The sequence below is a fragment of the Aegilops tauschii genome, chromosome 4 (genome assembly GCF_002575655.3).
Source record: "Aegilops tauschii subsp. strangulata cultivar AL8/78 chromosome 4, Aet v6.0, whole genome shotgun sequence".
NCBI lineage: Eukaryota > Viridiplantae > Streptophyta > Magnoliopsida > Poales > Poaceae > Aegilops > Aegilops tauschii.
Genome location: NC_053038.3, coordinates 51,336,589 through 51,408,677, shown reverse-complemented (window position 1 = coordinate 51,408,677; position 72,089 = coordinate 51,336,589). Strand labels below are relative to the sequence as shown.

Here is a 72,089-nt window from a genome sequence, read left to right as displayed (position 1 = left end):
CGAGGAGTCTCAAAATGGTCGAGACATAAAGATCGATATATTGGACGGCTATATTCGGACACCGGAAGTGTTCCGAGTGATTTCGGAGAAAACCGGAGTGCCGGAGGGGTTACCGGAACCCCCCGGGGAAGTATTGGGCCTTAGTGGGCCTTAGGGGAGAGAAAGGGCAGCAGCCCAGGAGGTGCCCCCCCAAGGGGAGTCCGAATAGGACTAGGGGAAGGGGTCGCGGCCCCTCTTTCCCTCTCCCTCTCCCTCTCCCTCTCCTTCCTTCCTACTTCCCCCTTCCTAGTAGGACTAGGAAAGGATGAATCCTACTCCTACTAGGAGCAGGATTCCTCCTCTCCTTGGGCGCACCAAGGGCCGGCCGGCCTCCCCCCTTGTCCCTTTATATACGGGGCCAGGGGGCACCCTAGTACACACAGGTTGATTGTTCCAAGCCGTGTGCGGTGCCCCCCTCCACCATAATCCACCTCAGTCATATCGTCGTAGTGCTTAGGCGAAGCCCTACACCGGTAGCTTCATCATCACCGTCGTGCTGACGAAGCTATCCCTCGAAGCTCTACTGGATCATGAGTTCGTGGGACGTTATCGAGCTGAATGTGTGCTGAACACGGAGGTGTCATACGCTCAGTGCTAGGATCGGTCGGATCGTGAAGACGTACAACTACATCAACTGCGTTGATAAAATTCTTCCGCTTTCGGTCTATGAGGGTACGTGGACCCATTCTCCCGCTCGTTGCTATGCATCACCTAGATGAATCTTGCGTGTGCGTAGGAATTTTTTTAAAATTACTGCGTTCCCCAACAGTGGTATCAGAGCCAGGTCTATGCGTAGATGTTATACGCACGAGTAGAACACAAAGAGTTGTGGGCGATAATAGTCATACTGCTTACCAGCATGTCATACTTTGATTCAGCGGTATTGTTGGATGAAGCGGCTCAGACCGACATTACATGACCGCATTCATGAGACTGGTTCTACCGCCGTGCTTCGCACAGAGGTGGCTAGTGGGTGTATGTTTCTCCAACTTTAATTGAATCGAGTGTGACTACGCCCGGTCCTTGTTGAAGGTTAAAGGGATAATTAGATTTATGCCCCTAGTTGTGTCCCACTCATCTGTTTTACCCCTAATTCCCAAAAGTCACTGGTTCTGTCCAAGTCACTTTGCTCCTATTATGCTTTTGCCCTTTGACCGTTTGACCATCAGTTTGAAAACTTCATAACTAATTCATACTAAATCAGAAAAATGCAAATAAGATACTGAAATGTTCAGAAAAACATCACCTATATGTCAGTGTCATTTGCATTCATGAAAAAAGTGTTGGAAAGTGCCCATCCGAGTTTTAGCTCTTATGCTACCACCATGAATAGTAAAATCTAAAAAAGTTCAAAAAATTGAAAAACAAATGGTGGCAAAGAATGACAAATGTTTTAAGTGCCTGCCATGTTTCATCAGGGAATAACATTCGTGGGTGCCGTGGCAAAAAAACAATCAGCACTCCAAAATAGATTATTTTTTTGCCACGACTTCCACGAATGTCGTTCCCTAATGAAACTTGGCAAGCACTTAGAACATTTGTTGTTCTTCGCCACCATATTTTTTTGAATTTTTTTGAGTTCACTATTCATGGTTGTATCAAAAGAGCTAAAACTCGGATGTGCACTTTCCAACACTTTTTTCATGAATGCAAATGACACTGACATATAGGTGATGTTTTTCTGAACATTTTGGTATCTTATTTGCATTTTTCTGATTCACTATGAATTAGTTATGAAGTTTTCAAACTGATGGTCAAACGGTCAAAGGGCAAAAGCATAAGAGGAGCAAAGTGACTCGGACAGAACCGGTGACTTTTGGGAATTAGGGGTAAAACAGACGAGTGGGACACAACTAGGGGCATAAATCTAATTATCCCAAGGTTAAAACAGCACACTTGACGAAAAATCGTTGTGGCTTTGATGCGTAGGTAAGAACGGTTCTTGCTAAGCATGTAGCAGCCACGTAAAACTTGCAACAACAAAGTAGAGGACGTCTAACTTGTTTTTGCAGGGCATGTTGTGATATGATATGGTCAAGACATGATGAGATATAAATTGTTTTATGAGATGATCATGTTTTTGAAATTATTGGCAACTGGCAGGAGCCTTATGGTTGTCTCTTTATTGCATAAGATGCAAGTGCCATGTGATTGCTTTACTTTATCGCTATGCGATAGAAATAGTTGCAAAAGCAATAGTTGGCGAGACGACCATATGACGACACGTTGATAGAGATCAAGATGATAGAGATCATGGTGTCATGCCGATGACGATAGAAATCATGACGATACTTTGGAGATGGAGATCAAAGGCACAAGATGATGATGGCCATATCATGTCACATATTTTGATTGCATGTGATGTTTATCTTTTATACATCTTATTTTGCTTGGTTCGGCGGTAGCTTTATAAGATGATACCTTACTAAAATTTCAAGGTATAAGTGTTCTCCCTGAGTATGCACCGTTGCGACAGTTCTTCGTGCTGAGACACCACCTGATGATCGGGTGTGATAAGCTCTACGTTCACATACAATGGGTGCAAGCTAGTTTTGCACATGCAGAATACTCGGGTTAAACTTGACGAGCCTAGCATATGCAGATATGGCCTCGGAACACAGGAGACCGAAAGGTCGAACGTGAATCATATAGTAGATATGATCAACATAGTGATGTTCACCATTGAAAACTACTCCATCTCACGTGATGATCGGACATGGTTTAGTTGATATGGATCACGTGATCATTTAGATGACTCGAGGGATGTCTATCTAAGTGGGAGTTCTTAAGTAATATGATTAATTGAACTTAAATTTATCATGAACTTAGTCCTGATAGTATTTGCATATCTATGTTGTAGATCAATAGCTCGCAAATAGCTTCCCCGTTTTATTTATGATATGTTCCTAGAGAAAACTAAGTTGAAAGATGATAGTAGCAATGATGCGAACTTGGTCCGTGATCTGAGGATTATCCTCATTGATGCACAGAAGAATTATGTCCTTGATGCACCGCTAGATGACAGACCTATTGCAGGAGTAGATACAGACATTATGAACGTTTAACAAAGCTCGGTATGATGACTACTTGATAGTTTAGTGCACCATGCTCTATGGCTTAGAACCAGGACTTCAAAAATGTTTTGAACGCCATGGAGCATATAAGATGTTCCAAGAGTTGAAATTGGTATTTCATACTCATGCCCGTGTCGAGAGGTATGAGACCTCTGATAGTACTTTGCCTACAAAATGGAGGAGAATGGCTTAACCAGTGAGCATGTGCTCGGATTGTCTGGGTACTACAATTACTTGAATCAAGTGGGAGTTAATCTTCTAGATAAGATAGTAATTGACAAAGTTCTGTAGTCACTATCACCAAGTTACTAGAACTTCATGATGAACTATAATATGCAAGGGATGACGAAAGTAATTCCCGAGCTCTTCGCGACGTTGAAATTGGCGAAGGTAGAAATCAAGAAAGAGCATCAAGTGTTGATGGTTTACAAGACCACTAGTTTCAAGAAAAAGGGCAAAAGAATAGAAAGGTAACTTCAAGAAGAATGATGAACAAGTTGTCACTCCCGTGAAGAAACCCAAAGCTAGACTCAAGCCTGAAACTGAGTGCTTCTACTACAAAGGAAATGGTCATTGGAAGTGGAATTGCCCCTAGATACTTGGCGGATAAGAAGGATGGCAAAATGAACAAACGTATATTTGATATACATGTTACTAATGTGTACTTTACTAGTGTTTATAGCAACCCCTTGGTATTTGATACTAGTTCAGTTGCTAAGACTAGTAACTCGAAACGGGAGTTGCAAAATAAACAGAGACTAGTTAAGGGCGAGGTGACGATGTGTGTTGGAAATGATTCCAAGGTTGATAAGATCACCATCGCACACTCCTTTTACCTTCGGGATTAGTGTTGAACCTAAAATAAATGTTATTTGGTGTTTGCATTAAGCATGAATATGATTGGATCATGTTTATTGCAATACAGTTATTCATTTAAGTCAAAGAATAATTGTTGTTCTATTTACATGAATAAAAACCTTTTATGATCATACAGTCAATGTAAATGGTTTATTGAATCTCGGTCGTAGTGATACACATAGTCATAAATATTGAAGCCAAAAGATGCAAAGTTAATAATGATAGTGCAACTTATTTTTGGCACTGCCGTTTATGTCATATTGGTGTAAAGCGCATGAAGAAACTCCATGCTGATGGAATTTTGGAATCACTTGATTATGAATCATTTGATGCTTGCGAACCATGCCTCATGGGCAAGATGACTAAGACTCCATTCTCCGGAACAATGGAGCGAGCCCCTGACTTATTGGAAATAATACATACCGATGTAGGCGGTCCAATGAGTGTTGAGGCTCATGGCGGGTATCATAGTTTTCTGACCTTCACAGATGATTTGAGCAGATATGTGTATATCTACTTGATGAAACACAAGTCTGAAACACTTGAAAAGTTCAAAGATTTTCAGAGTGAAGTAGAGAATCATCGTAACAAGAAAATAAAGTTTCTACGATCTGATCGTAGAGGCAAATATTTGAGTTACGAGTTTGGCCTTCAATTAAAACAATGTGGAATAGTTTCACAAACTCATGCCACCTGGAACACCACAGCATAATGGTGTGTCCGAACGTCATAACCATACTTTATTGGATATAGTGCAATCTATGATGTCTCTTACCGATTTACCACTATTGTTTTGGGGTTATGCATTAGAGACAGCTGCATTCACGTTAAATAGGGCACGATCTAAATCTGTTGAGATGACACCTTATGAACTGTGGTTTGGCAAGAAACCCAAGTTGTCATTTCTTAAAGTTTGAACCTGATAAGCTCGAACCCAAATCGGAGAAATGTGTCTTCATAGGATACCCAAAAGAGACTGTTGGGTACACCTTCTATCACAGATCCAAAGGCAAGATCTTTGTTGCTAAGAATGGATCCTTTTTTGAGAAGGAGCTTCTCTCGAAAGAAGTGAGTGGGAGGAAGGTAGAACTTGATGAGGTAATTGTACCTTCTCCCGAATTGGAAAGTATTTCTTCACTGAAATCAGTTCAAGTGATGCTTACACCAATTAGTGAGGAACTTAATGATGATGATCATGAAGCTTCGGATCAAGTTACTACCGAACCTCGTAGGTCAACCAGAGTATGTTCCGCACCAGAGTGGTATGGTAATCCTATTCTGGAGTTCATGTTACTTGACCATGACGAACCTACAAACTATGAGGAAGCGATGATGAGCCCAGATTCCGTGAAATGGCTTGAGGCCATGAAATCTGAGATGGGATCCATGTATGAGAACAAAGTGTGGACTCTGGTTGACTTGCCCGATGATCGGCAAGCCATAGAAAATAAGTGGATCTTCAAGAGGAAGACGGACACTGATAGTAGTGTTACTATCTACAAAGCTAGACTTGTCGAAAAAGGTTTTTGACAAAGTTCAAGGTGTTGACTACGACGAGATTTTCTCACTCGTAGCGATGCTTAAGTCTGTCCGAATCATGTTAGCAAATTGCCACATTTTATGAAATCTAGCAAATGGATGTCAAAACTACATTCCTTAATGGATTTCTTAAAGAAGAGTTGTATATGATGCAACCAGAAGGTTTTGTCGATCCTAAAGGTGCTAACAAAATGTGCAAGCTCCAGCGATCCATCCATGGACTGGTGCAAAGCATCTCAGAGTTGGAATATACGCTTTGATGAGTTGATCAAAGCACGTAGTATTATCACTTGCGATGAAGCCTGTATTTACAAGAAAGTGAGTGGGAGCACTACAACCTTTCTGTAAGGGCATATTTATCCCTAAGGTGTTTTGGTGATTGATGACAATGCTTTTGTGGACTAATCTTGTACCTTGAGTATTTATGACTTTTCATCACTAGGCACAAGACGGTTTGGTGCCCCTCGGAGACTATTGAAGACGGTGTTTTTCTACGTTTCTTTTCGGTGGATTTGAGTCGTAGGGAAGCCGTACTATTAAGAGGGGGTCCGCTTTGGAAAGGTTTGGGTGGAATCATCACGTACAAGTTTACTTCCTTTTGCACCGCCTTTCCCTTTGCACTATGGAGCATCCTCCGTGTCTTCACGTATATGCAAAAGGAGGTATTCCTAGTGTTGCTGTTCTGGGGCATGCGGTAGTACTGCTCCTCGGCGTGGTAGTACCGCAGGCCCCTGCGGTAGTACCGCAGGTGCTCACGGTAGTACCGCTCCTTGGGAGCTATAGTACCGTGGCCTCTGGCCAGGCTCAGCTGCTCGTGCAGCTGTAGGGGCGGATGTAATTTTTTACATCCGCTGCCTACGCGGTAGTACCCCCCCATGTGCGCGGTAGTACCGTGACTCCTGGCCTGGCACAGCAACATGAGTGGAAGTAGGAGCGGATGTAATTTTTTTACATCCGCTCCCTGTGCGGTAGTACCGCGTGCCAAGTGTGGTAGTACCGTGTCGGTTTTTTGCATTGTTTGAAACTCAGCGGAAGTTGCCACGGATGTATTTTTATTTATCCGCGCCCTTCCCAGGCTAGTCCAATCCTGCCTTGCGGTAGTACCGCAAGGGGGATCGGTAGTACCGCGCCAGCGGCGGTACCGCCCTCAGCTTCAATGCTATAGGCCTAGGCTAGCTCCTGCCGTGACAGCGGTAGTACCGTGAGCCCTTGCGGTAGTACCGCTTGTTTGGTGCGGTAATACCATAGGTCGCGGGCTGGTTAAGTGGTTAACGGTTGGATTTGTCTCTCCACTATATAAGGGGTGTCTTCTTCTCTGAGTTGACTACCTCTTCCATTTTCTAAGCTCCATTGTTGCTCCAAGCTCCATTTTCACCCGATCTCTCTCCCTAGCCAATCAAACTTGTTGATTTTCTAGGGATTGGTTGAGAAGGCCCCGATTTACACTTCCACCAAGAGAAATTTTATTCCCCCCACTAATCCCTTGCGGATCTTGTTACTCTTGGGTGTTTGAGCACCCTAGACGGTTGAGGTCGCCGTGGAGCCATAGTCCATTGTGGTGAAGCTTCGTGGTGTCGTTGGGAGCCTCCAATTAAGTTGTGGAGATTGCCCCAACCTTGTTTGTAAAGGTCCAGTCGCCGCCTCCGAGGGCACCAATAGTGGAATCACGGCATCTCGCATTGTGTGAGGGCGTGAGGAGAATACGGTGGCCCTAGTGGCTTCTTGGGGAGCATTGTGCCTCCACACCGCTCCAACGGAGACGTACTTCCCCTCAAAAGGAAGGAACTTTGGTAACACATCCTTGTCTTCACCGGCTCCACTCTTGGTTATCTCGTGCCTTTACTTGTGCAAGCTTATTTGTGCTATATCCCTTGCTTGCTTGTGTGCTTGTTGTTGTTGCATCATATAGGTTGCCCACCTAGTTGCATATCTAGACAACCTACTTTGATGCAAAGTTTAATTTGGTAAAGAAAAGCTAAAAATTGTTAGTTGCCTATTCACCCCCCCTCTAGTCAACTATATCGATCCTTTCAATTGGTATCAGAGCCTCGTCTCTTTATTAAGGACTTTGCCGTCCGAAGAGTATGGTTGACACCGTAGACGGTGGGGAGGAGCACTCCGGTGTGAATCCGATCTCGTCTACGGCCGATGGGGGAACCACGGTCTCTCGTGAGGAATTCAATGTGGCTTTGGACACATTGAAAACCTCCATGACGACCGAGGTTGAAAGCATGTTTAATAAATTCCTAGAAGACCTTAAACTATCCACCGCACCGTTGAAAGTGGGTGATCCCACTAACAAGGTGACGGATGCTAACTCCGACAAGGCGGAAGCTACTAGTGAAAAAGCTCCTTCTTCTAGTGGTAAGAATGGCACCGGCATCTTTGCCCATGTGGAACCTCCACTTGTTTATGGTGGACCAATTCCTTCCACTCATTTGAATCATGCCAGTCCTGCCCCTAAGATTGTTAAAAATGAGGACTTTGATTCTTGGGTCTATCAGTTTAAGTGTCATTTAAATCATGTGAATACTAATCTTTGGAGAATCATTGAAGAAGGTTTCTATCCACATGACCGAAGCAACTTCACTCCTGGAGAAGCCGCGGATAATCAATTCAATGAGAATGATCTCTTCATCATCCAAGATGCAATTCCACCCGAAGATCTTCCTCACCTCTGGCCCTATGCCATGGCCAAAGATGCTTGGCACCAAGTTGTTTCCCTCTACAGGGGAAGCGCAAGCATTCAACGCTCCAACTATGAAGTGGTGCAAGATGAAGCCGATGAGTTTGCAATGAAAGAAGATGAAGAACCTCGTGAGCTTTATCGGAGAGTAACCAAACTCGCAGTCTCACTCCGAGATCATGGGAGCAAGGACACGGATGACAATTGGATGAAGCGCAAATTCCTCAAGGCAATGATGCCTTACCACAAGGCCATGTCCTCCGTCATTCGTCAAAGGCCGGACTTCCACACCTTGTCCTCAAGTGAAGTGTTGGATGAGTTTGTGGCTATGAGCATCTTGGACAAGACCGCCGACAATGCGGTGCTACGTTCTCAAAGAGCAAAGAAGCCCAACCTTGCATTAAAGGCCAAGGTTAGTGTGGAACAAGAGGACGAAGAGGAAGAATAGGAGAGCAACCCCGAAGATACAAAGTATGCCTATCATGAACACATGGCTCTTGCTTCAAGGCAATTTTGGAGCAAGAAGAACTCAAGGCCCAACTTCAACAAGAACAACTCAAGTGGCGCGAAGGTCAAGCAACGTGTGAGGACTTGCTATAATTGTGGCAATGTGAGCTATTTTGTTGCGGAATGCCCTTATGAGAAGAGGGAAGACAATGGTGGCAAGCTCATCCGAAAGGACAAGGCCAAGTCTTTCCCTAACAAGAGCAACTTCACCAAGAAGACTCCTCCCAAGGCGTTGGTGGTACAAGAAGAGTACAATGAGGATGATGGTGATGATGAAGATGTTGAGTCGATTTCCATGGCCTCCGTTGCCATTACAACAACTACACGGGTGTCTCTCTTCGACTCACCCAATGAGAACATCACCGCCAAGTGCCTCATGGCTAAAGCCACCAACAAGGTAACCCCCAACATCAAAACTACCATCATTAATAATCCCTCTTTGACGGATTGCATTGATGAACATGAGGGGCCTAATGTGGAGGAGAATGAGTTTGAGTCTTTTATGAGCAAACTCAAGGGTAAATCCAAGAAGCACTTTGTTGCTCTCTTGGAACAACTTGGTGAAGCCAATGACATGACCGAGGCTCACGAAGAGACCATCTCTAGGATGGAGGGGCATAGTCGTGACTATGCCGATGAGATATCGGATCTCTCTAACGCTCTTGAGGAAGAGCGTGGTCATCGTTTGGCTCTTGAGGAGTCATACAACGATGATCATGCTAAATTAAAGAAAGATCTTGATCATGCTCTCGTTGTATCTCATGCGCTAAAATCCGAGAAGGCTAAACTCGGGGTTGATCTTGCTAGACTCAAGGAGGAGTTTGATATACTTGACAAGGCTCACAAGGCCTTGAAAGGTGTTCATGCTAGCCTCAAGGAATCTCATGATCAACTCCAAGTGAAGCTAACCAAGGAGAAAGCCACTTTTCCTCATATGGTTTTAATTGATAATGCAAATGCTACTAACCCTTGTTTTGAGCATGTGCATCTTGTTGAGGAGAATGCTAAGTTGAAGGAGCAACTTGAGAAAGGCCTTGTGTCGTGCATACAAGGTGAGAAGAACCTCAACGACCTTTTGAGCAATCACAAGGAAGTTGTGGCCAAGGAGGGGATTGGGTTCGCACCCATGCCCAAGAACAAGAAGAAGAATGACAAGACCAAACGACCTCGCCCTCTCAAGCAAACCTTTGTGAAGGAGGGAGAGGGTGCTTCCAAGGAGAAGAAGAACAATGTGAAGGGTGGTGGTGTCAAGAAGGGCAATGCCACCCCTTCCAACAATGCCGGCGACTTTAACCCTTATTATGTGTTGTGCCGTGCTAGTGATGGGCATGTTTATGCCAAATTTGTTGGTTCTCCTTATGAGTACATTGAATGGTCGATTTGGGTTCCTAAGACCCTTGTCACTAACATCAAAGGACCCATTAAAAATGGGTACCTAAAACCAAGCATTGATCTCTTGTAGGTGTTTGCTTCCGGTGGGGGATCATGGTTGCTCGATAGTGGAGCTACAAATCATATCACCGGAAGCAGGGACTTGGTGGTGGACGTGCACAAGATTCCATCAATGCCCACCAATCTCGAGTGGGCTGATGCCTCGTCTTCTAAGGTATTGGGACTTGGCAAGGTTGTCATTTCTCATGATCTCACGATCGAGAAGGTCATGCTTGTTGAGTCCCTTGCATACAACTTACTTTTTGTTCGTCAACTTGCACTTATGGGCTTTGCCACTTTCTTTGATATTGATACCGTGGCCCTCTTGTGGAGCAAGACTCTTAAAGTAGCCTTTGTTGGGCATGTCGAGAACGGTCTCTATGTGATTAACTTTTCGGAGCGACCCACTAAGACCGCGACATGTCTAATGTCTAAAGTTGACGTGGGATGGCTTTGGCATCGCCGTTTAGCCCATGTCAATATGAGATCTTTGCAAAGTCTTCTCAAGGGGGACCATGTCCGTGGACAAACAAATGTTAGTTTTGCTAAAGATCATGCTTGCAGTGCTTGTATCGAAGGAAAGCTTCATGAAAAGGCTCACCCTCCCACAACTATCATTTACTCGAAGAGGCCTTTGGAGCTCCTTCAGTTGGATCTCTTTGGGCCTCCTTCCTTTGATAGCCTTGGGGGTAGGAAGTATTGCTTGGTGATTGTGGATGACTATTCAAGATACACTTGGGTATATTTCTTCAAGAGGAAGAGCGAGACCCAACAACCGTCATTGACTTTGCAAATTAAGCCCAACGCCAACACAATGCAAAGATCTTGACCATAAGAAGTGACAACGACACCGAGTTCAAGAACTACACCTTGGATGAGTTTCTTAGTGATGAGGGGATCAAGCATCAATATTCCGCACCATACACCCCTCAACAAAATGGTGTAGCGGAGAGGAAGAACCGGACGTTGATGGATGCGGCAAGGACCATGATGTCGGAGTTCAAGTCTCCATACAACTTTTGGGCCGAAGCCATCAACACCGCGTGTCATGCATCCAATCGGCTCTACCTCCGCAAGGGCTTGAACAAGACTCCATATGAGATACTCACCGGTAACAAGCCCAACCTCAAGTACTTTCGGGTGTTCGGGTGTAAGTGTTTCATTCTCAAGAAAGGTGTTCGTTTGTCCAAATTTGTGGCTAGAGCTTATGAGGGCATATTTGTTGGTTATGCTACGAACTCTCATGCTTACTGACTTATTGAGGAGACGTGTAACATGGAGTTTGATGAGAATAACGGCTCCCAAGTGGAGCAAAGTGGCACTTGTGATGTAGGTGATGAAATTCCTCCTCAAGCCATAAGAAGAATGGGAGTTGGTTTTATCCTACCCATTGAGGAACCCCTTGTGGCCGAAGGAGAAGGACAATGCTCCACTCAAGTGGAGCCATCACCAATCCAAGGCCCACACGCTTCCAAAGAACAAAGTGAAGGCCCTCAACATCATGAACAAGACCAAGGGCAAGGTCAATCTCAAGACGGTGTTGGATCACCAAGTGATGCCCAAGGTCAAGTTCTCTCCTCCGAGCATGTTCAAGATCAAGAGCAAGCTCAAGATCAAGAACACGCTTAAGATGGCGCTCAAGATGATCAAGTGACCGCTCCTCATCTCACCCCCAAGGAGGAATTGGAGCGTCGTGCCACCAAGATTGCATCCAAGCTCTCTACCAAGGGTCACCTCATGAAGAATGTGCTTGGAAGCATTCAAAAGGGGGTAAGCACTCGTAGACAATTGGCAAACTATTGTGAACATCACGCGTTTGTCTCTTGTGTTGAACCCCAAAAGGTCTATGAGGCGCTCGAAGATCCGGATTGGCTCAATGCCATGCATGAAGAGCTCAACAACTTCGAGTAGAACAAGGTGTGGAGATTGGTGCCAAGGCCAACGGGGAACCACAATGTCATTGGAACCAAGTGGATATTCAAGAACAAGCAAGATGCTCATGGGACCATCGTTCGCAACAAGGTAAGATTGGTAGCACAAGGCTACTCCCAAGTCGAGGATATCGACTACGGTGAAACCTTTGCTCCCGTTGCTCGCCTTGAATCCATTCGTTTGTTGATTGCTTATGCTTCCCATCATAACTTTAAGTTACAACAAATGGATGTGAAGAGTGCTTTTCTTAATGGTCCTATTAATGAGTTGGTATATGTCAAGCAACCCCCTGGGTTCGAGGATCCCTACTTCCCCGATCATGTGTATCAACTCGATAAGGGACTCTATGGCCTTAAGCAAGCCCCACGTGCGTGGTATGACCACCTTACCGAGTTGTTGCAAGATCGTGGATTTGAAGTTGGGCAAATCGATCCCACTCTTTTTACTAAGAAGGTCAAAGGGGAGTTGTTTGTGTGCCAACTATATGTTGATGACATTATCTTTGGTTCCCCTAACAAAGCTTTCAATGAGGAATTTGCCGCTCTCATGACCTCTAAGTTCAAGATGTCTTCGATGGGAGAGTGAAGTTTTTCCTTGGATTTAAAGTCAAACAAAGAAGAGAAGGAACCTTCATCAACCAAGCCAAATACACTCAAGACATGCTAAAGAGATTCAAGCTAAGTGATGTCAAGCCGGCTTCCACTCCAATGCCCACCAAGTGCCAACTTGACATTGATCCCAATGGTAAAGCGGTGGATCAAAAGGTATATCGCTCCATGATTGGCTCCTTGCTTTACCTTTGTGCATCTAGACCAGATATCATGTTGAGTGTGGGAATTTGTGCACGGTTTCAAGCCGCACCTAAGGAAAGCCACTTTGTGGCGGTCAAGCGAATCTTTCGATATTTGGCTCATACCCCAAACTTTGGCTTATGGTACCCAAGAGGAGCAAACTTCAAGCTTGTAGGTTATTCGGACTCGGATTGGGCGGGAGACAAAGTGGATAGGAAGTCCACTTCCGGAGGGTGCCAATTCCTTGGTTGCTCTTTGGTAAGTTGGTCTTCTAAGAAGCAAAGTTGTGTGTCTCTCTTGTCCACCGAAGCGGAGTATGTGGCGGCCGGTAGTTGTTGTGCACAACTTCTATGGATGAGGCAAACTTTAAAGGATTACGGTGTCATTTGTGGCAAAGTGCCTCTTTGGTGTGACAATGAAAGTGCCATCAAGATTTCTCTCAACCCGGTGCAACACTTCAAGACGAAGCATATTGAGATTCGGTATCACTTCATCCGGGATCACATTAGGCGAGGGGAAATCGAGCTCAACTACGTCAACACTCATGATAACCTTGCAGATATTTTCACGAAGCCCTTGGATGAAGCAAGATTTCACGAGTTAAGGCATGAGCTAAATATCATTGATTCGAGCAATGTTGCTTGAACCCTTGCACACCCCACCATACTCAACTTGTTATCTTGTTTAGATGTAGGCATGGACATAGGGGGAGTGTTGTTCTCTCAATGAACTCTTCCTCCCCCCATTATGCATAAATTGATCAACTCTTACACATTAGCCATTGTTGATGGCACTTGTGCTTCAAAGACGAGTTTTGGTCATGGGCCCAAGGATAATTCTTCGCGGTGCCATACCAATTGACTCAAACATAGGTGGCTTCGGCCACCGCCCTCTCTTTGGAGAGGTTGTGTTGCGTGTTTAGACTTTGTTGTCTTTTGTCTCTCTTTCTTTGTGCCGAGCTTGTGTGTGTTGTTTTGTGTTTTCAGTGTTTTTGTTTGCAAAGGCCCTTTTGTTTTCCCCTGTTCTTGAAACTTGCATCTTCTTGAGCACACGGTACTACCGCGGCCTGCCACGGTACTACCGCGTGAGGAGCGCACGATACTTCCGCACCCAGCGAGGTAGTAATTTTTTACTGACGCCTGGGGGAGCGGTACTACCGCCCGCGGTGCGGTACTTCCGCCCGGGCGGTACTACCACGATGAAATGCGGTACTACCGCGCTGTCGGGAGTGTGTGGGGGTTATGAGCGGGCAGGGGGAGTTCCAACTCCCCCATACCCATTCACTCTTTCTCCCCACAAATTCTCTCTCTCTCTCTCCTGCCCAAGAACGGCGCCGGTGACCCTCGCCGGATGTCCGTCTCCGGCCATTCTCCTCGGATTCCGACCGGTGGGATCATTCCCCACCACTCCCTCTTGCCATGGAACAAGGTTTCTCCCCAAATCCCTCTCTTTGTGGTTCCTTCTTTCGGTTCTAGGTTTTTGGGGAGATGCATGTTGTTCTTGAGATTTTAGGCCAAATCTTTGCAAGAGTGGGATGTAGGAGAGTAGTAATGCGTAGAGATGGTACTTGCTTTGTTGCCCCGTGGTGGATTTGATCAATCGTAGTACCGTGTTGTTGTCACGGTTGTGCTCAGATCTAGGTTGTGGTTTCGGATCTGCAACCATGCGGTACTACTGCATCTCCAGTGCGGTACTACCGCTCGTCCGGTACTACCGCTCCTCAGGAGCGGTACTACCGCACGAGGCACGGCACGAAAATTTTACTGCCGCTCCAAGACCTGGTACTACCGTGCCTCCCTGGCGCGGTACTACCGTGGCTAGGAGCAGCACTAAAATTTTAGTACCGCGCAGCACTGCGATACTACCGTTGTCTCAAATCCCTCATGTGGCAATTATCACGTGCTATTTCTACTTGTTTCACCTACTCTGATGTGGTCTTTGCATTGATCCTTCTCGCTTCTTGTGCCTGTTTTGTGTTTTGTGTTTTGTGTTTTGTGTCTTAGGTGGTGGCTCCGGTGCTCCTGCTCGCCGTTCCAATATCCCAGACGTGACACGGGTTCCAAGCGTCTGCGCAACCAAGAAGATGCTCCAGAGAGCTCCAATGCCCCCCAACGCAGGACCAAGACCACCGACACCAAGCACAAGGAGCCTTCCATGGGCATGGATGAGATACCCCTGGCTGAGTTTATCTCTCGAAGGAAGATCAACCCTTATGTGAATGCTCGTGCCAACTTCAGAGGGAATGATCTGTTCTGGACCAAGCAGCAGAATCTCATTTACTTGGATGTGATCAAGGGCAAGCAGAACATTTATGTGGACGTGCACTGGATTGACATGAATCACATGAGGGAGGATAAGACTATGCCTACTTTGGTGAGGCCTTGGATCTCGTGGAGCAGTTTTCCATTGAGGATGTGATCTCTTTCCACTTGGACTTTGATCCCGAGCTTGTGGCCCAGTTCTTTGCCTCGGTTCACTTCCACTCTGATGAGGAAAGGAGGATGACTTGGATGACCAATGGACGTCAGCTGACTGCTACATGGAAGGAATTCATGACTTTGCTCCGTGTACCTGATGAGGGGCTCAACACGCCCGTTGGTGTTCGCCCTCATGCCAACCCCGAGTCTGCTAACAAGAACAAGCTCCAACAGTATTATGTTGAGAAGTTGCTTCCCAGTGGCAAGAAGGCGTGGGTGCTGAACTCATTTCTGGACATCATGTATCGCATCTTCCGCAACTCCCTCTCTCCCCGCATTGGTGACAAGGACAAGGTGCATGCCTATCTTGTGGATATGATGCTCCTTTGTGAGGAGGCGCGTGTTTCTCAAACGCAACCACTTGATGTCTCACATATCGTGTGGTGTGAGCTTCGGTTCGCGGTATTCAACCGCAAGGTACCCATCTATGGTCCTTACCTGTTTCTGTTGATCTCGAAGACTTGGGAGAAGCTGTTTCCCGGTGATGAGTTTCTTGCTCCTGATTGGACTCATCATGAGTCCATCAAGCTCCGTGTCAAGCCCCAGTGGGCCAACGCTACTACTCGCGCTGAGGCTAAGGCTGCTAGGATGGATGTTGATGAGGAGGAGGACGCCGATGAGGACAGCTCTACTGGGTATGCTCCTCCCTCCACTGAGCCCTCATGGGCTAAGAAGCTGAAGGCCAAGATGAAGGCCTTGTTCTGCATGCAGGCAAAGGGGCAGTACCGGACTCACGTTGCCTCCAAGGAGAGTCGCCGCCATGACAAGAAGATCATGACGGTTTTTGGAGAGGAAGTTTCCGGTGGCTCCGAGGAGCACATCACTCCAGAGGCCGAGTGGATGGCTAAAAAAGGCTACAAGTGGACTGATTCTGAGGAGGAGCCCATCCCCGCTGCCGAGTTCGACGAAGAGCGTGCGAGTGACTACTCTGCTTGAGCCACCACTTGTGTTGTAGGTGTCCTCTCTGCCTTTTTGGCGTCTCGATGCCAAAGGGGGAGAGAGTGGTAGGGATGTGCGAGTCTTGTGTCGTGTTTGTGTTTGCTTTGCTTGTGTTTGTTCCGTTGAACCTTGCTTGCTTTGGTTTGGTTTGCGCTCGTGAGACTTATCTTTCATATGGTGTAAGACATATGCCCTCTATCGCACCTTATTAAGCTTATGATATCTTGTGCTATTTATATTATGCTCGTATTTACTATCTTGCTTAGTGTTAGCCTTATTGTTGCAAGATATGCCTTGTCTATAAAATATAGGGGGAGTGTTGATCCTAGTATGTGTGCCGTGCAGTCCAAAGCACTTATCTAGATTGCACACATCTAGGGGGAGCCCGTCTATGTTTTAGAGATGTGGGGTTTGCTCATGTTCTATATTTTCTCCCTTGTGCAAATCCCATATTGTCATCAATCCACCAAAAAGGGGGAGATTGTAAGGGCATATTTATCCCTAAGGTGTTTTGGTGATTGATGACAATGCTTTTGTGGACTAATCGTGTGCCTTGAGTATTTCAGACTTTTCATCACTAGGCACAAGACAGTTTGGTGCCCCTCGGAGACTATTGAAGACGGTGTTTTTCTACGTTTCTTTTCGGTGGATTTGAGTCGTAGGAAAGCCGTACTATTAAGAGGGGTCCGCTTTGGAAAGGTTTGGGTGGAATCATCACGTACACGTTTACTTCTTTTTGCACCGCCTTTCCCTTTGCACTATGGAGCATCCTCCGTGTCTTCATGTATATGCAAAAAGAAGGATTCCTAGTGTTGCTGTTCTGGGGCATGCAGTAGTACTGCTCCTCGGAGCGGTAGTACCGCAGGTCCTTGCGGTAGTACCGCAGGTGCTCACGGTAGTACCGCTCCTTGGGAGTTGTAGTACCATGGCCTCTGGCCAGGCTCAGCTGCTCGTGCAGCTGTAGGGGCGGATGTAATTTTTTACATCCGCTCCCTATGCGGTAGTACCGCCCCATGCGTGCGGTAGTACCGTGAGTCCTGGCCTAGCACAGCAGCGGAAGTAGGGGCTGATGTAACTTTTTACATCCGCTCCCTGCAGGGTAGTACCGCGTGCCAAGTGTGGTAGTACCGTGTCGGTTTTTTGCATTGTTTGGAACTCAGCGGAAGTTGCCACGGATGTATTTTTATTTATCCGTGCCCTTCCCGGGCTAGTCCAATCCTGCCTTGTGGTAGTACTGCAAGGGGGGGCGGTAGTACCGCGCCAACGGCAGTACCGCCCTCAGCTTCTATGCTACAGGCCTGGGCTAGCTCCTGCCGTGACAGCGGTAGTACCGCGGTTCGCCGCAGTAGTACCGTGAGCCCTTGCGGTAGTACCGCTTGTTTGGTGCGGTAGTACCGCAGGTCGCGGGCTGGTTAAGTGGTTAACGGTTGGATTTGTCTCTCCACTATATAAGGGGTGTCTTCTTCTCCGAGTTGACTACCTCTTCCATTTTCTAAACTCCATTGTTGCTCCAAGCTCCATTTTCGCCCGATCTCTCTCCCTAGCCAATCAAACTTGTTGATTTTCTAGGGATTGGTTGAGAAGGCCCCGATCTACACTTCCACCAAGAGAAATTTGATTCCCCCCACTAATCCCTTGCAGATCTTGTAACTCTTGGGTGTTTGAGCACCCTAGACGGTTGAGGTCACCGCAGAGCCATAGTCCATTGTGGTGAAGCTTCGTGGTGTCGTTGGGAGCCTCCAATTAAGTTGTGGAGATTACCCCAACCTTGTTTGTAAAGGTCCGGTCGCCGCCTCCAAGGGCACCAATAGTGGAATCACGGCATCTCGCATTGTGTGAGGGCGTGAGGAGAATACGGTGGCCCTAGTGGCTTCTTGGGGAGCATTGTGCCTCCACACCGCTCCAACGGAGACGTACTTCCCCTCAAAAGGAAGGAACTTCGGTAACGCATCCTCGTCTTCACCGGCTCCACTCTTGGTTATCTCGTGCCTTTACTTGTGCAAGCTTATTTGTGTTATATCCCTTGCTTGCTTGTGTGCTTGTTGTTGTTGCATCATATAGGTTGCCCACCTAGTTGCATATCTAGACAACCTACTTTGATGCAAAGTTTAATTTGGTAAAGAAAAGCTAAAAATTGTTAGTTGCCTATTCACACCCCCCCCCCTCTAGTCAACTATATCGATCCTTTCACTTTCTGATAAGTATATGTGAATGACATATTGTTGATCGGAAATGATGTAGAATTTTTTGGAAAGCATAAAAGGAGTGTTTGAAAGGAGTTTTTGAAAGAAAGACCTCGATGAAGCTGCTTACATATTGAGCATCAAGATCTATAGAGATAGATCAATACGCTTGATAAGTTTTTTCAATGAGTACATACCTTGACAAATTTTTGAAGTAGTTCAAAATGGAGGAGTGAAAGAAGGAGTTCTTGCCTGTATTGCAAGGTGTGAAATTGAGTAAGACTCAAAGCCCGACCATGGCAGAAGATAGAAAGAGAATGAAAGTCATTCCCTATGCCTCAGCCATAGGTTCTATAAAGTATGCCATGCTGTGTACCAGATCTATTATATACCCTACACTGAGTTTGGCAACTGAGTACAATAGTGATCTAGGAGTAGATCACTGGACAGCGGTCAAAATTATCCTTAGTGGAATAAGAATATGTTTCTCGATTATGGAGGTGACAAAAGGTTCATCGTAAAGGGTTACGCCGATGCAAGTTTTGACACTGATCCAGATGACTCTAAGTCTCAATCTGGATACATATTGAAAGTGGGAGCAATTAGCTAGAGTAGCTCCTTACAAAGCATTGTTGACATAGAAATTTGCAAAATACATACGGATCTGAATATGGCAGACCCGTTGACTAAACTTCTCTCACTAGCAAAACATGATCACACCTTAGTACTCTTTGGGTATTAATCACATGGTGGTGTGAACTAAGATTAGCGACTCTAGTAAACCCTTTGAGTGTTGGTCACATGACGATGTGAACTATGGGTGTTAATCACATGGTGATGTGAACTATTGGTGTTAAATCACATGGCGATGTGAACTAGATTATTGACTCTAGTACAAGTGGGAGACTGAAGGAAATATGCCCTAGAGGCAATAATAAAGTTATTATTTATTTCCTTATTTCATGATAAATTTTTATTATTCATGCTAGAATTGTATTAACCGGAAATTTAGTACATGTGTGGATACATAGACAAACAGAGTGTCACTAGTATGCCTCTACTTGACTAGCTCGTTGAATCAAAGATGGTTAAGTTTCCTAGCCATAGACATGAGTTGTCATTTGATTAACGGGATCACATCATTAGAGAATGATGTGATTGACTTGACCCATTCCGTTAGCTTAGCACTTGATCGTTTAGTATGTTGCTATTGCTTTCTTCATGACTTATACATGTTCCTATGACTATGAGATTATGCAACTCCCGAATATCGGACGAACACTTTGTGTGCTACCAAACATCACAATGTAACTGGGTGATTATAAAGGTGCTCTACAGGTGTCTCCGATGGTACTTGTTGAGTTGGCATAGATCGAGATTAGGATTTGTCACTCTAATTGTCGGAGAGGTATCTCTTGGCCCTCTCGGTAATGCACATTACTATAAGCCTTGCAAGCAATGTGACTAATGAGTTAGTTACGGGATGATGCATTACGGAACGAGTAAAGAGACTTGCCGGTAACGAGATTGAACTAGGTATTGAGATACCGACAATCGAATCTTGGGCAAGTAACATACCGATGACAAAGGGAACAGCATATGTTGTTATGCGGTTTGACCGATAAAGATCTTCGTAGAATATGTAGGAGCCAATATGAGCATCCAGGTTCCACTATTGGTTATTGACCAAAGACATGTCTCGGTCATGTCTACATAGTTCTCGAACCCGTAGGGTCCGCACGCTTAACGTTCGGTGACGATCGGTATTATGAGTTTATGTTTTTTGATGTACCGAAGGTAGTTCGGAGTCCCGGATATGATCACGGACATGGAGAGGAGTCTCGAAATGGTTGAGACATAAAGATCGATATATTGGACGGCTATATTCGGACACCGGAAGTGTTCCAGGTGATTTCGGAGAAAACCGGAGTGACAGAGGGGTTACCGGAACCCCCGGGGAAGTATTGGGCCTTAGTGGGCCTTAGGGGAGAGAGGGCAGCAGCCCAGGAGGTGGTGCCCCCCAAGGGGAGTCCGAATAGGACTAGGGGAAGGGGGCGCGGCCCCTCTTTCCCTCTCCCTCTCCCTCTCCTTCCTTCCTACTTCTCCCTTCCTAGTAGGACTAGGAAAGGATGAATCCTACTCCTACTAGGAGGAGGATTCCTCCTCTCCTTGGGCGCACCAAGGGCCGGCCGGCCTCCCCCTTGCTCCTTTATATACGGGGGCAGGGGGCACCCTAGTACACACAAGTTGATTGTTCCAAGCCGTGTGCGGTGCCCCCTCTACAATAATCCACCTCAGTTATATCGTCGTAGTGCTTAGGCGAAGCCCTGCGCCGGTAGCTTCATCATCACCGTCATCACGCCATCGTGCTGACGAAGCTCTCCCTCAAAGCTCTACTAGATCATGAGTTTGTGGGACGTCATCGAGCTGAACGTGTGCTGAACACGGAGGTGCCGTACGTTCGGTGCTAGGATCGGTCGGATTGTGAAGACGTACGACTACATCAACTGCGTTGATAAAATGCTTCCGCTTTCGGTCTACGAGGGTACGTGGACACACTCTCCCACTTGTTGCTATGCATCACCTAGATGGATCTTGCGTTGTGCGTAGGAATTGTTTTTGAAATTACTGTGTTCCCCAACACCAAATACACCTGGACATGGTGCATGATACTAGTGCATGCCTCCAAGAGTCAAGACAACCACACAACGGGCATATATCATGGACTGACATGTTGCGCCGCTTGAGAACATCAATTGTAGGGAGAGAGTGGTGTGCAAGTCGCCACAAAAAGATTCTTATCTTCGACGGTACTTTCATTTTCCACAGCAAGCTCCATGATTTTTCGCCCCTCTGGACATTAGATGATCCTCCTCTCCCCTCTAACCATTCTTCCCGCTGTCAACTTAGTTTTGATCAAGAATTTATAAGCCGAAGCAACAGAAAACTTGCCCTTTCTGTCTCGATACCAGGCCCAGAAGTCCTCCGTGTTGTTAGTGCATGTGGGTAACTTCAAGATCGCCTCCGCATCTATCGGTAAGAACACAGACCGCACCAGTTGTTCATTCCATGTCGTCGTGGCTGGCAACAGTAATTCAGACACCATTACAAGTGGGTTCGCAACAAGGCTGGTGATCGGTCTCGGTGCTGTCTCCTTAGGAATCCAGTTGTCGGTCCAAATATTCGTACTCTGGCCAATACCAATCCGCTTGATTAAGCCCTATTTCAGCAAGTCACATCCCTCGAGTACCGCCCTCCATATCTGGGATGGCCTGGACCCTAGCTCCGCCTCAAGAATGCTACTGTTGGGATAGTAGGACGCCTTCAAGATCCTCGCACTTAGCGTGTCTGGCTCTTGCATCAACCTCCATGATTGTCTTGCCAAGAGGGCCAGGTTAAAAACTTCAAGGTCTTTAAAGCCGAGTCCTCCCATGTTTTTGGGTCATGTCATCACGTCCCATGAGACCCGGGCCGGTTTGTGGTGTCCTTGTTTACAGCCCCACCAAAATTTCTGTACGATGGATTTTATATGATCACATAAACCCCTTGGGAGCTTGAAACAAGACATCGAGTACACCGGAATGGCATGTGCTACTGATTTGATGAGGACGTCTTTCCCTCCTGCAGACAAGCATTTGCCCATCCAACCCTTCACCTTGTCCCAAACTCTATCACTAAGGTATTTAAAAGTTCCTTTTTTGAGTGCCCCACATCTATTGGAAGGCCTAAATACCTGTCACTCAAAGATTCATTAGGAACATGGAGGTAACCCTTAACTGCATTACGCACTATCTCCGGACAGCCCCTGCTGAAAAAAATCGAGGACTTTTCTCTTTTTATTCTTTGCCCCGAGGCCATACAATATGAATCCAATAGGTTTTATACCTCCTCCGCCCGTTAACACTTGCCCTGAAGAACAGCAGGCCGTCGTCCGCGAATAAAAGATGGTTCACCGCCAGGGACGACGGTGCCACCTTAATGCCACTGAGCTGGGACGACTAAATCTGAGATTTTAAGAGGCACGAAAGGCCCTCCGCTGCTAACAGGAAAAGGTAAGGAGAGACAGGATCTCCCTGTCGAATACCTCGTGTTGGCTTGAACACTTCTAGCTTACTTCCATTAAACATCACCAAAAAAGAGACTGAGCTCACCATGTTCATGATAATAGAAATCCACGGTGCTGCAAAACACAACTTCTCCATAATTGATTTTAGATAAGACCACTCCACCCGATCATATGCCTTCATCATATCTAGCTTTAGGGCTGCAAAACTCTTACTCTTGGCTCTATTCCGCTTCATGAAATGCAGGCACTCATATGCAGAAATAATGTTGTTAGTGATGAGTCTCCCTGGTACAAACGTTGATTGCTCCTCAGAGATGATATCCGGAAGAATCAACTTAAGGCGGTTTGAGAGCACCTTCGAAGCAATCTTATAGAAAACGTTACATAAACTGATATGACGGAATTGAGAGAGCAACGTGGGGTTCGATACCTTAGGAATCAGTACCAACAAAGTGTCTTTCACTCATGCTGGGCTTTCTTCTCCCTTCACAATGCCTAGCACGGCTTTAGTGACCGCCTCCCCGCAGACGTCCCAATGCTTTTGAAAAAAATGGGTAGGGAACCCATCCGGACCTGGAGCTTTAGTTGGGAACATCTGGAAAAGCGCCATTTTGACCTCCTTAGCATCATAAGGGGCCAACAAAATATCGTTCATCGCTGGTGTCACCTTGACAGGTACATGTTCAAGCACATCCACCACTCCTTGCACCCCCTCGGAGGTATACAAGTTCTTATAGTAATCAAGCGCGAGCTGCTGCATCTCGGTCATGTCATCCGTCAACTGCCCATCCGCACGTTGTAGTGCCTTAATCAGATTTTTTTTCGTCGCCTCATAGATGCCCTTAAGTGAAAAAAAAAGTGAGTTACGGTCACCTTCTGATAGCCATTGAACACGGGACCTCTGCCTCCACATTATTTCCTCGCGCAAATAGAGTTCAATGAGACGATCATTAATTTTAACTTCTGCATAGGACGGACCCGCTCGTGATGGATAACTTTGAAGTCACTCAAGCTCCTTCTTCAAGCTTCTAATCTGCCCCTTGACACTTCCAAAAGTGGACCTTGACCATTCGCCAAAATTATTAGCAAGAGCCTCAAGATTGGCCCGTACCTCGGCTGCTGTTAGGCTATTCCCGCCAGGATCCCACGAGTGTTGCACCGTAGCTTTCAGGTCTGAGTGTGTGTCCCACATAACCTCGTATCGAAACAACCTTGCTTGTTTAGCCATCTGTGCAAGTTGTAATAACAGGGGAGAATGATCTGAGGTAGCCGCTGTGAGGTGCTCTACCATAGCAGGCAGGGAATTTTTCACACCACTCGGGCGTGCCGAGGACTCTGTCTAGGCGGACGCGCGTGAAAGTGCCTCCTACAACCTTCTTTTCAAATGTCCACCTCGTCCCTTTAAAGCCAAGGTCAACCAAACCACAAATATCCACTGCATCTCTGAAGCCTTGAATCTGAGCTTGACTTCTGTTGCCAATTCCGCCATGCTCATCATGCATTAAAACTTCATTGAAATCTCCCATGCATACCCAGGGCAGATTGTGTAACATAGACATATTTTTCATAGTATCCCAAGTTTGATGACGAAGGTGGGTTTGCGCATCACCGTAGAAGCAAGATAGCCTCCACGGATCACCCCCTAAGTCACTAACTTTTGCATCTATGTGATATTTCGAATAACCCAAAATCTCAATCTTTATTTCATCATTCCAAAAAATAGCTAAACCTCCGCTTCTACCGGAGGAGTCAACAACAAAAGAATTATCAAAACATAAAGTACTATTTAAACTTTCAGTTCTTTCTCCAGTAATCTGAGTTTCAACTATTCCGAGCACTTTAGGGGCAAACTTTATCGCGAGTTCGCGCAGCTCTTGAATTGTCGAGGCATTGCCAATCCCGCGACAATTCCAGCAGAAGAGATTCATTGTGCCCGACGGTCCTCCGCCGGGGAGGCCGCTGATCTTGCATCAATGTTTTTGCCCACTGTAGGGGTCTTCTTAGTACCACTGATGTTGCTTTTCTCGTTTTGCAAAACAATCTTAGACCTCTTGGGATCTTGTTTCGGTGGTGGACTCAGAGGAACAGCACCACCACTTGTCTTGGACACAAGGGCGAGCTCCCGTCCGGTTACCGTTTGCTCGGGCACCCCAACCACTTGGTCTGAAGATCGTTTGCGATTAGCATCTCCTGTTTCCATATCAACATCATTCAACTCCTGGCTTCCAAGCTCATCAGACTCCACGCCTTTCTCTGATCCCCATCTCCAGCATGGCCATCTTGCTTCTTGGATTTCTGATTGTTTTTATGGCATCGGGTGCCCCAAGCTGTGGTCGCCGGCGCACGCAGATTTTTGAAGGTCAAAGCTGATGGCGGATGCACCCCGGCCCTGTGCTCCTTGAACTCGTGGCCCATCATACCGCAAACTTGGCACCAGTCCGGCAACCGCTCGTATTTTACTGCAAAGATTTCCCTCTCTCCTCCACGGATCAACGAGGTAGCTTTTTTCAATGGGTTACGCACATCCAGGCGCACCCTAACTCTGTAGAAGTTGCCCTCAAAGTCAAAAGATGACGGCTCCGAGTCCACGAACTCGCCCACCTTCGAGGCTAAAGCTTTCACCTTGCCATGGTAGGCTATGGGAAGGTCGATGATGCGTACCCATATCTCAAATTTAAAGAGCTCGATAGATGACGGCTTCGAGTATCCATCATAGGGAGCAATGATCACCGGATTTCCCCGGAAGTGCCACAGCCCTCCCTGGGTAACCCTCTCCCAATCTCCAAGACAGTTGAATTGCATCATTAACATATTTTCCTCCAAAGTTTTGATCTTGACCTTCCTGGCTAGATCCCACGCCGTGCGCATATTGCGGAAGAACCAATAGTTGCTGAATCCTTTGTCCATGTGAACACGAACAAGAATCATCCAACGTATGTCCTCATCGGCCGGGGCGTCAGATTCCTCGAAGATCACATCGTCCAGGTCGTCCTCCTTTAGAGCCACCTCCTTCACGAGGTCCTCCACTTTGCTTTTCCCCTTGGACCCTGATGCAGACGAGTTCTCGCGCTGCGCCATGCTTCCGATCGGCAAGTCAGATCGATGTCTCGGTCAGCCCGACAGAAGGATCCCAAAAAACCCTAACCCTACCCTGAAAAAACAGCCTCTGCCAAGGCCGGGCGGCAATCCAGGACTACCCCTTAGTCAGCCGGGCAAGGAGGACGGTAATCCGGGGAGGAGAAGGGCACAAACTTTCTCAACGTCGCCGGCGGCGACGAGAGGAACCAAAACCCTAGCGAGAGGGAAACCAGGTCGCGCGGCTAGCGAGACGCGGTGTCTAGCACCGTGCGCGCTCGTTAACTAGTGGCTCACCTAAAGAAAGGCGCCGACATATTGGGCCTTGGGCTGCAGAAAAATCACACGGGCTGAAGAGAACCCACGCACGGGCTGACCTTGGCCTGAAAGAAAAAAATAAAGCATTGACCCACGGACGCCACGCGCTGCCCTTCGCTCCAGCGCCGCCACCCCGGCCGCCGTCCTTTTCTCCTTCCCCTCCCCACCCAATCTTCCCCGGCGCCACCACCAGCCTCCTCCAAGTCCAACCTCGGCCGTGTCCGTTTTGGATCGGATCCGCGTAGGAGAACTGCTCCAATGCGGAGCATGAAGAAAACCTCGACCGGAAATCCAGCTAAATTGCATCCCAAGTTCAGAACCGTCCAATGTCGCCTCCGCCCAATTCGCCGGAAGACTGCCCAGTGTCGCCTCCGCCGACTTCGCCAGAAGACAACCCGTCGTCCGGGAAGATTCAAAGTTCTGTTTCTTTGTTGCCTTCCATGCATCGCTTCATGGTTTTGAGCATTGGTGCAGGTCACTCCTTTTCCTTGATGCGGTATCTCCAAAACCGAATTAAGAAGTGGAAGTTACTGACTGCTACTTCAGTTGACGGAGAAGGCGATGTGTTCGCAGTTGTATTCACTGTAGTGCACGACAAGAACCGTGAAAATTGGCACTGGTTTCTTCAGCAACTAAAATCTTCACGGTCAGCCTCTTGTGCTATAACATTCATATCTAAATCTAATGGAGAAAATGGACTGTGGGATGAAGTACCTTTGGTTTCCCTCACGGTCCTCATGGATACTGCGTGGACTTTCTTATTGAAGAATTTCAGATGCAACTGGACGATTCGTGGGCTGAAGAAGTAAGAGATGCCAAGGTTGTATTTTGGGAACAGTCAGTGAATCAGCTGGTCAGACTGATGATGGCTGATGCGCCGGAGCAGATCGGCGAGGCTGTGGAGAGGACGAACTACAGTCCTGCCAACACTATGCAGGCAAGTAAGCCTTCATCCTTATATTTCCTGCTCTGTGTTATACTGTTATAGGTCGTCGAATTCATCAAGAAAGCCCCAAAAATTGGCTTATGTCTGATGTGTATAACAAAAATTAACTGTGCAGTTCTGTAAGTCTACCATCAATAATATTCTTAGCTGGAACAGTTCGTTGAATCCAGCAAGAAGGCTCCACAAAGCATCTTATGTCTGATGTATAACAAAAAAGGCTAATTAGTTTTTTAGGTCTATCAGCAATAACATTCTTAGCCGGATTATGGGCTGAAGGTAGGGAAGGAGATATGATCTGCATCGCCTTAGGCGATAACACAAAATCCCTGCAATAGGCTACCATCCCTGCATCATCAACTCAAGCACCGGATGAGTACACTTTCATGCCTGCTCGCTTTCATCCCTGCAATAGGCTGTACATATTTTTTTTCATGTTACCTTATCTAATAGTATTAGTAATTGCAGTATTACCCAATGAGATTAGTTGATTTTTCTCATAGAGTGGATTTGGATGTGGTGTGTTGTTTCTTCAAAATACATGCTAAATCTCATATTATCTTCAACGTATATCTAACCTTCTGCCTCTGAGCATTAGGCGAAGGCATGATGCTTAGCTTCTGAATATTCTATACGTTTGAAATTTTAGCATACACAATCTTCCTAGATCTCTTGACTCAATGTCAGTACCCTGTATAATGGTTCCTCAGTAAATCCTTTGGTCAGAAGTTACAACTGTAGAATCAGTGTAGGTCGATTTTGCACACATAATAAGTACACACATAATCAAATCAGTGTAGGTCGATTTCGCAATGTATAGCACTAGGTAGTTACATTGGACCAAACAACCAGAACTCGAACAACTAGGTGAGCAGAGTGATATATATGACAACTACGAGCACAACTGTAAAAGTTGTCGTGATACTGTGCAACGACTGCCCAGAGTTAGTGTATTTCTTCCCACGCGCAGTAGTGACATTGATAGGCTGAGAACCTGAAAGAGATTTGGAGTTATTGATTATCAAGTGGTTAAAACAACTAAAGGTTAAAGTAGAAGGACAAGACTTTAGCTTACAATCATAGTTCATCCAGCCCAGGCGCTTCTTCTCCAAATCATGGACAAGAATCTTGTCTACGAGCACGATATCTGCGTAAATAATCCAATTGTTAAAAGAAAAGACAATATTCAGTCATGCATTATTGTTGTTGAGAATGCTGAAAAACATAGTTTCGCGGATTTTTGTACCTCCAAGTAAAGTGACTTGTCTCCCCGTGTTCCTAAGCCAGCCAATGCAATACACTGAAGGCTTAACCTGTAAATGGAGGTCTAGAACAGTTAACCATCTACGAGACAGTAAAGTAATTCAATGTTGGAAGACTCTATTACATACATAATACATGTAGTTGTGAGGATACAGAAACATTTTGGCACCGCCCACAAAGTCTAGTTCCACGGACGGGAAAGCAGAGTCAATACTGCAATATGCACAAACAATGAAGGTGTAAGTTATTTTGATAGATGTTGTTAACTTTGTTTCCATAATGAAAGGAAAATACCTGGTGGAAGTGGAAAAACAAATTTCGCCATTTTCCCTGGTGAACGGAAGTGCAGACGGAGGGGTTGCAGCCCTTATCTGTGGACAGAAATCATAAGACTTTTTTTTTCTTGCATCTAAAGTAAATTAGGTAGATCATGTGTTGCTTGTTGTAGCTAACAAAAAGATGAATATATCATGTGATCTTACAGCGTTAATAAACGGATCATATGCTCCATCTGCGAGAAATGCGAGCGTTGTTCCCGAATCTACGAAGGTAAAATTACTGGGTGAGGGTCCAAACACGGAGCTGTCAATGGGGAGTGTCTGCCCATTTACAGCTATGCTCTGTAGATTCACTTGGTAATATTGCCTGCATTTCATCAAGATAGTTAGGACGGTGCACTTGAGACAGAGTATAGTAGTTTCCATGGAAATTTAGATAAATTAACATTATTCTACGAGTTAATTTAAATATACAAGATGTCTTAGCTGGGACAGGAAAGCGTTGATAGTAAGACGACATTCTTGATACCCCAAACTCTCTAAAGGGGATGTGAGCCTACTGCTATGACTGCTATACACTCCGCCTCACCATTTTCTGGGCAGCTTTAGTTAGTGCTCTACGAAATTGCAAATATACGAGTTTAAGGATGTAGTTGTTGCACTAGAAAATCAACATTAAGCTGATAACTTTGACAACACACTAGACATAAGCACTCATATACTACATCTCTGAAGCATATGATGAACAGAAATACTAATCAATTCTAACTAGAACCAAAATAGCACGACAAAAATTACATGTTGAGTTTTTGTGCAGAAGGTAATAAAGCCTGGAAAATAGTAGCAGCATCTAAAGTTGAATGGACTGGAGTGGTAGACCATTTTTCATTTAGGTCATTTGAATCTTTCCATATAGAATGTGTTATCTGTTTTGTTTTGTACCTGCCTAACAAACCAGACAACAATAACTCTCTGCAAAAAACAAAAAAAACAAAAAAAAAACAGATCATATTCCATTTAGTTGTTTGACAATGCAAATTACTTCTACTTGCTTATTATTATAATGCTTAAGCATCCTTCTTCGTTTCTTTGCTAGCTCTAATGTTCCAAGTCTGCCTTTTGGGCTTCCACCTTAAAGTTGCCAGCTATTGAACCGTGAGGGAAGCTGGACATTCTAGTGCTTTTGGCAGTTTTAAGGGTGTTAATATTCTTCAAGGTTGGTGGTGTCGTCTATCTAGATATAATGCTAATTATGTCCGCCAGATTTCCCGGGCAAAGTCTTCCAGCGTAAATTAGATTGACTCCTTCATGCTCAACCCTTCTTGCATTCTGCCTTTTGTTTTCAGCCAGTGATTCTCTAATTAGCACGCTACAGAAGGACTGCTGAATGCGCTTATGAATGATGCAGAGAAAACTAAACTCTGAGAATCGAGGGCTTGGACAGACTTGAAGCCTTCTACTATTCCAGTTGGCACTGTCTATCATTAAGCAGTTAACTTCTGCTTTATTTTACACCTATATATTGTCAATTTATCCGGAAACCTGGGATCAAACAATGAAATTGGCTTTGCAACGAAGGACAAATCTGTCTTTTGGGTTTCTACATCGACCAAGTCCAAGCACAGGGGAAAAAAATCTGAAAACTGCGGCATTCCATGAATAGGTTATGTTCATAGCATTCGCTCCACGGTCTCCACATGTATGCCTTGCTACCTGGGATCGAGCCTGGGTGTGTGTGCCATGGCAGGGTACTCTATAGCTATACAATTGGTGCTTGCGATGAAAAATAGCTGCAGGTGTACACACAAACTGCGAATAATACTGCGATAAATGGCAACGACGAGACTGAAGATACGGTGGTGTCTGTTATTACATTTGTTCAAACACAACTACTTAATGTTTGCTCAGTCAATGATTCATTATGTGTTGTACAATGTGGCGAAGCATGCATGTTTGTTCTACAGTAGTTCCCTTCGGGTTCTACGGGTTCAGCCCTTTTATAACTATTGGTTCCTGAGTTTCACTGCAAAACCTAATGTGTTTACCATCTGTACCACCACGGAAAAAATCAATCGGGATCTCGATAAGCTAAGGTGTTTTGCACCACCGATCAGGGCAAGTTTGGCGGTTGATAAATGATGGGAAAAGTACAAAACAAAATGATAGAAGACTTACGGCGATGGCAAAAGGGGTGTGTAGGTCAAGCCAGGCTCGAGGGCTTCACCAAAGGCAAGAATTCCGCCACCAGTTGGACTATGCATGCAGAGAGTGAATACGTTGCCAGAGAGTCCAAGGGAGTATAGCTGTGAAATAAACGACATCCCAAAAGGCGACAAGCCAAAAATTCCGTCGAATACACCACGTGTCAGTTGCCCAGACCACGAAGTAGTACACCTATTGTGGGAAGATTAATAAAGGGATTAATAAATTGATGGTACAGAATAGAACATGGAGTAATGATATTAGAGGCTCCTGCAAAAATAAATAAATAAGGAAAAAATATACTTTTCGTCTCTCAACTGTTTTGAAAGTATAGGAATGGTCCCTCGACTCTAAAACCGCTAAATCTTAGTTCCCGCTGTCGAAATGGTTTTGACCAAAACCGGACACGTCATACAGCTTTGACCGCCATATCAGAGTGTAAGTATGTGGGTCCCACTTGTTTGTTATAGGAAGAAATAAAACGATAGCTAAAAATTGTTACTGTTGGTTGCCAGGTTCGAACCTGGGACCTGCAGAATACGGCATGTGGTATAGCTTCCTTATTTATACGACGACATATATCCACTGCGATTCCTTTCTACAGTTTCAATTATGAACAGAAAAAAATGCTATATTTGAGTAAAAACAATGGAAAAAATACACAACGTGGCATAGCTGATTTTTTTCAGTATTACCAATTCGAAAGAAAAAATAAATCGTTTTTGAACAAATAGTTTTTTTTGCGGGGAACAAATAAGTTAACTTTGAACTTTTTAAATATATGGATATGTATAAATCAGTCTGTACGTCTTTGCATACACAATGTATGTCAGATAAAGTGGTTAGCTTGTGCGCAGGCGTACTGGAAGTCCCAGTTTTGAACCCAGAAACGCCCATTTTATTTTAAGCATAATTTCTTTGTCTCCCATGCTGATAACTGGGACCGCATATTTGTACTCTGACATGGCGGTCAAACCTGGATGATATCAGCGGGAAACCTTCAATAGTGGTTTTGGCAGATGCTAGGCGTAAGCCGGATGATAACAACAACTTATCAGCCGCCTTGCTAATCGTCCGATCATGCACATCATAACCGTTCGCTTGGTGTCTCGCGGATTGCACTTCCAGTCAGCATTTTCCCTCTCGCGCAACACAAGAGTCAGGCACCATCATGCATCGCCCATGGTAGCGCTCCAAGCACATCTCCCAGCTAGGCAGTAGCGGCTGGGACACCACCGGAGCTGCGATGCAACGGCTGTCGGAGTTGTGATACAGCGAGCGTCGACGCCGCCGGAGCTGCGATGCAGCGGCCATCGACGCCGCCGGAGCTGTGATGCAGCGGGCACCGGAGCTGCGATGCAGCAGCCGTCGACGCCGTCGGAACTGCAATGCAGCGGCCATGACGCCGCCGGAGCTGCGATGCAGCGGCCGTCGGAGCTGCACTGCTGAGCTGCGATGCAGCGGCCGTCAACGCCGTCTGACCTGCAGTGCAGAGGCCACGACGCTGCCGGAGCTACCATGCAGCGGCCGTCGGAGCTGCGATGCAGCTGTCGTCGACGCCGCCGGACCTGCAGTGCAGCGGCCACGAGGCCGCCGGAGCTGCGATGCAGCGACCGCCGGAGTTGCGATGCAGAGGGTGTCAATGCTGGGTTTGCGGCAGCTTGATTCGGCACGCTCGTCGGCACCTCGGGGCTGTTGGAACTTGGAACACAAGGGCGTCACTAGTGGTCGTTGTCTGCCCCATGGAGCAGCTCATGCGGGGTAGCAGCAGCCTAGCCACTACCTAGCAGTAATCACTTAAGACTGCCATGATATCCTTATTCAGACTTTTCTCAGCAATTGTACGTGTATCCGTCTTGTTGAAAACTGTTTTGAGAATAATCCATCAGTAGAGTCTTCATCATCCATCATTGAGGCTCTGCGAGGAGAAAACACAAACCACAACAAAAATAAAAACGTTGTAGTAACTATGCAACAAGAGTAGTAGACCAACTAGATAGAAAACACACTATCTCTACAATGCCACTACTTGCTGAAACACAAATTGCTAGATAAAAAACCATCACCTCTACCTCTGCATATTACCAACAAAACAAATAAAACACATCACCCCTGGATATAAACCCCCACCTCTACATTTGCATATTACCGATAAAACAAAAGAACACATCATCCCTGGATATAATACCCTACTGCATGTATGTCATCGATTAGCCACTGCCCACTGATAACAAAAAAATAAGAAAAAACACACTGTCTAGCAGCAAACATGCAAAGAGGTAAACCTGTTGATGAAACAAAGTTACTAATGAATCGTTATCACATTATGTAGCACACCATGCATGTAGTCGCAAGCCTCATTTTTTGACAAAAGGGGTCCTAGAAAAATGAACAAAAAAACACTAGAGTCTGTGTTGCACTGAAACACCACCACTCTCACTTGCGTAGAATCAAGTCCATGACTAGAAAACAGAAAACAAAAAGCACATCCCAGTCTAGACAACAAAACATTCCTGCTGTTGTGTGCAAACTGCAAATCGCTGCTCTGAAATGAACACAAAACAACTAGAGTCTATGCTACATATGAAGCACCACTCCCAGTTGCGTAGAATCAAGCCCACTACTAGAAAAAAGAGAACAAAAAGGTACATCCCAGTGTGGACAACAAACATTCCTGCTGCTGCTTACAATTAGTGCTCTGAAAATTAAATAAAGAACACTAGATTCTGTGCTACAAATGAAGCAGCACTCTCAGTCTGAACTCTGAAGAACATTCCTGTTGTTGTGAAACAGCAGATCAAATCACCTCTCACAGTAGATTTGCTGCGTTGGCTGTGGATTCGCTAATGTAAAACAAAGCAAATTCGTCACACACACGATCTATCCAGCAACCACCCCCTGACCTTATCGTCCCTGACCTAAAGGCTCCCAACGAGCCCCTCCGCCCCACAATTATCTCGCTGTCAAGTCCCCTCCGCCCCTAGAGCGCCGGTCCTCGATCTCCCACATGCGTACCACTGTGAATTTGGAGGGGGGCGTTGGGAGCCTTTATCCTGTACTGAGACCTATCATTTCGGTTCGATTTGGGGGCGGGTGTGGAATACCTGTGCGGCGGAGCGTCGTCGTCGATGCTGTCAGTTGTCGCCGTGCGCGCCTCCACTTCCCGTCGCCGTCGCTTCGCCGCTCCGGATGCCGTCGCGTCGCCTCTCGCGTCAGCTGCTGCCTGGGTAGCGCCCGGATCTGAGTCCTCTACTTCGCTATCCGCGAGACACCACGCGATTGGAACAAACCCGTGTTGCCAGCGAGAGTATCCAGGCGGGCACGTGAGAGAATCCAGCGCCGCACGATCAAACCCGATGGTCTAAATAAAGAGTTCTCCCTTTTCAATTGAAGAACTATTTCTATACTCTCGAGAAAGTTGAGGGACGGAAAATATACCCATCCCAATAAATAATGACATTGAGGATAAGAAAGCATACCCGAAGACAATGCGTGCAGGAGTAGAAGGGCCGTTCAGGTGCACTAAATCAGATATATAATAGCCGACGGCGCTCGAAGCTGTGGCACCATCCCCATTGCCATACCCGAGATCATAAGCGCACCTATTATTGGAGGTGTTGCACTGTGCATTCCTCGCATTCTCCAGACTCTGGCACCGCTGATCTGAGCAACCGAGTACCGATGTTGACGGTGAAGGGTAAAAAACTCGTGTCTGTAAAACAAATGAAAAATTGTTAGTGATTTGATTGATTGGATAGAAAAGAATATTTCTCCAGAAAAAAATGTTCTGCGTGGGAGAGAATGGCATACAGGAAGTCGCGCTGTGTCACAACCAATCCACGGTAGGCTACTTCCCGTGTCGATGAGAACGTCAAAGCTCTGTGGTGGGTTCCCAAGCATCACGCGAGTCAAATATGGCCTGCAAATCCAAACATAAGTTGCAGAGTTAATTAATTTAAGTACATGCTGATATATTGCCAATTTCATTGCAAATGAAGTTGGGACCCTAAGTTCCTTCAGTCAATAATAATAAGGCCACTGCTACGCGTAAGTCGGATGATGGACTAGATTTGTAAACCGCCTTAGTAACCGTTCGATGCAAGTCAATACGTCCGTCCGATCTGTGACAGTTGGAGCACCTGCACACTTCCCTCAGCAATCGCAGCCCCCATCGTCTTTCTCCTCTGTCTTACATCCTCCACACCCATCAATCCACGCAGCGCAGCGTTGATGCATAACCCACCATGGCAACTACTTCGGCGGTCTCGCAGCGCCGGCATCACCGGCGAGCGCTCCAATACAACAGCAAGTGCTGCATCGTAGCTCCGAGAGTCGGCACTGACAGCTGCGTCGCATCATCAGGAGCCGCCGCCGCTGCTCCATGGCAGCACGGAGCGCGGCAAAGCTCCATGGCAACACCGAGGAAATCCGGCGAAGTTCCATTGAAGCTCCACGGCAGCACCGCATAGCACGTCAAAGGTCCAATACAACACTGATGGGCATCCGGCGAAACTACATTGAAGCTCCATGACAGCACCGCGCGGCGACGAGGGCTTCAATGGAGCACTAGCGGCCGGCGACGAGGGCTGCATCGCAACACCGGTGGCCGGCGCCGAAAGCTTCATTACAGCAACAGCGGCCGGCGACGAGACCTTCAATGCAGCACCGACGGCCGGCGACATAGCCTACATCGCAGCACCGTTGGCTGGTGACGAAAAGCTGCACTTCAACGCAACACCGACGACCCACGGGCAAGCTCCACTGCAGCTCCATGGCAGCACTGCCGCTCAAAATAAATCTCCGATGCAGCACCGTCGACGTCCCGGCGAAGCTCCATTGCAGCCGCGGCGGAGCTCCATTGCAGCCACCGGCCGACGAAGCTCCATTGCTGCCTCGGTCGCGCTCCATTGCAGCCACCGGCGCGTGGCGTTCCGACCAAGCTCCATTGCAGCCCCGGCCGCACTCCACTGTAGCCGCGGCGGAGCTCCATTGCAGTCGGGCGCGCTCCATTGCAACGCAGCCGGCGGCGGCGGGAGCTGCGATGCAGCTTCGGTGGCGCTTCAATGCAACCGCGGCGGAGCTTCAACAACCTCCCTCCATTACGGCGGCCATGGCGGGCGCTACGACGCCACACACGGCGATGACGGCAGAAGCCGCGATGCAGCTCTGGCGGCGCTTCAACACAGCCACGGCAGAGCTTCGACAACCTCGCTCACGCTCTACTCCAGCCCTGGCGACGTGAGGATGAATCAGGCTACTCCCCTGCGGTGCTGTGTCTCCTCTGCCGTTGAACGAGAAAAGGGTGGAAAAAGGAAGCGATGGGCGGAGAAGATAAGGTTGGAGGGAGAAGATAAGGTGGGAGCGGTGGGCGGGACACGTGGTGAGCCGAGAGAGAGGTTTACGTGGGAACGGCTTGGGCCCGCTTGCTCACGCGCGACGACTTGGAACCGTACGATCTCGAGTCGATCCAACGGCTCGCGAGGCGGTTTACGGCAGCGTAAAATCAGTCGGTTTAGAACAAGCGTTTTCCTAATAATAGTACTAATTTCAACTCAAAATAATAATAATAATTTAGTACAGACATTTTTTTGAGGCAATAGTATAGATATACTATTATGATATTATTATCGCACACCAGGGTGAGGAAAAAGAAATTCTGCACCCAGGTCGGTATAAGGCCTATGTCAGTCCTGGTTCGCACCGGCGCGCCCCCAACCTAGCCCATAACTACCTTTTGTTTTAGGGTTAGCCCATAACTACTAGGCTCGCAGCCTCGTTCCGCCCCGCTCCAGCGACTTCACAAGCCCAGTTCTCTCAAGAAAAAAAAAAGCTTAACCAGACCACATCCATCTTGAGTGAAGTCTATTTTAAACCCTGAGGATGTAGAGGGCGGCGCAAATGAACCCCGACGTTCAAATCCCTGAAGTCTATACCCTGATCTCATCTATCCCGATCGTTTTTAACCTTCACACGTTTTTAGGAGTGGATTTGATGATGTGGCATTCGGAGACTGGGATTGCTGACTTTGACTAAATAAATAACGGCCACGTCAGCACTCAGCGGGGTGTTCTCTTCTTCCCCACATGCAACAGCTTGGCCTCCGCATACTGCATGATGATAACGCCTCAACCACCACAGCATCAAGCCCCGTGCATCGCTTGCCGCTGAAGTTTGAGAAGCCGAAGGCGGGGGCGGAGCCGCGGGTGTCGACATGCTCGTAGGAGTAGCCGATGGAGTGGCTCTGGTAAATGATGGAGCCCCCTGGTATGGCGTCGCCGGCTGCGTGCTATTGGCCGACGCGATCGTGCACATCAGGAGACCCTCTAGCAACGCATGTTCCATCATTATTCATTGGCGACCACGTGCCTCGGAGCGTGCACGGACAACGTGGGCCTTCTCCCGTGGACGGCGGTCGCGGGGTGTGCGCTTCTCCTACGATGATAGCTCCCGCGGTGGCGTGCGCGACGAGGTGCCCGCGGCGGCTCTTCTCGGCGGTGTGCCCGGCGAGATGAGTATGCCAAAACGCCACTGCTTGCTGCCCTGTTGATCCCGGTGTACACGGCTGCTTCATCACGCAGCCGCCACACGCTCGTCGCTCCAGGCCCAGGGCCCTCTCCGACTCGCGTGCTAGTGGGTGTGGCTCCTGCTAGCGTGCCAGTGGCGACCCAAGGCGTGGCGCCGGCGGCGATGCCAAGCACGCGGGCCGCAGCAGATGCTACACGACGTTGGCACTTCTTCGACCTCCTCTGCACACACAAGTCCTGTAAACCACATGCATTCATCACACATGACATGGGTACGTGCAAGTGGAGAACATGTTTGTTGGCCGGAGGATTTGCGCATGGGCGGGGGTGCACTCCTCACTGGGAGATGGCATAGGGAACGACTCACCCTGATCCCGGGCTTTCGCGAGCCACATAAGAATCCCCCTGTTTGGATACAGCCCAAAGGTTAAAAACGACCGGGATAGATGAGATCAGGGTATGGACTTCAGGGATTTAAATGTCGGGGTTCATTCATGCCGCCCTCTACATCTTCAGGGTTTAAAATAGACTTCACTCCATCCACCTTCGCCTCGCATCCAGCCACCACGTCGCTCCGTCGGTGGGCCATTTTTCTCCCTCGTCATTGCTCAGAGAAACAGGCTATGTTTTTTTCCTGATTTTTCACAACGGTTTGTTTTTCAAATCTAGTCGGTTTCTGATTCTATAAAATGTTCTCGGAAATTAAAAAAGTTCATGAAATCAAAAGGTGTTCACAAATTCAAAAGAGGTTCATGAAGATTCAAAAATTGTTAGCGAATTCTAAAAATATTCAAGAGATTAAAAAAATTCACAAATTCAAAAAATATTTATGAATTTAGAAAATGCTCATGGAGAATTATTATTTTCAGAGAATTCAGAAAATGTTCATGTATTCAAAAACTGACGATGAATTCAAAAATTGATCATGAATTTGAATTTTTTTTGCAAAATTCAAAATGTACGCGACTTAAAAAATAAACTACTTACGAAAAAGTGAACAATTTTAGAAATCCCGACAGAGGCAGAAAACCGAAAAATAAATAAACAGAAAATAAAACCGAGAAAACCTGTAAAGAAAACAATCGAAAAAGGAAGAAAGAAAAACCGGCCTGGAAGTTTCCAAAACCGGCTGGCTTGCGAGAGCCCGTAGCACGACTAATGGACGAGGGGGCGATACACAGCATTTGCACCCCAGCCTATCCATCCAACGAAATATTTTTGGTCCATTTAATCTTTTTGTTAGATTATTATACCTCGACGGTTCCTATGGTGCTGCCCCCTTTCCCGCATCTCTCCCCAACCTCAAGAGCTGGCTGAGTGCAGAAACAGACTAACGGGCTAGCCCAATCCCCGTGAGGTGGGTGCGTGTTTGTTGCTAACCATGCCGCCCGCGGTGAAAAATAAATGTTGTGAATCCAATAAATGCTCACGAATTCAAAAAATATTCACGAACTGAAAAAAAATCGACGATTTCAGAACAATGTTCTTGAATTCAAAAAAGTTCAGAATTTTAAAAAATGTTCATGATTTTTTAAAACATAATGGTCAGGAATTAAAAAAAAAGCTCACAAATTTGATAAAATGCGCATGAATGAGAAAAATATTTGTGCATTCGACTCAACAAATGTTCACAAATGTTAAAAAAATCGTGTTTTGAAAAAATGCTCATCAAATTCGAAAAAAATCACAAATTTGAAAATAGGTTGCGGTTTCAAAAATAATTATGAATTGATTTTTTTCGTGACTTTATTAAAGTTTTCGAATTGTAAAAATAAAATAGAAATGAAAGGGAAAGAAAAATTGAAAAAGGAATAAAAATAAGACTGACTGAAAAATGCAGAAACAGACTAACGAGCCGGCCCAATCCCAGTGGGGTGGGTGCGTGTTTTGTTGCTATCCCCCCAAAAAAAGACCTACCATGACTGATTGAGGTCAATGAGATATGGTTACGAACATATGACTAGCTCAGCACATTGTATGTTTTGAGGGATGAGATATTAGATGTAGTAAACCAGAAATATGTTTAACTCCAATTTAATTTTGTGATGTCGTGGTTCTAAAATGAGCAATCGTGTTCTTCAACTTTCAGTTTGGGCATATGGGGCTAAAATTTATTTCTTTGGCTAGTTCTTCTACTGTTTCCAGATTCAAATATCTAATTCCAAAAGAAAGGCACATGTCTCCAATACTTTTGTTTCTTGATGCGGTGCAAACATAAGGATTCTGCCCTAAATAGCGTTCTTTTTTTTTGGGAGTTTTTCAGAATTTTGTTAGAATAGTTGCACATCATCGTTCGCTTGCTAAACCTTTCAGCCTTTCGGGAAAGGGAAACTAGGTACTAGGTAGTTCTGTTGCAAGGTTCCTAGTCTTATGAACGTCCTGAATTTTTTAAACCAAAAAGGAGTATGAAAACTTACCCGTGGAACATGTACTGTACTTTCCAGTACCGTTCACAGGGAGCTCAACAACTCCTCCTCCTGGCAGTGCGTTGCGGCGCTCCAGCTTCAGAACTGTGGGCTGCGCCTCACTGGCAAGCAACAACGAGGTAATAGCCACCAAGACCAACTTCATGGTGCTCAGTCGTCCAAACTTGAGAAACCTTAAAATAATTAAACACCGATAAAAATTAGAAAACACCATATTTCACTAAGGTTAAAATTCTTGAATGCATTTTTATTTTTTAGACAACAGTAACATGCGTGAAAATTTATTGGAACAAGTCGCGTAGGAATGATATAAAATACAAAAAATAAAGTTGAGTTTGGGTCAGACTTAGTTTGATGAAGCAACAGATTTGTCCATTCTAGATTGGCTCCACTAGTACGTTTGTCAAATTGTTCAGAGATGTTTTGAATTTATTTACTCCCACATCATTATACACTTTTTTTGCGACGTCCGACATCCACTAAAGAAACAAGGGTTTGGCTTCCTTAGGGTGGGGGTTGGTGACCATGGGTGATCACGTGACGCGAGCACATCAGGTCTGTGAGAAGTTCCCTCCCTTAACTTTCGTTGTTAGGTAGGTGCAGTGAATCGAACACAAGTGACTTGGAAATATGATGCACTTGCATTGCGCTAAGCGGCTCTCCCCAAGTTGAGTGGAAAAAAAACTGAGGAGGCTTGAGTCATAAGCTTTTTTTTAACCAAGCACTGTTATAGAAATGAAAAACCACCCACTAGCAGAGGCTGGAACAACCCATAGAAGTGTAGGGGCTGTTTCAACCAGCTGGCGTACCCGTATCCATTGATTTACCTCCTCTAGAGAGTATTGAACTTTGTGACAAATAGGTTATAGTTACACTCCTTAACTCCCTATTGGATACAGACACGACGAGGCCAAATCATAACTTTTTTTGAATTTATTGGATACAGAAATGAAGATCAGATCGGGAGGCGGTGGCATCGTCTATTAATACTCGTGAACAGGATGTACGCAAGGCAAAACAAACCATTTGCTACTCAAGCAGAGGAAAACGGCCTCAGGATCCTGGACAGAAGCTACCATGGGCGAAATTTCCTGAAAATTTGACAATTTCAAGGGTGGGCAATTTTTTTGCCTTTCGCTAAAAAAATAGGTTGGTTTGAATTTCTATCGAACAAAGAACATGGATCAGTTACAATTAACATGGGTATCAGTACAGCCGCAGTAGGAAAGTTTCGTTCCGATATGTAGGTCCAGGTTCAAATCATATGGCACAAACATTTTGATTAGATTTACACCCAATAAATATATTTTTTGGAAAAAATATGACATAGCCAAGATTGGAACCTCGGTCAGCTGCTTGTTGACCAAAACGGACTAACCGTCAAGTTTGATATGTACTGTTGGGTTCAATATGTGCTACATTTCTTTTTATCTAGCTGTTCAAATTTTAAAATTATTCAAATTAGAAAAAGATGTAGTTGAGTTGTCCGAAACAAATTTCAAAGTTTCGGAATTTTCGACCTTTTGAGGGTGAGTGGAATTTTTGCCATTTCGAAAATTTAGACCTTGGTCAAGATTAGCCGATCGCAAAATTGTGCGAGGCCTGGCATGGCGACTGTAGGTAGCTAGTGGCCAACAAAGAACTGCTTGTTGGCTGGGGAATTTTCCTTTGGAAGTGAGTGATGTAATTCAAAATGATTCTAAGTCTGATCAATTAATGGCATCCCTTCTTCCCCGCAAAAAAAGTACTAATATGTTTCCACACATGATGACGTCTGGATCTCACCTGGGCATGTCGGCGACCGCGGCGGCGTGGTGGTCTTTGACAGAGTTGAGCTCGGCCTTCTCCGCATCTGGAACACCCTTCCCCATCTTGCGGCTCCGGAGCTTGGCGACCTCCGAGTCCTTGCCGGCCAGGGCCTGCGCGATCTGCGCCTGATTGAAGCTCGTCGGTGGCGAGGGCCTGGGCATGCGCGATCTGCGCCTGATTGAAGCTCGTCGGTGGTGTGGGGCGTGGGGTGGCGCGCGGCCGGCCAGAGGTCGTTGTGCTCAGCTCAGGCAACGCCGGCCGGCGCGTGTGATGGTGGTGGTATGCAGGCGTGGGGCTGGCTGATGTCTAGATACTGGGTGTGGTGGCTGCGAGTGCGCTCAGGCCAGGCTCTGTGCTAGCTACACGCGCTGGTGATTTATCCTTTCCTAGTTCCCGTAGTGCTAATTCCTGATTTTGTACTGCAGTGCAGTCCAACTCCTTTGATTTTCTTTAGTATATTGATTCTTGTAGCTTAACTGGTTGAGGGGAGTTCTAATTAGGTCATGGATTTTGCACTAAATGAAAGTTGTTGTTTACATTTTTTTTCTTTTAGTAAGTAGAGAGAGATCTCGAGTGCGCAATTCCAAGCGTGCTACAGAGTTTCTTTCGAATGGGTTTTGTTTATGTTGCTCTGTTATAGTTGCTGCCTGTGTAGGCTTTACTTCCGACAGTACAAGAGAGCTGCATGGGTGCACGTACCCCAGGACGTGACCTGCATGCATGCACCTGAAGTTCAAACGGGCCGTCCCGGCAAAAGGTGCGGCAAAATGGGCCTCCAGTAGTCAGGCCTCAAATCGACCGCTAGATTTCTCCACTTACCCTGAACAACAAAAGAAAAACATAAATTTCCCCGCCACACACGAAGTGGGGTCCATCTCGTCAAGAAAAAGACCGAGTGGGTCCACATTTTAGACCGGGGGTGGACACTACAACTTTGACATGTTTTCCGAAAAAGGTCCCCTGCTTTATATTACAAAGCAACCAATCGATACAATCAAGGATAGGTACTAGGACGGAAGCAGCACATACACGCCCAAAAGAAATGAAGGAGAAAAAACAAAAGGAACAAATGCCGACAATGGCGGATAAAAAAAACAGAAGAAGCCTCGCGACCACTGCGCCCACCGTAGATCTCCCACCAAGCTCCTAAACTCCGAAGCTCCGGTACCAATCAACACCTCCAAGAAGGGACGCGGCGGTGACGACGCTGCTGCCAAGGGTTTCCTCCTGTACGCGACAAGGAGAGAAGGAGGGTAGCCCCCGATGCCCTCCAGGAAGGTCCGGCGGAACCTTCAGGCGCCATCGCGTCGGTGTCGGCCACACCGACAGGGATTTCTCCTGATCCCAACCTTCACCTCGGGCACTTCAGAGCCCGCCACCAAACCGACCACCACCCCGCGCCAACACGGTCTTGAAACTTCTCGCGTCGTCTCACCACGACACCACGAAGTGAGGTCTGCACATCGGCGAAGAGGAGCCGGGACTAGAGGCAGGAACACCGTCGGCACGTGGGAGGGCTCAACCTCCACCGACAACGACGGTAGCCGACCGGACGCAGTAGCAGGAGCATACCAGGCTCGTAGGCCCATAGGCCCGGTCGGGCCCTCATAGGCTCGTAAAACTCCCGCCTTCGCACTGCTCCCCCGATCCGAGCTGCTCCTCCTCCTCACCATGCAGAAGACAACGAAGCCACGCTGGAGGCCGACCCGCTAAGACCTAGATGGGACCCACAGGGCCCAGATCTGAGTCGGGGGCGTGCCGCCGGCCACCTCGTGCCACCAAGCCACCCCGCCGCCAAGGAGCAACGCCGCCACAATGTCCGCCACCGGCCACCCCGCTGGGTCGCCGGACCGCCGCCTAGCCGAGCGACACCGCCGCCGCCCCCCCGCCCTGGGAAGGGAGGACGCGCGTGTGGGAAGAGGAGATGCCGCCGCTACCGACACCACCTGGGCCAGAGCCGGGGGCGCCCGCCGGTGGCGGCAGGGAGGAGGAGAGAAGGGAGGCCGAAGGCGGAGGCACTCGCGGGGAGGCGGCGCGAGGGCGTATTAGGGGGAGGCAAAGGAAGAGCGGGGGGGGGGGGGGGGGGGGGGGGGGGAGGAGTCCGGATCCGGTCCATGCGCCGGCAAGAGCCGCCGGATCCCGCCGGAAGCGAGCGGGGAGGTGACGGCGGCGAGGGTTTCGGGGAAGGAAGAGTCACGAAAGCCGCGGAGCCAGCTTTGACATGTGGGGCCACAATAATTTCTCCGGACAAAATTCCAACAGCTGCCTTGGGTCGCCTCACGAGTACGCATTTCCGTTTTCGGCTCGACGATAAAGCAGCGCTCATTGCCGTTCTTGGTTAAAAGGTAAAGCAGTGTTTTCGAAAAAAAAGAGGTAAAACAGTGCTTCAAGCTCTTTCCGTCCGTCTGTCTGAGAGCCGTGCAAGCCAGGTAGAGTATGTGATTCAGACAGACATCAAGGTACTACGATGGTACTTTAAGAATGCCATCTTTTTTTACCGTTAAGTACATGACCATAACTAGGGTCCTGGCTTGGTCTAGACATGCAAAAAGGTTGCTCAACCAATCTTCCCATGGGTTCATTGATTTTATTTAGTTTGAATCAAACTAATTTATTAGGCTAAAAATCAAAACTCTTTAATATGAAATTTGAGAACGAGGCTTTCCGTTTGTCTTGGGTCTGAGTCCTAGGAGGCAACGGAGAATGAGCGAAGGTGCAAGTCCTAGCTGACACCACACACAAACACAATGTGGTGTCGGTGTCCGGCGAGTGTGGCTAGAGGCAGAGAAGTTCTGGATCTTGTGACATTTTGACCACTATGTTTAAAATTTTAAACCCAATAAAAACTCAAAAATCTAGGGCCACGTTTAACAAATTTAGGTGGTGTAAGGCCCAAATTAAAAATAAGCTCCCTGATTAAAACCCAAAACCAGTTTAATCCTGGTGTAGCCATGCAGCCTTCCCTGTAAGGTAAGACAAGTGAACCTCAAATAAATAAATGATAACCCAAAGTTATAAAAAAAATTGACCTCATACAAGCAAGAGACGACACCCTCTAAACCACTCAAATATAGACGAAACAACAAAGAACAAAAAAAAAGTCTCAGGAAACATTACCGTTGAAAAATCTCAGGAAGAATTACCATTGGAGAAAACACTAGTAAAGACAAAATGGCCCCAAAAGGCACGCAGACAGTACTAGTTCTTACGGTGAAGAGTAGAAAGGAGCTGGGTGTTTTGCCTGTTTTAATTTTCATCAAGAAATTAAATGGGGAATATGTTAGGTATAGTCGATCCTTAAAATCGGTTTGTAGTGCCAAATTCATGAAGTATATCTTCAGTCAATAATATTCCATAAACTAGTACTATAAATTAGGGCTTCATACACTATCATTACTCTTTTTTACGGAAAGGATCAAATCTATTATAAAAGCTCATTGGAAGTACAAAGTATCTCAAACATTTTAAATTACATCGAGATTCCGCGCCATCGAACGACAAGTACTAGTACCGCCAGAACGAGCGACCGACGCGACGTTGTCGCTGCTCCCCTACTGGAACCGTCTTGACCTTGTCAATGGCAGCTACAAGTCTTCGTGCACATGCCCCTAAGTACCAGTGTCCTATAACCGCAATCGTCGTCGTTGAATCCTTGCATAGATCTGAAGCATATGACATGAAATCTCGCAACACGATGAGGAACCTTAACCTCACTGTCACAAGGAGACAACAGGAATCTACGCACGAGATCTATCGATTACGTCCAAATGGATGAACTCAAGGAGGATCGAAGCCCTAAAGACAAATTCGAAGAGGAAGCGCCTCCATCCGTCCGAGCATCGGACCTATGAGGACTAAAAAAAACCTACCTAAACTACTAACCGGAGCGGAGGCACCGAAATTTTCCTCCCGCCACAGGCTGCCGAAGCGACAAGAAGAGGGGAGGCGAATCCACGGACTCACCAGTGGTCTGGAAGATTTTGTTTGCCATAATCACATAGGGTTAGGAGAGGAAATGAGATATTCTGTAATATGGGAGCACACTCCTATCAATATACACTATCATTATTCATAAATGTATCTATTGTTGCCAAGACACATTTCACTTCACGTCTCCAATTTTCTGGTGAACGTAATGTAAATGTACTGTGCGTGTGCACATATACTCTATGATACTTGGTGTTTTATGAAAACCTTTGCAGAGGAAACAACCAAAGCTCCCACAAGAAATTTGTTGGTTTTCCATTCCTTCGTATAAGCAACATGGACATTTATCTTTTTCTTATGTTTTCCTAGAAAAAGACTTCACTTTCCTCTACATAGCCAAAATGGCAACGGGACACTCATAAAAGTAGCTGATATGGACTAATAGTTAGAGCATCTCCATCTCATCCCCATTGTCGCTTTTGGCAGGCAGAGTCTATAGTCCATCCCCTAGGCTCTTTTACCCCCCACACCCCTAAAATGTTTTGGGAGATCAAAACCCATCCCTTTCCTAGTGGGCAAATTTCGTTCGCTGGATGTTTCTTCTTTCTTTTTTTGGTGGGAGACATCGTCTGCATCCTAACCCATTCCAGTTGTGTCTCCACTTATCTTGGCCTCTATTCTCGCGGCCGAACCTCTTGCCACCAAGTTCGAGTTTCATGGCCACCAATGCTTCACCCAGCCATTTGTTAGAAATATGCCCTAGAGGCAATAATAAAATGGTTATTATTATATTTCCTTATTCATGATAATTGTCTATTGTTCATGCTATAATTGTGTTATCCGGAAATCGTAATACATGTGTGAATACATAAACCACAATATGTCCCTAGTGAGCCTCTAGTTGACTAGCTCGTTGATCAACAGATAGTCATAGTTTCCTGACTATGGACATTGGATGCCATTGATAACGGGATCACATCATTAGGAGAATGATGTGATGGACAAGACCCAATCCTAAGCATAGCACAAAAGATCGTGTAGTTCGTTTGCTAGAGCTTTTTCAAATGTCAAGTATCATTTCCTTAGACCATGAGATTGTGCAACTCCCGGATACCGTAGGAGTGCTTTGGGTGTGCCAAACGTCACAACGTAACTGGGTGACTATAAAGGTGCACTACGGGTATCTCCGAAAGTGTCTGTTGGGTTGGCACGAATCGAGACTGGGATTTGTCACTCCGTATGACGGAGAGGTATCTCTGGGCCCACTCGGTAATGCATCATCATAATGAGCTCAATGTGACCAAGTATTTGGTCACGGGATCATGCATTACGGTACAAGTAAAGTGACTTGCCGGTAACGAGATTGAACAAGGTATTGGAATACCGACGATCGAATCTCGGGCAAGTAACGTACCGATTGACAAAGGGAATTGTATACGGGATTGATTGAATCCTCGACATCGTGGTTCATCCGATGAGATCATCTTGGAACATGTGGGAGCCAACATGGGTATCCAGATCCCGCTGTTGGTTATTGACCGGAGAGTCGTCTCGGTCATGTCTGCATGTCTCCCGAACCCGTAGGGTCTACACACTTAAGGTTCGGTGACGCTAGGGTTGTAGAGATATTAGTATGCGGAAATCCGAAAGTTGTTCGGAGTCCCGGATGAGATCCCGGACGTCACGAGGAGTTCCGGAATGGTCCGGAGGTGAATAATTATATATAGGAAGTCCAGTTTCGGCCACCGGGAAAGTTTCGGGGGTCACCGATATTGTACCGGGACCACCAGAAGGGTCCCGGGGGTCCACCGGGTGGGGCCACCTATCCCGGAGGGCCCCATGGGCTGAAGTGGGGAAGGGAACCAGCCCCTGGTGGGCTGGTGCGCCCCCTTTGGGCCTCCCTGCGCCTAGGGTTGGAAACCCTAGGAGTGGGGGGCACCCCACATGGCTTGGGGGCAAGCCACCCCCTTGGCCGCCGCCCCCCCTTGGAGATGGGATCTCCCAGGGCCAACGCCCCCCAGGGGGCCTATATAAAGGGGGGAGGGAGGGTATCCGCACCACAGCCCCTGGCACCTCCCTCTCCCTCTCGCTGAGCTTGGCGAAGCCCTGCCGAGATCCCCGCTACTTCCACCACCACGCCGTCGTGCTGCTGGATCTCCATCAACCTCTCCTTCCCCCTTGCTGGATCAAGAAGGAGGAGACGTCTTCCCCAACCGTACGTGTGTTGAACGCGGAGGTGCCATCCGTTCGGCGCTCGGTCATCGGTGATTTGGATCACGACGAGTACGACTCCATCAACCCCGTTCACTTGAACGCTTCCGCTCGCGATCTACAAGGGTATGTAGATGCACTCCTCTCTCTCGTTGCTAGATGACTCCATAGATTTATCTTGGTGATGCGTAGAAATTTTTTGATTTCTCCTACGATCCCCATCAGTGGCATCATGAGCCAGGCCTATGCGTAGTTTCTATGCACGAGTAGAACACAAACTTGTTGTGGGCGTAGATGTTGTCAATTTTCTTGCCACTACTGGTCTTATCTTGTTTCGGCGGCATTGTGGGATGAAGCGGCCCGGACCGACCTTACACGTACGCTTACGTGAGACAGGTTCCACCGACTGACATGCACTAGTTGCATAAGGTGGCTAGCGGGTGTCTGTCTCTCCCACTTTAGTCGGAACGGATTCGATAAAAAGGGTCCTTATGAAGGGTAAATAGAAATTGGCATATCACTTTGTGGTTTTACGTAGGTAAGAAACGTTCTTGCTAGAAGCCTATAGAAGCCACGTAAAACATGCAATAACAATTAGAGGACGTCTAACTTGTTTTTGCAGCATATGCCTTGTGATGTGATATGGCCAAAAGGATGTGATGAATGAGATATATGTGATGTATGAGATTGATCATGTTCTTGTAATAGGAATCACGACTTGCATGTCGATGAGTATGACAACCGACATGAGCCATAGGAGTTGTCTTTATTTTTTGTATGACCTGCGAGTCATTGAATAACGCCATGTGCTAAACACGTTAGCCATAGAAGTAGAAGTAATCGTTGGCATGACAACTTCATGAAGACACGATGATGGAGATCATGATGATGGAGATCATAGTGTCATGCCGGTGACGAAGATGATCATGGCGCCCCGAAGATGGAGATCAAAGGAGCAAAATGATATTGGCCATATCATGTCACTATTTGATTGCATGTGATGTTTATCATGTTTTACATCTTATTTGCTTAGAACGACGGTAGCTTAAATAAGATGATCCCTCGCAATAATTTCAACAAAGTGTTCCCCCTAACTGTGCACCGTTGCGAAGGTTCATTGTTTCGAAGTACCACGTGATGATCAGGTGTGATAGATTCTAACGTTCGAATACAACGGGTGTAAGCCAGATTTACACACGCAATACACTTAGGTTGACTTGACGAGCCTAGCATGTACAAACATGGCCTCGGAACACGGAAGACCGAAAGGTCGAGCATGAGTCGTATAGAAGATACGATCAACATGAAGATGTTCACCGATGTTGACTAGTCCGTCTCACGTGATGATCGGACATGGCCTAGTTGACTCGGATCATGTTTCACTTAGATGACTAGAGGGATGTCTATCTGAGTGGGAGTTCATTGAATAATTTGATTAGATGAACTTAATTATCATGAACTTAGTCTAAAATCTTTACAATATGTCTTGTAGATCAAATGGCCCACGTTGCCCTCAACTTCAACGCGTTCCTAGAGAAAACCAAGCTGAAAGATGATGGCAGCAACTATACGGACTGGGTCCGGAACCTGAGGATCATCCTCATAGCTGCCAAGAAAGATTATGTCCTAGAAGCACCGCTAGGTGAAGCACCAATCCCAGAGAACCAAGAAGTTATGAACGCTTGGCAGCAGCGTGCTGATGATTACTCCCTCGTTCAGTGCGGCATGCTTTACATCTTAGAACCGGGGCTCCAAAAGCGTTTTGAGCAACACGGAGCATATGAGATGTTCGAAGAGCTGAAAATGGTTTTCCAAGCTCATGCCCGGGTCCAGAGATATGAAGTCTCCGACAAGTTCTTCAGTTGTAAGATGGAGGAAAATAGTTTTGTCAGTGAGCACATACTCAAAATGTCTGGGTTACACAACCGCTTGTCCCAGCTGGGAGTTAATCTCCCGGATGACGCGGTCATTGACAGAATCCTTCAGTCGCTTCCACCGAGCTTCAAGAGCTTTGTGATGAACTTCAATATGCAGGGGATGGAAAAGACCATTCCTGAGGTATATTCAATGCTGAAATCAGCGGAGGTGGAGATCAAAAAGGAACATCAAGTGTTGATGGTGAATAAAACCACTAAGTTCAAGAAAGGCAAGGGTAAGAAGAACTTCAAGAAGGACGGCAAGGGAGTTGCCGCGCCCGGTAAGTCAGTTGCCGGGAAGAAGCCAAAGAATAGACCCAAGCCTGAGACTTAGTGCTTTTATTGCAAGGGAAGTGGTCACTGGAAGCGGAACTGCCCCAAATACTTAGCGGACAAGAAGGCCGGCAATACCAAAGGTATATGTGATATACATATAATTGATGTGTACCTTACCAGTACTCGTAGTAGCTCCTGGGTATTTGATACCGGTGTGGTTGCTCATATTTGTAACTCAAAACAGGAGCTGCGGAATAAGCGGAGACTGGTGAAGGACGAGGTGACGATGCGCGTCGGGAATGGTTCCAAGGTCGATGTGATCGCCGTCGGCACGCTACCTCTACATTTACCTACGGGATTAGTTTTAAACCTTAATAATTGTTATTTAGTGCCAGCTTTGAGTATGAACATTGTATCTGGATCTCGTTTAATGCAAGATGGCTACTCATTTAAATCCGAGAATAATGGTTGTTCTATTTATATGAGAGATATGTTTTATGGTCATGCCCCGCTGGTCAATGGTTTATTCTTAATGAATCTCGAACGTGATGTTACACATATTCATAGTGTGAATACCAAAAGATGTAAAGTTGATAACGATAGTCCCACATACTTGTGGCACTGCCGCCTTGGTCACATTGGTGTCAAGCGCATAAAGAAGCTCCATGCTGATGGACTTTTGGAGTCTCTTGATTACGAATCATTTGACACGTGCGAACCATGCCTCATGGGTAAGATGACCAAGACTCCGTTCTCCGGAACAATGGAGCGAGCAACCAACTTATTAGAAATCATACATACTGATGTGTGCGGTCCAATGAGTGTTGAGGCTCGCGGTGGCTATCGTTATGTTATCACTCTCACTGATGACTTGAGTAGATATGGGTATGTCTACCTAATGAAACACAAGTCTGAGACCTTTGAAAAGTTCAAGGAATTTCAGAGTGAGGTTGAGAATCAACGTGACAGAAAAATAAAATTCTTACGATCAGATCGTGGAGAGGAATATTTGAGTCACGAATTTGGCACACACATAAGGAAATGTGGAATAGTTTCACAACTCACGCCTCCTGGAACACCTTAGCGAAATGGTGTGTCCGAAGGTCGTAATCGCACTCTATTGGATATGGTGCGATCTATGATGTCTCTTACCGATCTACCGCTCTCATTTTGGGGCTATGCTTTAGAGACTGCCGCATTCACTTTAAATAGGGCTCCGTCGAAATCCGTTGAGACGACACCGTATGAATTATGGTTTGTGTCGTGGAATTGTCACGACAGATGTCCTCGTGCAAGGACTTAGTTGTGGAGCCATCGCAGCTAGGAAGGTTAAAGGGGTTAAACGGGACAAGGAACACGAGGGTTATACTGGTACGGCCCCTTACGGTGAAGGTAAAAGCCTACGTCTAGTTGAGGTGGTATTACTTAGGGTTTCGATGACCAGGGAGCTTAATCGCTATGCCCGGCTCTCGATCTGTTCTCTCTCGTCCTGAATCGCCGCCGGGTCGTCCCTTTATATAGAGAGGTTGACGCCCCGCGGCTCTAAGAGTCCCGGCCGGCTTATAACAGTATCCGGCTAGGACTCTTAACTCCTCTTGCCTTACATTACAAGTCTTGCCATAACGGCGTTTTATCACTACGGGCCTTAAGCCACCTCCGGGTCTTAAGCCCACTATTGATCCGCCATCTTCTGGCCTAGTACTGGGATTCACGTGATGATCATTATAACGTAACCCGGCCCCTCCTGGGCGGGTGACTCTAATGGTTATATCCTCAACATTAGGCCCCAGATTGATTTGAACCGGTTCATGTCAATCTTCAATCCCTTTGAAAGAAGATCTTCCGGCTTCTTCTTGTGCAAAGGTTATAACCCGCCGTGACGTCATCTTCTGGGTTCTTGGTAACCCGCCGTGACGTCATCTTCCATTAACTTCATTTTTTATTCCGTCATATCCCAACGGATCTTATCTTTAATGACCATCCCGAAAATCGAGGCGTTTCTGTGGCGAGATAATCGCGTCTTGGCCTCCTTGTTTCTCGCGCCCATTTAACAGCCGCCCCTATAAATAGGCCCGGCCCATAAGCCTTCGTCACTCTCCCCTTCCATCGTCTTCCTCCTCTGACGCTCCAGAGCCCGAGCTCCAGCCGCCGCCGCCGCGCCCCTTGTCTTCCTCGACCTCGGCCGCTGCATCACCCTGAACTGGTCCAGAGAAACGGCGGCCACCTCCGCATCTCATCAGCGCCAGTAAGTACTCGCCACTCCATACAGTAGGTTTGCATTAGGGTTCTATCGTTCTTCCCTTGTTCTTCGTAGTTCATCCCGAGTTCTTCACAGTTCTTCCACCGCAGCCTCTTTTGATCCGGAAAGTAGGATAAAGCTCCTGCGGTAGTGGTTTCGCACCCATTTCCAGTACTAGCAGATCCCTCTTGCTTGCAAAAAGGCCTCATTGGAACTTATGAACTTCTCTGTGCCAGTTTTTAGGTCTAGAAATTTTTTCCTTTCTAGACGACCGTTTGATCCAAAATAATTACTGCGATCTGTGAAACCTGTTTGTGCCACACTTAGTCAAAAATTGCATCTGTTAGCTATGGCGGCTCATATCGCCGGCTTAAAGGAGGCCATGCGCTGTGAAACTTCCGGCTTATTCATGATAGAGTTTTAAACAACTTGAATTACTTATGATATCCACAGCGGCTTAGATAACCCGACACACTTAGCCATATATCATTAGGCCCCTTCGTAAGCCGCCATCTTGAATACTGAACTGAAATCTTCCTCCGGCTTATATTTGAACTGGACATTTTCTTTTGTCATAGGCTTTCGTCTTTCACAATGCCGCCCAAGGCACCCATTACGTGCAACTGGGTGAGATCCAACGTTACTGATGATACCTTAGATGATTTCGTGAAGACGGGTTACCTGCCTAAGAAGGAGGTCATGTCCTATCGTGCCCCTAACCCGTCCGAAGAAAGACCTCAACCAAGAGACGGAGAGGTTGTTATATTTGCTGATCACATGAGCCGGGGCTTTGCTCCTCCTGGCTCAAAATTCTTCAGAGATGTTCTGAACTTTTTCGATCTGCGACCTCAAGACATCGGACCCAATTCCGTGTCGAATATTTGTAACTTTCAAGTATTCTGTGAGGTATATCTCGGAGAATAGCCCAGCCTACTACTCTTTAGGGAGCTGTTTTATCTGAACCGCCAGAACAAGTGTGCCAACGGGCCTAGCTTGGAACTTGGCGGAATTTCAATCCAACGACGAAGAGATTGCCTCTTTCCTTATGCTGAGCCGCCAAGCCACCCAAAGGACTGGAATCAAACATGGTTCTACTACCAGGATACTTCTCCGGCTGATGAGAACCCTCTGCCCGGCTTTCGCGCCCTGCGTCTGGAGTCAAACCACCCCCTGCCAGACAAATTGTCTCAAGCTGAGCGTCAACCCCTTATCCCTACCATCAACAAGATCAAAGCTCTTCTGGGAAACGGCCTTAACGGCGTTGATCTGGTCCGGTTCTGGATTGCTTGGCGGGTGATTCCCTTGAGCCGCCGCCCCGGCTTAATGTGTGATTACACGGGCCGGAAGGATGATCCTCTACGGCACAGCCCCAACGACTTACCTGAAGACGTCATTGATGACATGACCAAGTCCCTTCTGAATGAGAGCTTAGCAGACTGCGGGAGGACCGGCTTAAATCCCTTCCGCAAAGCTAACCCGGCTCCGGCGGTAAGCTACTGATCTGAGCACTTTACTTTCCATTTTAACAATTTTCGTCTTAACTTCAAGAAATCTTTGTTCTATTTTCCAGGCTAATGATAAGTTTGGGAAGGTCAGGTATGACCATGAGGCTGCTAAAAAAGCCAGGAAGGCTAAAAAGGCAGCCAGGAGAGCCACTCCCCGCAAGAAGGGGAGTAAGCCTAGCGCCTCAGAGCTGCTTCAGCTGGATGACTCCTCTGAGTCAGAGGTAACCCTTCATTCTTACGCTCTTCTCTTGTTTTTGTTTGTTCTTAACCACCTTATTGACATTGATTATCAGCAGGAGGACACCGGAGCGAGTAACCCGGTGATTGAAGAGGTAACTATACTTTCCTCCGACTCGGACCCCTTGCCAAGGCTGAAAGTCCGAAGAGTAACCCGGAAAGTAAGATTTTCCCATCCTTTAGCTTATCAAGATCCTCAATTTCTTTTGAAGCAACAGATTCATGAGAGCCGGAGGCAAACCCGGGCCAGCAAGGATGCAGACCTCTCCTCCGGCTTACCCGAAGCATCAAGGAAGCGCCGGACCGAGGTTATCTCCAACTTATATCCTTTTCATCCTTTGGCGGGCATCACTCGCCAACCACTCAATTCTTCTGATTCAAACTATCAGGACACTTCACCTTCCTCCGGTGACTCCATGTAATCTAACTTGCCGGCTTTCAAGACTGCACCCGGGTAATGATGATCATCTTATTTTATGCTTATCTTACTCATGTTTTTGCACTAACCTTTTGACTTTCAGCGCACAAGCAAAGCTCAGCAAGAGGGCAAAGAAAAATCACCCGGTCGAAGAACCGGTCTTGACTGAACCCACCGCCTCTGCTTCTGAGCCGCCGTCTGCACCAGCTCTAGAAACCACCGCTCCAACTGAACAACAAGCCATGGAGAGTTCTGACAACCCGGAGATCCCCAGTTCAGCTCAATCGGCTGATGACCCGGATGTGGTGATTACCCGGACCGAATATGTTGAGCCGGGAAGACCCACTATGCTGGCCAGATGCTCTGCCAAAGAAGAACTGCTGGAGCGCCGCAGGGCCAGACTGGATATCACTGACTATGCTAACTTGAGCATTGGAGACATTGTTTCTGGTTACATTGGTCAAGTGCACAACAGCCGGGACCTGGAGATTGACATGGTGAAGCAGATACAGCAAAAATCTGAGGTACAACTCTCTTGCTTACTCCATAGTCATCCTTACCATGCTAGCCCCCAAGTCTATTACTTATGATAGAATATGTTGTAGACTTAACTTCCGGCTTACCTTCATGAACCGGCACTTATAAATAGAATCGTTCAGCATACATTAGCCCCCAAGTGCCAAGTGTCTTTGCTTGCAAAGTGCTTGGGACTTTAATGTTTCATGATAACCACTCAAACTGTAACCCGGAATTTGTACAGGCTGCCTGCAAGAAATTTGAATCGGAAATCTCTGAGCTGAAGAACCGCCTGAAGACTCAGGAAACTGAGACCCGGAAGGCCAATGCCAAGTTTGAGTTCAGTGTTGCTGCACAAGAAAAATTGAAGAAAAAATTTGAAACAGAAAGAAAAACTTGGGCCGATGAGAAGACTGCATTGCTCAGCAGGGCCGAACAAGCGGAGGCTGCTCTTACTGAAAGAACCGCCGAACTCTCCGGCTTAAAACACCATGTGTCACAGATGGTCTCCGCAATCTTCGGTAAGCTATTCTGTAAGCCCTTAACAAGTTCACATTCTTCGTATCTCATAAGTCCCACCGTTGCCATCAGCTCACCTGACGTTATTACGCAGGTCCCAGAAGCTCCAATCTTAATCAGAACGTGCTGACCAAGCTGAAGGCGGTTTACACCTTGGTGGAGCAACTCTACACCGGGTCACAACGTGCTTTAGCCATTGTGGCTCTGTCCAATGAGGTTCCGACTCACCTGGCAGACGTACTCAGGCGGCTCGCCGTTCTTCCTCAACGCTTCCAAGAGCTGAGACGGGCTTCTGCTAGAGCCGGAGCTATAGCTGCTCTGAGCCGGGCCAAGGCTTTTCTCCCGGAGTTAGACCCGGCTGACATTGCTCTTGGATACCCCAGCCTGAAGGAAGACACTACCCCCTTTGACCAAAAAGACTTCGCTGCCTGTGTGAAGAGCGTGCGCCCGGTGGCTACCTTGATTGGAAATGACACAGATCTTACCAAGTATCAGCCGGGCTATGACGCGGAGAATCAGAGGATCCCAACTCCACGCTATGAAGCAGTCAGTCTGATCCCGCCGACTCGTAAGCATACCTTCGCCCCAGAAGTTTGTTGGGGAACGTAGTAATTTCAAAAAAATTCCTACGCACACGCAAGATCATGGTGATGCATAGCAACGAGAGGGGAGAGTGTTGTCCACGTACCCTCGTAGACCGACAGCAGAAGCGTTATCACAACGCGGTTGATGTAGTCGTACGTCTTCACGATCCGACCAATCAAGCACCGAACGTACGGCACCTCCGACTTCTACACACGTTCAGCTCGATGACGTCCCTCGAACTCCGATCCAGCCCAGTGTTGAGGGAGAGTTTCGTCAGCACGACGGCGTGGTGACGATGATGATGTTCCACCGACGCAGGGCTTCGCCTAAGCTCCGCAACAGTATTATCGAGGTGTAATATGGTGGAGGGGGGCACCGCACACGGCTAAAATATCGTATATCAAGTGTGTATAGAGGTGCCCCCCTGCCCCCGTATATAAAGGAGCAAGGGGGAGGCCGGCTGCCCTAGGCGCGCCAAGGAGAGGGGGGGAGTCCTCCTCCTAGTAGGAGTAGGACTCCCCTTTCCTAGTCCTACTAGGAAAAGAAGGGGGGAAGGAAAGAGAGGGAGAGGGAGAGGGAAAGGGGGCTGCGCCCTCCTCTCCTAGTCCAACTAGGACTCCTCCTGGGAGGGGGCGCGCCACCTCCTGGCTGCTGCCCTCTCTCTCCCCTCAAGGCCCACTAAGGCCCAATACTTCCCCGGGGGGTTCCGGTAACCCTCCGGCACTCCGGTTTAATCCGAAACTTCTCCGGAACACTTCCGGTGTCCGAATATAGTCGTCCAATATATCAATCTTTATGTCTCGACCATTTCGAGACTCCTCGTCATGTCCGTGATCACATCCGGGACTCCGAACAACCTTCGGTACATCAAAACATATAAACTCATAATATAACTGTCATCGTAACTTTAAGCGTGCGGACCCTTCGGGTTCTAGAACTATGTAGACATGACCGAGACACCTCTCTGGTCAATAACCAATAGCGGGACCTGGATGCCCATATTGGCTCCCACATATTCTACAAAGATCTTTATCGGTCAGACCGCATAACAACATACGTTGTTCCCTTTGTCATCGGTATGTTACTTGCCCGAGATTCGATCGTCGGTATCTCGATACCTAGTTCAATCTCGTTACTGGCAAGTCTCTTTACTCGTTCCGTAATACATCATCCCGCAACTAACTCATTAGTCACAATGCTTGCAAGGCTTATAGTGATGTGCATTACCGAGTGGGCCCAGAGATACCTCTCCGACAATCGGAGTGACAAATCCTAATCTCGAAATACGCCAACCCAACAAGTACCTTTGGAGACACCTGTAGAGCACCTTTATAATCACCCATTTACGTTGTGACGTTTGGTAGCACACAAAGTGCTCCTCCGGTAAACGGGAGTTGCATAATCTCATAGTCATAGGAACATGTATAAGTCATGAAGAAAGCAATAGCAACATACTAAACGATCGGGTGCTAAGCTAACGGAATGGTTCAAGTCAATCACGTCATTCTCCTAATGAGGTGATCCCGTTAATCAAATGACAACTCATGTCTATGGCTAGGAAACATAACCATCTTTGATTAACAAGCTAGTCAAGTAGAGGCATACTAGTGACACTCTGTTTGTCTATGTATTCACACATGTATTATGTACCCGGTTAATACAATTCTAGCATGAATAATAAACATTTATCATGATATAAGGAAATATATAATACTTTATTATTGCCTCTAGGGCATATTTCCTTCAGTCTCCCACTTGCACTAGAGTCAATAATCTAGATTACATAGTAATGATTCTTACACCCATGGAGTCTTGGTGCTGATCATGTTTTGCTCGTGGAAGAGGCTTAGTCAACGGGTCTGCAACATTCAGATCCGTATGTATCTTGCAAATTTCTATGTCTCCCACCTGGACTAAATCCCGGATGGAATTGAAGCGTCTTCTGATGTGCTTGGTTCTCTTGTGAAATCTGGATTCCTTTGCTAAGGCAATTGCACCAGTATTGTCACAAAAGATTTTCATTGGTCCCGATGTACTAGGTATGACACCTAGATCGGATATGAACTCCTTCATCCAGACTCCTTCATTTGGTGCTTCCGAAGCAGCTATGTATTCCGCTTCACACGTAGATCCCGCCACGACACTTTGCTTAGAACTGCACCAACTGACAGCTCCACCGTTCAATGTAAATACGTATCCGGTTTGCGATTTCGAATCGTCCGGATGTGTGTCAAAGCTTGCATCAACGTAACCACTTACGATGAGCTCTTTGTCACCTCCATCAACGAGAAACATATGCTTAGTCCTTTTCAGGTATTTCAGGATGTTCTTGACCGCTGTCCAGTGATCCACTCCTGGATTACTTTGGTACCTCCCTGCTAAACTTATAGCAAGGGACACATCAGGTCTGGTACACAGCATTGCATACATGATAGAGCCTATGGCTGAAGCATAGGGAACATCTTTCATCTTCTCTCTATATTCTGCAGTGGTCGGGCATTGAGTCTTACTCAATCTCACACCTTGTAGTACAGGCAAGAACCCTTTCTTTGCTTGATCCATTTTGAACTTCTTCAAAACTTTGTCAAGGTATGTGCTTTGTGAAAGTCCAATTAAGCATCTTGATCTATCTCTATAGATCTTAATGCCTAATATATATGCAGCTTCACCGAGGTCTTTCATTGAAAAACTCTTATTCAAGTATCCCTTTATGCTATCCAGAAATTCTATATCATTTCAAATCAGTAATATGTCATCCACATATAATATCAGAAATGCTATCGAGCTCCCACTCACTTTCTTGTAAATACAGGCTTCTCCAAAAGTCTGTATAAAACCAAATGCTTTGATCACACTATCAAAGCGTTTATTCCAACTCCGAGAGGCTTGCACCAGTCCATAAATGGATCGCTGGAGCTTGCACACTTTGTTAGCTCCCTTTGGATCGACAAAACCTTCCGGTTGCATCATATACAACTCTTCTTCCAGAAATCCATTCAGGAATGCAGTTTTGACATCCATTTGCCAAATTTCATAATCATAAAATGCGGCAATTGCTAACATGATTCAGACAGACTTAAGCATCGCTACGGGTGAGAAGGTCTCATCGTAGTCAATCCCTTGAACTTGTCGAAAACCTTTCGCAACAAGTCGAGCTTTATAGACAGTAACATTACCATCAGCGTCAGTCTTCTTCTTGAAGATCCATTTGTTCTCAATGGCTTGCCGACCATCGGGCAAGTCAACCAAAGTCCATACTTTGTTCTCATACATGGATCCCATCTCGGATTTCATGGCTTTCAAGCCATTTTGCGGAATCTGGGCTCACCATCGCTTCTTCATAGTTCGTAGGTTCGTCATGGTCTAGTAACATGACCTCCAGAACAGGATTACCGTACCACTCTGGTGCGGATCTTGATCTAGTTGACCTACGAGGTTCAGTAATAATTTGATCTGAAGTTTCATGATCATTATCATTAACTTCCTCACTAATTGGCGTAGGTGTCGCAGAAACTGATTTCTGCGATGATCTACTTTCCAATAAGGGAGCAGGTACAGTTACCTCATCAAGTTCTACTTTCCTCCCACTCACATCTTTCGAGAGAAACTCCTTCTCTAGAAAGGATCCATTCTTAGCAACGAATATCTTGCCTTCAGATCTATGATAGAAGGTGTACCCAACAGTCTCCTTTGGGTATCCTATGAAGACACATTTCTCCGATTTAGGTTCGAGCTTATCAGGTTGAAGTTTCTTCACATAAGCATCGCAACCCCAAACTTTAAGATACGACAACTTTGGTTTCTTGCCAAACCATAGTTCATAAGGCGTCGTCTCAACGGATTTCGATGGTGTCCTATTTAGAGTGAATGCAGCCGTCTCTAAAGCATAACCCCAAAACGATAGCGGTAAATCAGCAAGAGACATCATAGATCGCACCATATCTAATAAAGTACGATTACGACGTTCGGACACACCATTACGCTGTGGTGTTCCGGGTGGCGTGAGTTGCGAAACTATTCCGCATTGTTTCAAATGTAGTCCAAACTCGTAACTCAAATATTCTCCTCCACGATCAGATCGTAGGAATTTTATTTTCTTGTTACGATGATTTTCAACTTCACTCTGAAATTCTTTGAACTTTTCAAATGTTTCAGACTTATGTTTCATTAAGTAGATATACCCATATCTGCTCAAATCATCTATGAAGGTGAGAAAATAACGATATCCGCCACGAGCCTCAATATTCATCGGACCACATACATCTGTATGTATGATTTCCAACAAATCTGTTCCTCTCTCCATAGTTCCGGAGAACGGTGTTTTGGTCATCTTGCCCATGAGGCACGGTTCGCAAGTACCAAGTGATTCAAAATCATGTGATTCCAAAATTCCATCAGTATGGAGTTTCTTCATGCGCTTTACACCGATATGACCCAAACGGCAGTGCCACAAATAAGTTGCACTGTCATTATCAACTCTGCATCTTTTGGCTTCGACATTATGAATATGTGTATCACTACTATCGAGATTCATTAAAAATAGACCACTCTTCAAGGGTGCATGACCATAAAAGATATTATTCATATAAATAGAACAACCATTATTCTCTGATTTAAATGAATAACTGTCTCGCATTAAACAAGATCCGGATATAATGTTCATGCTCAACGCTGGCACCAAATAACAATTATTTAGGTCTAAAACTAATCCCGAAGGTAGATGTAGAGGTAGCGTGCCGACGGCGATCACATCGACTTTGGAACCATTTCCCACGCGCATCGTCACCTCGTCCTTAGCCAATCTTCGCTTAATCCGTAGCCCCTGTTTCGAGTTGCAAATATTAGCAACAGAACCAGTATCAAATACCCAGGTGCTACTACGAGTATTAGTAAGGTACACATCAATAACATGTATATCACATATACCTTTGTTAACCTTTCCATCCTTCTTATCCGCCAAATACTTGGGGCAGTTCCGCTTCCAGTGACCAGTCTGCTTACAGTAGAAGCACTCAGTTTCAGGCTTAGGTCCAGACTTGGATTTCTTCTCCTGAACAGCAACTTGCTTGCTGTTCTTCTTGAAGTTCCCTTTCTTCTTCCCTTTGCCCTTTTTCTTGAAACTAGTGGTTTTACTGACCATCAACACTTGATGCTCCTTTTTGATTTCTACCTCTGCTGCCTTTAGCATTGCGAAGAGCTTGGGAATTGTCTTATCCATCCCTTGCATGTTATAGTTCATCACGAAGCTCTTGTAGCTTGGTGGCAGTGATTGAAGAATTCTGTCAATGACGCAATCATCCGGAAGTTGAACTCCCAGTTGAATCAAGTGATTATTATACCCAGACATTCTGAGTATATGCTCACTGACAGAACTATTCTCTTCCATCTTGCAGCTATAAAACTTATTGGAGACTTCATATCTCTCAATCCGGGCATTTGCTTGAAATATTAACTTCAACTCCTGGAACATCTCATATGCTCCATGACGTTCAAAACATCGTTGAAGACCCGGTTCTAAGCCGTAAAGCATGGCACACTGAACTATTGAGTAGTCATCAGCTTTGCTCTGCCAGACGTTCATAACTTCTGGCGTTGCTCTTGCAGGAGGCCTGGCACCTAGCGGTGCTTCCAGGACGTAATTCTTCTGTGCAGCAATGAGGATAATCCTCAAGTTACGAACCCAGTCCGTGTAATTTCTACCATCATCTTTCAACTTAGCTTTCTCAAGGAACGCATTAAAATTCGACGGAACAACAGCACGGGCCATTTATCTACAATTAACATAGACAAGCAAGATACTATCAGGTACTAAGTTCATGATAAATTTAAGTTCAATTAATCATATTACTTAAGAACTCCCACTTAGATAGATATCCCTCTAATCATCTAAGTGATTACGTGATCCAAATCAACTAAACCATGTCCGATCATCACGTGAGATGGAGTAGTTTCAATGGTGAACATCACTATGTTGATCATATCTACTATATGATTCACGCTCGACCTTTCGGTCTCCGTGTTTCGAGGCCATATCTGCATATGCTAGGCTCGTCAAGTTTAACCTGAGTATTCCGTGTGTGCAACTGTTTTGCACCCGTTGTATTTGAACGTAGAGCCTATCACACCCGATCATCACGTGGTGTCTCAGCACGAAGAACTTTCGCAACGGTGCATACTCAGGGAGAACACTTTTATCTTGAAATTTTAGTGAGAGATCATCTTATAATGCTACCGTCAATCAAAGCAAGATAAGATACATAAAGGATTAACATCACATGCAATCAATATAAGTGATATGATATGGCCATCATCATCTTGTGCTTGTGATCTCCATCTCCGAAGCACCATCATGATCACCATCGTCACCGGCGCGACACCTTGATCTCCATCGTAGTATCGTTGTCGTCTCGCCAACTAATTGCTTTTACGACTATCGCTACCGCTTAGTGATAAAGTAAAACTATTACATGGTGATTGCATCTCATACAATAAAGCGATAACCATATGGCTCCTGCCAGTTGCCGATAACTCGGTTACAAAACATGATCATCTCATACAACAAATTATATCACATCATGTCTTGACCATATCACATCACAACATGCCCTGCAAAAACAAGTTAGACGTCCTCTACTTTGTTGTTGCATGTTTTACGTGGCTGCTACGGGCTTAGCAAGAACCGTTCTTACCTACGCATCAAAACCACAACGATAGTTTGTCAAGTTGGTGCTGTTTTAACCTTCGCAAGGACCGGGCGTAGCCACACTCGGTTCAACTAAAGTGAGAGAGACAGACACCCACCAGTCACCTTTAAGCAACGAGTGCTCGCAACGGTGAAGCCAGTCTCGCGTAAGCGTACGCGTAATGTCGGTCCGGGCCGCTTCATCTCACAATACCACTGAACCAAAGTATGACATGCTGGTAAGAAGTATGACTTATATCGCCCACAACTCACTTGTGTTCTACTCGTGCATAGCATCAACGCATAAAACCAGGCTCGGATGCCACTGTTGGGGAACGTAGTAATTTCACAAAAATTCCTACGCACACGCAAGATCATGGTGATGCATAGCAACGAGAGGGGAGAGTGTTGTCCACGTACCCTCGTAGACCGACAGCGGAAGCGTTATCACAACGCGGTTGATGTAGTCGTACGTCTTCACGATCCGACCGATCAAGTACCGAACGTACGGCACCTCCGAGTTCTACACACGTTCAGCTCGATGACGTCCCTCGAACTCCGATCCAGCCGAGTGTTGAGGGAGAGTTTCGTCAGCACGACGGCGTGGTGACGATGATGATGTTCCACCGACGCAGGGCTTCGCCTAAGCTCCGCAACGGTATTATCGAGGTGTAATATGGTGGAGGGGGGCACTGCACACGGCTAAAATATCGTATATCAAGTGTGTATAGAGGTGCCCCCTGCCCCTGTATATAAAGGAGCAAGGGAGAGGCCGGCTGCCCTAGGCGCGCCAAGGAGAGGGGGGGAGTCCTCCTCCAAGTAGGAGTAGGACTCCCCTTTCCTAGTCCTACTAGGAAAAGAAGGGGGGAAGGAAAGAGAGGGAGAGGGAGAGGGAAAGGGGGCTGCGCCCTCCTCTCCTAGTCCAACTAGGACTCCTCCTGGGAGGGGGCACGCCACCTCCTGGCTGCTGCCCTCTCTCTCCCCTCAAGGCCCACTAAGGCCCAATACTTCCCCGGGGGGTTCCGGTAACCCTCCGGCACTCCGGTTTAATCCGAAACTTCTCCGGAACACTTCCGGTGTCCGAATATAGTCGTCCAATATATCAATCTTTATGTCTCGACCATTTCGAGACTCCTCGTCATGTCCGTGATCACATCCGGGACTCTGAACAACCTTCGGTACATCAAAACATATAAACTCATAATATAACTGTCATCGTAACTTTAAGCGTGCGGACCCTTCGGGTTCTAGAACTATGTAGACATGACCGAGACACCTCTCCGGTCAATAACCAATAGCGGGACCTGGATGCCCATATTGGCTCCCACATATTCTACGAAGATCTTTATCGGTCAGACCGCATAACAACATACGTTGTTCCCTTTGTCATCGGTATGTTACTTGCCCGAGATTCGATCGTTGGTATCTCGATACCTAGTTCAATCTCGTTACTGGCAAGTCTCTTTACTCGTTCCGTAATACATCATCCCGCAACTAACTCATTAGTCACAATGCTTGCAAGGCTTATAGTGATGTGCATTACCGAGTGGGCCCAGAGATACCTCTCCGACAATCGGAGTGACAAATCCTAATCTCGAAATACGCCAACCCAACAAGTACCTTTGGAGACACCTGTAGAGCACCTTTATAATCACCCATTTACGTTGTGACGTTTGGTAGCACACAAAGTGCTCCTCCGGTAAACGGGAGTTGCATAATCTCATAGTCATAGGAACATGTATAAGTCATGAAGAAAGCAATAGCAACATACTAAACGATCGGGTGCTAAGCTAACGGAATGGGTCGAGTCAATCACGTCATTCTCCTAATGAGGTGATCCCGTTAATCAAATGACAACTCATGTCTATGGCTAGGAAACATAACCATCTTTGATTAACGAGCTAGTCAAGTAGAGGCATACTAGTGACACTCTGTTTGTCTATGTATTCACACATGTATTATGTTTCTGGTTAATACAATTCTAGCATGAATAATAAACATTTATCATGATATAAGGAAATATATAATACTTTATTATTGCCTCTAGGGCATATTTCCTTCAAAGTTGACCCGGCCGGGTTAATTGATGATGAGGCTCAATTTGAAGCTTTGAACGGCATTGACTGGAAATCATCAACCTTCCAGGTCATGGGAACAGCCGGAGGAGCGGAGCGGGATGAGCCGGAGGAGCACCTTGATTTCTTAGGCGGCTCATGGTTACACCTTAAAAACAATTCCTCACCTTTTGGACTCGGGGAGTCTTGTAATAGAGTAGGACAAACACTTAATTTTGTCGTGCCATCGTGCACGTGTAGAATGCTTAACTCCATTGAAGCTGCTCTTTTATATTCGTCCGGGTTATGTTCGATCATCTACTTTCCTTAAGTTGAAGAGCTGTCTTTAATTGTCCTGCATAGAAAACAAATCACAAGTCTCTGGGCGCTTACCGCACTGAGAGTCATATACTTTACATATAACCCGGAATATGAACCAAAGTCACCAAAGACCGGCCCTCAATTATATCCTCGAGGTAACCATAATAGCATACTTACAAGCCTTCAAGTATACTTCCGGTTTATGTAACCCAAATAATGATATTGAGAACTCAACTCCGGTTCACCAGCATCGATAATGCTTATTGCGTGCTATCAACATTGTTAACCAAAGTTAAGCCGGCGGAGTAAGAACCGCCCTTGCACAGTGTTGATATGATCAAAACAACTTGTTGCAAACCAAAAGATCAAAACTTAGGGGCTTCTGATTCGAATACGACCAGAGAACCGTCCCAAAGGGGTGAAGCTAAGATTCGAATGCGATCATATAGCCCCAGTGGCTTTGGCGTTGCCGATCAAGAGGGTACCGACAGCTATGTTCTCTTTGGTTCGAATACGACCTATGTTTGAACAGGAAGCCCCCAAATGACCTTGAGAGTTGTTTAACGATGCTGATTCGAATACGATCCACGTCGGTTCCCAAAGGGGGTTGAGCTATGATTCAGATATGATCAAGAAAAACTCCCCAATGAGCTCGGCAATTTGCCAATCAAGTGGGTATCGACAGCTATGTTCTCTTTGGTTCGAATACGACCTATGTTTGAACAGGAAGCCCCCAGGTGATCATATTGTTAAAGTCTAGATTCGAATACGATCGTAAGCCGGATCCACCTCCAAGTGACCATGTAATGTTGTAATGTGAATAACACATTTACCTTTGGAGGAGAAAAGGACAGAGGTCCTGCTTTATTATTTATCATAATATATACATGGCTATAGAAATATGTACATTATGAGAGCCAGTGGCTCAAGTGTAATAAGGCCGAAGTTGAGCTATGTTCCACGGCCGACGGGTCTCTTCCTCTGACTTACGTGAATCCTTGTGCTCCCGAACATCGATAAGGTAATATGACCCGTTGTGCAGGTTCTTGCTGACCACAAAGGGCCCTTCCCAAGGCGGGGATAACTTGTCTGCATCTGTTTGATCTTGGATGAGCCGGAGCACCAGATCACCTTCCTGGAAGACCCTGGACTTAACCCGGCGGCTGTGATAGCGGCGCAGGTCTTGTTGGTAAATCGCCGAGCGATCTGCTGCCACATCACGCTGTTCGTCCAACAAGTCAAGAGCATCTTGGCGCGCCCGCTCATTATCCGCCTCAACATAAGCCGCCACTCGGGGCGAGTCATGACGAATGTCGCTTGGGAGGACCTCCTCCGCTCCATAAACCATGAAGAAAGGCGTGTAACCCGTAGACCTGTTAGGAGTAGTATTGATGCTCCATAACACGGAGGGTAACTCCTCCACCCAACAACCCGGCGTCCGTTGCAAAGGGACCAAAAGCCGGGGCTTGATGCCCTTCAAGATTTCCTGATTAGCTCTCTCAGCTTGACCATTGGACTGAGGGTGAGCCACTGATGAAACATCAAGCCGGATATGCTCTCGTTGACAAAACTCCTCCATGGCGCCCTTAGACAGATTGGTACCATTGTCAGTTATAATGCTGTGTGGAAAACCAAAGCGAAATATCACCCTTTTCATGAACTGAACCGCTGTGGCCGCGTCACACTTGCTAACTGGCTCTGCCTCAACCCACTTTGTGAACTTGTCAACCGCCACCAAGAGGTGGGTCTTCTTATCCTTGGACCTTTTAAAAGGCCCAACCATATCAAGCCCCCAGACCGCAATCGGCCAAGTGATTGGAATCATCCTCAATTCCTGAGCCGGCACATGAGCCCGTCGCGAGAACCTCTGGCAACCGTCACATTTACTGACCAAATCCTCTGCATCAGCATGAGCCATCAGCCAATAAAAACCATGACGAAAAGCCTTGGCCATAAGGGACTTTGAGCCGGCATGATGGCCACAATCCCCCTCGTGAATTTCTTGTAAAATTTCTTGACCTTCCTCAGGGGAAACGCAACGCTGGAAAGTTCCAGTGACACTGCGACGATGCAGCTCACCATTGATAATTATCATTGACTTAGACCGCCGGGTTATTTGTCTGGCCAAAGTTTCATCCTCAGGCAATTCTCCCTGGGTCATGTAAGCCAAGTATGGTACTGTCCAGTCTGGGGTAATGCGGAGAGCCGCCACCAACTGTGCCTCCGGGTCAGGAACAGCCAGGTCTTCCTCTGTAGGCAACTTGACAGAAGGGTTATGCAAGACGTCCAGGAAAGTATTAGGCGGCACCGGCTTTCGCTGAGAGCCCAGCCGGCTTAATGCATCAGCTGCCTCGTTCTTCCTGCGATCGATGTGCTCTACTTGGTAACCCTGAAAATGTCCAGCAATGGCATCGACTTCGCGGCGATAAGCCACCATGAGAGGGTCCTTGGAATCCCACTTGCCTGACACTTGTTGGGCCACTAAGTCTGAGTCGCCAAAGCACCTTACCCGGCTTAAGCTCATCTCTTTAGCCATCTGAAGACCATGGAGCAAGGCCTCGTACTCAGCCGCATTGTTAGTACAGGGAAACATCAACCGTAGCACATAGCAAAACTTGTCACCTCGAGGGGAAGCTAATACAACTCCAGCCCCCGAGCCCTCCAATTGCCTAGACCCGTCGAAGTGAATAGTCCAGTATGTATTATCCGGTTTCTCTTCAGGCACCTGCAGCTCTGTCCAATCATTGATGAAATCCACCAATGCTTGAGATTTGATAGCCGTGCGTGGCACGTATTTCAGACCATGAGGCCCAAGCTCTATAGCCCACTTAGCCACTCTTCCTGTGGCTTCTCTGTTTTGGATGATATCTCCTAGGGGAGCAGAACTAACCACAGTGATAGGATGACCCTGGAAATAATGCTTAAGCTTCCGGCTTGCCATGAATACCCCGTAAACAAGCTTCTGCCAATGTGGATACCGTTGTTTGGACTCCATGAGCACTTCACTAACATAGTAAACCGGCCGCTGAACCGGATACTCCTTACCCTCTTCTTGCGCTCCACCACCACAGCCACACTGACGGCTCGTGTGTTAGCGGCTACATACAGCAATAAGGGCTCCTTGTCAACAGGAGCAGCAAGAACTGGGGGCTCAGCCAGCTGTCTCTTCAAATCCTCAAAAGCAGCATTAGCAGCATCATTCCAGACAAAGTCATCTATTTTCTTCATCAACTGGTACAGTGGCATGGCCTTTTCACCCAAACGGCTGATAAATCGGCTCAAAGCAGCGATGCAGCCCGCCAGACGCTGGACGTCGTTTATGCACGGCGACTTAGCCAGAGAGGTGATTGCCTTGATCTTTTCCGGGTTAGCTTCAATGCCTCTGTGAGAAACCAGGAAACCCAAGAGCTTGCCTGCGGGAAAACCAAAAACACACTTGGCCGGGTTAAGCATCATCTTGTAAACCCGGAGATTATCAAAGGTTTCTCTAAGATCATCTACCAGGGTCTCCTTCTCCCTGGACTTAACCACGATATCATCCACATAGGCATGAACATTGCACCCAATCTGGTTATGAAGACAATTCTGCACACAACGCTGGTAAGTCGTCTGTGCACTCTTGAGTCCAAAAGGCATAGACACATAACAGAAGGCTCCAAAGGGAGTGATGAACGCCGTCTTCTCCTGGTCCTTAACTGCCATTTTAATCTGATGGTATCCAGAATAAGCATCCAAAAAACTTAAGCGCTCACAACCCGCCGTAGCATCAATAATTTGATCAATACGGGGGAGAGCAAAAGGATCAGCCGGACAAGCTTTGTTTAAATCCGTGTAGTCCACACACATCCGCCAGGTGCCGTTTTTCTTGAGCACGAGCACCGGGTTAGCTAACCATTCTGGATGAAAAACTTCAACAATAAACCCGGCCGCCAGGAGCCGGGCCACCTCCTCACCAATGGCTTTCCGCCTCTCCTCATTAAACCGCCAAAGGAATTGCCTGACCGGCTTAAATTTCGGATCAATATTGAGAGTGTGCTCATCGAGTTCTCTAGGTACACCTGGCATGTCAGAAGGTTTCCATGCAAAAATGTCCCTGTTCTCACGGATGAACTCGATGAGTGCGCCTTCCTATTTCGGATCCAGATTGGCACTGATGCTGAACTGCTGAGATGAGTCACCTGGAACGAAGTCAACAAGTTTAGTCTCATCAGCTGACTTAAATTTCATTGCCGGCTCATGCTCCGTGGTCGGCTTTTTCAAAGACGTCATATCTGCCGGGTCAACATTGTCCTTGTAAAACTTCAACTCCTCTGTTGCACAAACAGATTCTGCATAAGCCGCGTCACCATCCTCACACTCCAAGGCTATCTTTCGGCTGCCATGAACCGTAATGGTCCCATTGTGACCCGGCATCTTGAGCTGCAAATACACGTAACACGGTCGTGCCATGAACTTGGCATAAGCCGGCCGCCCAAATAAAGCATGATACGGACTTCTTATCTTAACCACCTCAAAGGTTAATTTTTCTGCCCTGTAGTTGTACTCATCTCCAAAAGCCACTTCCAGCTCGATTTTACCAACTGGATATGCCGACTTACCAGGCACCACACCATGGAAAACAGTATTGGACTGGTTGAGGTTCTTATCAATCAACCCCATACGACGGAAGGTCTCATAATAGAGGATGTTGATGCTGCTGCCTCCGTCCATGAGCACTTTAGTGAATTTATATCCCCCACCTGACAAGCCACCACCAGGGCCAGGTGGCCCGGATTATCAACCCGAGGAGGGTGATCTTCCCTACTCCACACAATAGGCTGCTCAGACCATCTTAAATAGCGTGGAACCGCCGGCTCAACAGCATTCACAGCCCTTTTATGAAGCTTCTGATCTCGCTTGCACAGACTGGTGGTAAACACATGATACTGTCCACCATTGAGCTGCTTTGGATTGGTCTGGTATCCCCCTGCTGCTGCTGATGATGACCCTGGCCGGACTGCTGATTAAAGCCCCCTTGAACATTCTGAGAATTGGAATTTCAACCGCCGCCCGGGCCATGAAAGTCGCCAGCGCCTGAGCCGCCGCCCGGGCCACCGTTGCCATTGAAAGCATTGGAATTTTTAAAGGCCTTCATGATTGCGTAGTCCTTCCACAGATGAGTGGCCGGCTTTTCCCTAGAGCCATGCCTTGGACAAGGCTCATTCAACAACTGCTCAAGCGTCGGGCCTGACCCGCCGGCGCGGGGAGGCGGTCTCCCCTTGCGCCGGTGGTTGTTACCCTGTGAACTGGCGTTGGCCACAAACTCCATACTGCCATCAGCCTTACGCTTATTACCTCCCTGGTTCGCCGGGTAATGCTGGGGGCCCTTGCCATTCCATTCCGTTTTCCCTTCCCTGTCCTTTCATCATCCGATGCGGGATCCTTGGTACTATCAGAGTCAGTGTACTTAACCAGAGCCGCCATCAGCGTACCCATATCATTGCAATCGCGCTTGAGCCGCCTGAGCTTCATCTTCAGGGGTGCAAAGCGACAATTCTGCTCTAACATTAAGACTGCAGAGCCGGCATCCATCTTATCAGACGAATGTATTATCTCTTTGACCCGGCGAACCCAATGGGTTGTAGATTCACCCTCCTGCTGCTTACAGTTAGTCAAATCCACAATTGACATAGACCGCCTACAGGTATCTTTGAAGTTTTGGATGAACCGGGCCTTTAGTTCAGCCCAAGACCCGATAGAGTTCGGTGGCAGTCCTTTCAACCAAGTGCGGGCAGTCCCATCCAACATCATGGTGAAGTACTTGGCCATTGCTGCTTCACTGACCTCCAGCAACTCCATGGCCATCTCATAACTCTCGATTCATGCTCCGGGTTGTAAATCAGCCGTGTAATTAGGCACCTTCCTAGGCCCTTTGAAATCCTTGGGCAGACGTTCATTGCGGAGAGCCGGCACCAGACAAGGGACACCTCCAGTCCTCGTAGGTATACCCGCATCAATAGAAGCCGTCGGATAAGCCGGGGGTGGCTGGTAAGCCGTCAACTGAGGCACCTGCTCCGCCTCTTGCCGTGCTCTGTCTTGGTCTACCGCGTGAAAGGCTCCGTTATGAGCCGGGCCATGGCCAGGAGGCAATTCATGGCGTCGGACATTGCTTGAGCCGGTCGCTGAGACCATGTGTCTGCTATAACTCGGGCTCCGGCCTGGACGAGGGGTTGAATGAATCCTGTCCCGGCTATAAGAATATGCCTCCTGCTGCGCCAGAGCCGTCTGAAGGAGTTCTCTGACCCGGCGGGTTTCAACCGCCGTTGGAGAGTCGCCATCGATTGGGAGAGCCTCCAGTCGCGCCGCCGCGGCGACCATGTTTTCCAACGGGTTGGCATAATGACCCGGTGGTATTGGCACATACTGAGGCGCGGCAGCGTTCACCCGGGGAGGCCCCATCACTTGGGGCTGAATTGACGTTCCAGCCCCGGGCGTCATGATCTCTGGCGGGTTACTGGGCCCTGCACCAGGCGTGTTGAAGAGGTTTCGAGGATCGTAAACCGGAGGGAGTCGAGATCAGGCTTTTTGATGCCTCCTTCTCATGACCTCATTGGGCGCGTTCTGATCCATCGTGAGCCGGAAAGACTGTGCCTGAATCAGCTGAGTCTGGGCGTCGAGAGCCGCCCTCTCCGTAGCCATCCTGATCCCTTCCGCCGCCAGATCCTCCTTGGCTTTTGCTAGATCCAGCTTTAACTGTGCCACCTCCGCGTCATGCTGAGCTTGATCCGCTGGGGCGACCGTAGCGGTTAACAGGGTCGTCATCTTGTCTGTGAGATCCATCAGCACCTGAGCGGGCGAGGGCACAGGGCTTCCTGCCCCGGCGGTGGGGTTTTGAACAGGTTGTGCGCCAGCCACGAAGATTCCAACCCGGCTCGGCGGCTCAAAGGGGTCCGGAATACTGTCGCCATCGGAACAACCCCTGAGCCTGCCATCTTGAAGTTGGTATAATGAATCGGTCTCCTCTGTGGATGACTCGTCGTCAGAGCGAGCGGCCGTCTCATTACCAGATCGAGATCCTTCAGAGAGCTCTCCATGGACGCATCCCATGAAAGCACGCTTCAAGGCAGGCAAAGTCCGGGCAGGTCGTGCACGTTGAGCCGTCTCAATGAGATCGGCGCAGAGGTCCGGCTCAGGGCCCGGCTCACCAATCTTGCCAATAAAGACATGGATTCCGCCGAAGGGGACCCGGTACCCGTACTCAATTGAGCCGGCGTCGGGGCCCTAATTTGCATCGTCGATGTAGAGCTTGCCGCGACGACTCTTGGTCATCCGGCCCACAGTGTA

General features: G+C 47.0%; 1 protein-coding gene and 2 long non-coding RNA genes across 8 annotated transcripts; 1 reads left to right on the top strand and 2 right to left on the bottom strand.

Annotated features, from left to right (window-relative positions):
* Positions 1-25,988: 25,988 nt before the first annotated feature.
* On the top strand, positions 25,989-30,318 carry LOC120962737 (uncharacterized). Of its 3 annotated transcripts, none has more exons than XR_006662173.2 (4): positions 25,989-26,561; positions 26,683-27,234; positions 29,496-29,615; positions 29,746-30,318. It is a non-coding gene; the product is annotated as an uncharacterized lncRNA (long non-coding RNA). The 3 variants fall into 3 exon arrangements; XR_005753592.3 differs by having other exon boundaries at positions 25,992-26,561; positions 26,683-26,856; XR_006662172.2 differs by having other exon boundaries at positions 26,683-29,615.
* LOC120962736 (aspartic proteinase 36-like) lies at positions 27,722-33,946 on the bottom strand. 4 transcript variants are annotated; one of them, XM_073496209.1, is made up of 8 exons: positions 33,706-33,946; positions 30,575-32,519; positions 28,604-28,766; positions 28,416-28,492; positions 28,250-28,334; positions 28,105-28,171; positions 27,934-28,005; positions 27,722-27,852 (listed from the first exon to the last, which is right to left on the bottom strand). In XM_073496209.1, exons 2-8 carry the CDS (start codon positions 30,718-30,720, stop codon positions 27,722-27,724), a joined length of 741 nt encoding a protein of 246 aa, XP_073352310.1. In that variant the 5' UTR covers positions 30,721-32,519; positions 33,706-33,946. The 4 variants fall into 4 exon arrangements, with proteins under 4 accessions (XP_073352310.1, XP_045083309.1, XP_045083310.1 ...); XM_045227374.2 differs by having other exon boundaries at positions 28,250-28,492; XM_045227375.2 differs by having other exon boundaries at positions 27,722-28,005.
* A 140-nt stretch (positions 33,947-34,086) lies between these two features.
* LOC123493623 (uncharacterized) lies at positions 34,087-40,034 on the bottom strand. The gene is made up of 3 exons (XR_012182774.1): positions 39,543-40,034; positions 34,412-34,520; positions 34,087-34,313 (listed from the first exon to the last, which is right to left on the bottom strand). It is a non-coding gene; the product is annotated as an uncharacterized lncRNA (long non-coding RNA).
* Positions 40,035-72,089: the final 32,055 nt, after the last annotated feature.

Coding starts and splice junctions, on each gene's coding strand:
- LOC120962736 (XM_045227373.2), bottom strand. CDS start 30,720: ATGTCGTTTATTTCACAGCTATACTCCCTTGGACTCTCTGGCAACGTA. Junction 28,767..30,574: donor ACACCCCTTTTGCCATCGCC/GTAAGTCTTCTA, acceptor GATGAAATGCAG/GCAATATTACCAAGTGAATC. Junction 28,493..28,603: donor ATGATCCGTTTATTAACGCT/GTAAGATCACAT, acceptor TTCTGTCCACAG/ATAAGGGCTGCAACCCCTCC.